Raw genomic sequence first — 72089 nt, forward strand, 5'->3', positions numbered from 1 at the left:
CCAGAGAAACAGCTGATCCCAAAGGTACCCTGGGATTTGGCCCAGGAGCACTGTAAGACATGGGGGAGGATGTAAAGGAATTCTTTCCCCACAGGACCCAAAGTGGGATGTGAATATAATGGCAGGAAGACAGAAGGTACAAGAATATCAGGAGTGGATTGCAAAGGGAATAGAGAAAGCCATCCCCAAATCTATGAACTGCTCAGCTTTATATGCTATTAAACAAGGTCCCTTTGAGTCACCACCTGAGTTCTTAGACAGGCTGAGACACAATGCGTCGTAGCACACCTTTGGACCCAGATCAGATATCGGGATACAGCAGTTAGTGTCATTATTTTTAGGTCAATCCACCGGTGATAGAAGATGTAAACTTCAGAAATTCAGACCCACTGAAGGAAGAAACTTAGAAATATTATTGGATGTAGGCTGGAGGGTGTTTAGCAATCAAGAAGAAGGGAATAAGGGGAAACCAGGAAGGGTGATGGCAGTAGTTAAAAAGGAAGATGAAAATTTTAAAAAGGGGCTTCCCCCTCCGCACCTAGGAATAAAAGAATGTGCTCTATGTGAGCAATTAGGCCACTGAAAAAATGAATGCCCAGAACGCTGAGGAAAGGGAAACAAAGAGGCACGGGTAGTGGCAAATGTAAATGAAGACTGACAGGAACCAGGGGGATCTTCCCTAGCTGATCCCTTGGTTATAATGAAGCCAGGGGAAAGAAAAGATCAAAAGCAAATAAAATTTTTAATTGATACAGGGGCAATGTGTTCCATTTTAAACACAGTTTTAACTCAGGTGGAAGAAGATTATATTATGGTTAAGGGAGCCACTGGCCAAGCTGAAAAGGCTTATTTTTGTGGACCAATAAAATATAAATTGGGAAAACTAGTAGGCTTGCATAAGTTCTTATACATGCCTAATTCACCACATGCACTCCTTGGAAGAGATTTGTTTGAACAATTGAATACAACAATCAGATTTGAAAAAGGGGAGATTACTCTGGAGGTGGATGCTCAAGAATATATTCAAATAATGAGGTTCCCATAGAAGGAAAAATCGGTGAAGATATCATCACCCAGGTGTACCCTGGTGTGTGGGCCACTGAGAAGCCAGGAAGAGCTAAGAATGCATCACCAGTAGAGGTAAAGCTTAAAGAGGGACAATGACCAGTAAGGATAAAACAATATCCCTTAAAAAGAGAGGGTAGGGAAGGAATCCAGCTGGTAACAGAAAAATTCTTGCAATGGGGTCTGTTAAGGGAATGTGAATCTGATTTGAACACTCCCATATTACCAGTTCACAAACCTGATGGAACGTACAGAGTAGTCCAGGATTTAAGAGCAGTCAATAGAATAGCAGAGGATTTATGTCCTGTAGTAGCAAACCCATACACTTTGTTAACAGTACTGACACCTTAACTAACCTGGTTTACTGGTTTAGATTTGAAAGATGCTTCCTTTTGCCTCTCTCTCTATGAAGCCAGCCAAAAGATATTTGCCTTGGAATGGAAAAGTGGACAAAGGACCCAGCTCACTTGGACTGCCCTGCCTCAAGGATTCAAGAATTTCCCCACCATATTTGGCAACCAACTCGCCAAGGATCTCGAGTCTTGGGAAACCCCACCTGGGAAGGGGAGACTGCTACAATACAGAGATGACATCCTGATCACCACTGAGACAGAAGACACTTGCATGCCTTGGACAGTGAGTCTCTGAAACTCTTTGGGGCTCCAAGGGCACCGAGTGTCTAAGAAGGAAGCCCAGGTAATGCAGCAGGAAGTCACTTACTTGGGGTATGAAATTAATGTGGGGCAAAGAATTGTGGGGCAAGCCTGAAAAGAGGCTCTATGCCAAATACCAAAACCACAGACTGTGAAAGAATTGAGAACTTTGCTCAGAATGACTGAGCAGTGGCACCTTTGGATCTATAATTACGAGTTGCTTGTTCAACCCCTGTATGCACTGATCAACTCTGAACAGAAGCATCTGCAATGGGACAAACAGGCCACATGAGCCTTGGAACAATTGAAAAAGGCCCTGATGTCAGCTCCAGCTCTGGGACTCCCTGAACTGGGTAAGCCTTTCTTTTTGTTTTCTCATGAGAAACAGGGAATCACCCTGGGAATATTGGCACAAGAGTTCGATTTAGATATCACAGAGCAGTCACCTACATCTCCAAGCAATTGGATGTGACTGCAAAAGGATAGCCAGGATGCCTGAATGTGGTAGCAGCAGTAGTGATAAATATCCAGGAAGCCTGAAAATTCACTTTGGGACAAAAAAATGACTGTGTTGGTGTCCCATACAGTGTCTGCAGTATTAGAAATGAAGGGCAGGTAGTGGCTTTCTCCACAGAGGTTCCTGAAATACCAATCCATACTGGTAGAACAGGATGCTGTGGAGATTGTGATCACTAACATTGTCAATCCAGCTTCTTTCCTCAGTGGAAACACAGGAGAACCAGTACACCATGACTGCTTGGAAACCATTGAAGCAACATCCTCAAGCTGCCTGGATTTGAAGGATGTTCCTGTGGAAGATGCAGGGGACTGGTTCATGGACAGAAGCAGCAATGTCCTGAATGGCAAAAGGCATGCAGGATATGGCATCTCCATCAGCCATGAGGTAACAGAGTCAGAACCATTGCCTGTCAATGCCTCTGCAGAAAATGGGAAAATCGCCTTGACCCGAGCCTTGGGATTGACCCAATGTGAGAATGTGAACATAGACATGGATCCAAAGAACACTTTTGGGGCTGTGCATGCTTATGGAGCAATGTGAAAGGAAAGGGGGCTACTGAACTCTCAAAAGAAAAACACTGAACATGCAGAAGAAATTCTGAAATTGCTGGAGGCAGCACAGCTCCCAAAGAAAATAGCAATTATGCACATCAGAGCACATCAAAAGGCATACTTGGAATCAGAAAAAGGAAATGAGCTGGCAGACAGGGAGGCAAAAGAAGCAGCAAAAAGAGAGATACAATTGGAAGGAGCTCTAATCCCAGACAGGAAAATCTCCCATGGGGGTATACCACATTATGACAAAGAGGATCTGAAGCTAATTACAAATTTGGATGAGACATACAGTAAAGAGGGGTGGGCCCATACCCTAGAAGGAAGGGTAATCATACCTGGCCATCTAATATGGTTTGTAATAAGGGCGGAGCATAGGAAAAGACACTGGGGACCAGAGACTGTGTATGAACACTTAAATCACAACATCATGGCTAGAAATTGATACACTACAGTGAAGCAGGTAACTCCACAGTGTGATCTCTGCCTCCAGACTAATCCTAAAAACAAAGCCAGAAATGGGCGAAATTGAGAAGGGAAATGTACCTGACCAATTATGGCAAATAGACTTCACAGAACTCCCAAGAAAAGGGGGGTTTTGTTATTTACTGGTATGAACTGATACCTTTTCAGGATGGCCTAAGGCTTTCCCTGCAACAACTGCTAAGGCCAGAAAAGTGGTCAAGGCATTAGTAAAAGAGATAGTATCACGATTTGGGGGTCCAGCTGCCATTTCTTCAGATAGAGGGCTCCATTTTATTGCAAATGTGGTACGAGGTGAGTAATACTTTAGGTATAGATTGGCAATTACATACCCCATATCATCCCCAGTCAAGTGGACAAGTGCAGAGGATGAATCATTTAATCAAACAGCAAATTGTTAAATTAGGACAGGAGGTCAATCTACCTTGGCCTCAATCCCTTCCTTTAGCCCTTTTACACATCCCAACTAAACCAAGGGCAAAGGAAAGGCTGAGTCCTTTTGAGATCCTGTATGGGCGACCTTATGCAATACAGAAGGGAACATCAGCACAAATAGGGGAAGAAATTATAACAGAATCCATGGTGGCTCTAGGGAAACAACTCAGCAATATCAGGAAATATGTATAAAGAAGCTGGTGTAGGGGATTGGATGGACCAGTACATAATGTACAACCTGGAGATTGTGTGTATGTGAAGTCTCTCACAGAAAAGACTTTGGAACCACAGTAGGAAGGACCATACCAGGTGCTCCTCACCTCCTTCACTGCCATCAAGATCAGAGAACAAGCAGCATAGAGACATCAAACTGGAATTAAAAAGGCTTCACAGTCACCATGGAGAATCAGGCAGGTGCAGCCTGGAAAGCTGTGGCTCTGATGATCACAGCCATGGCTATGGCAGACATGTGTGCAAGACCTCCTATATACAATGGGACTGGCATTTATGTGTGTCAGGGGAAAGCTTCTGACTTTGACTCTCCTAAGTCTCTGTGGCAGGTGTTACAAATATCAAACACAACTGTCTGGACAGGGAAAGATGTCTGGGGATGCAAATTTGCATTTGTTCAGGACGGATTCCATCAGGGACTTCTAAAACCCATTCAAATTGGTACTTAATGTTGTGACACATGCTTCCCTAACTGTTCTGAATTCAGGCTTTAAATAGAGGGATGTGAAACCAAGGCTTTTAGAATTAAACCATGAGGGAACTGTGCTACATCTATCTGAACAGAGAACGTGGACACAAGGGGTTAAAGGGAAGTGGCAGATTATTAACATAGAGCTATGTGCCACAAGAAAACAACTGAGGTTTGTATGTGAAGGAAATGTCAACAATGACCGAGATATCTGCCTGGATACACAACAAAGCATCTGTCTCTTCAGAATCCATTCAGTCAACCAGACAACCTTGCTGGTATATATAGATCAGGGTTGTGTATGCCTCAGAACAGCATGCCCCACCATAAGAGTGGACGAGCTCATTATAAAGGAAATTTGTATTTGTAACTTGGTCAAAATTGAGGGGTGCAATTTCTCCTATTGGGCACCTGTTGTATCACATCAGTATATCAAGGCAAACATGACAACTGTGCAGGATGTATTGTCTGTGCCCAGAAGAATGAATCTCACTCTAGTTATAGAGCTACTAAAACACAGAGATATTCAGGAAATTCTGAAAGAAATGAGAAGTATGGGAAAGAAGATCTTGATCACAATACACCATGAGACAGACTATAAGGAGACCATAGAAGGTTGGAGGGAGACACATCTCACCACTGGTGGGATGTATTGTTTGGGTGGTCTCCAACTGCAGCAGGGTTTCTACACTGATTGTGTCATCTGACAGGAGTTTTGTTAGTTCTGATCAGTTTAAGATTTGTTCTTGGTTATGATTTTCTGGAACTTGAAACAGTCACAAAGAATGGCTACAATCCCTATCCTGTTATCAAATCACCTGGGTAAAGACAGTCATAGAGTGTATGATAGGCATCTTAGAAAGCAAAAGAATTTGCATCATTTAGAAGAAAAGGGGGGAAATGAGATGGGGAACACATATGGTTTTGAAAATTCAGAATTTTAAAAGCGCATAATATGTTTAATCAGGTGGAAGGGAAATAGAACACACAGCTTAACCGTATGTAACAAACCACATAGGAACTTACGTACCAGGAAAAAAACATTAAGATATAATGCAAAAACTCAGCAAAGCAAGGCCTGGCTATTGTACAAACCCAACAAAACAGAAACCTGTGGCTCCAGAAACCAGCCAGGACCAGACGGGTGGTTTTGAGTGGGACAAGTTGACCTGAGGAAGAGCCAAACCTCCACTGCACCTGCCCAAAAGCAGAGCTCAAACAGCGATTACTGAGGAAGACACACAGCCTTCATCCCAAAAACCACCAAACACAACCACCAGGAGGGGTGGCAGCTAATTATAATACAACGGGAGAGAAGGTGGAGATGGGTGGGCAGGGAGGTGTGGGCTTGTGGGATCAATATGTATTTATACCTGGAACCTGTCTTGACCAGGTACACGTGGTTTGGAGGAAATATCCCCCCAGGTGTCCCAGCTGCCAATGAAACACTCTCTACAATTTCAGTATCAAGTCCTGATTCCTGAATTCAGGAAAGGTCCAGCAGCTGTGTTGGCTCTGCAGAGCAAAAATGGCCCCGGGTTCCATGGGACCCCAGTGTCACAACTGACTCCTTGCTTCCCTGTCACCCCCTCAGTGTCAAAATGGCCCCTTCGCTCCAACAGAACACAAAGGTTTTGCATAAATATTGAGCAAATCCTGCTTAACACACCTGGGAACATCTGTCTGCATTCAAAAGTGAGATTAAAGGTGAGGGTGGCACCAGCAGCTTCCATCTACAACAAAGACCCAGGGAAAGGACAGAGAATTCAGCTGAAAGACTCAGAATTCTGCTTACAGAGATCATTGCTGGTCACACTGTCCCTCGTAGGAAGGTGACATCATTCCAGACAGCCTGGACTGAGCATGTGGTTCCTCAGTGGGGTTTGTTGTTCAGGAAACCTGCTCAGGCTTTTCCATTCTTTCCTCACAAACAGGAGAATTTCTCCTGGGCCTGTGTGCAGGCAGAGCCCTGAGGAGAGCAGGTGGGACATGGTGCAATGGGCTGGGACAGCCAGCTGCAGAGCTGAGGGGACAAGGTTGTGCTGCAGGGCACAGGGATGTCAGTCCCAGGTGGGCGATGTCAGACATGGTGAGGCTGGGGGTGAGGAGCAGGTTGTCCAAACAGGGTCAGTCTGCAAGGGGCTCATTCTTCTGCATGCCCAGACTTCCTAAGGAGACATTCAGCATCAAGATCACTTGGTAAATGCTTCTATCAGCTCTTCTCTAAAATGGAAAATGAAAAACTATTCTTGTGATTAAAAACACAAAAGTCATGAGATGCACATCAAATCCTTCCCCATTAACAAAACTCCAAAGTGACTCCAAGCAGCTGCACAACCTCTGATAACTTGAAGACAACTGGAAGAAGACAAGGTGCTCCTGAAAACTTTCTGTATTTTAATCAACCCCACAGTGGATTTGGGGCTGAGTCCAGGACGCTCAGGCACTGAGAGAAGGTTGAGGAAGCTGCTCAAGGAGTCAGAAGCAAAACTCCAAGTCCCTTGGAGCATCAGTGGCCCCACTGAGGGCAGGGAGTGCCAAAGGCTCCCCAGGGACTGGTGAGAGCAGATCCTTGAGGGCAGGATTGCAGGAGCCCGAGGCTGTGAGCAGGGAACTGCAATGCTGAGCAAGGCCTGGGCTGGCTGGAGGAAGCAGAAAGGCCAAGGCCTGAGCCCAGGCCTGGCCCAGCAGGGCCTGTCCCTCACGGGTGGCTCGGGGCTGTTGCTGGGGCAGTGGGATGGCAGGGGCAGCAAGGACAAATGTCATCAAGCTGCAAGCCCTGCCAGCCTCCTGAGGGAGGGCCGAGGCAGAAACAAAGTGCAGCCCCTGCCAGGAAAGTTCCTTCTGTGGGGCTGCAGAAGCCCTGCCCGAGCCCAGGGCACAAAGGCCTGGGTGCCTCTGGCCCTGCCAGCCCTGCCCAGCCCTTGGCCATCTCTCCTGCAGGCTGTGCCCCCTGTGCGTGCTGCTCCTGTGCCCTGGCCGGCTGCACACGCCCATCTCGCTGTCCCCCCCAGCATTTCTCAGCCCAGCATTGCTGTGCCCTCCCTGGGCTCCCTGCACCCAGCGCTGCCGGCTCCTGGCACACAGAGCCATGGCATGGCCCAGCCTCACGCTGGGACACCTCGGGCACCAACATTCTGCCCTGGGAGGGATTTTCTGTTCCCTCACCTCCAGGCTGAACCTTCCAGGCTGCACTTTGGGGAGGTGTCCTTCTCTTCCCACTCCACAGGAAAGCTCTGTGTCCTGCTGTTCACAAAGAGAGAAGGGCTGGTGGGAGATGTGGTCGTCAGAGGTTGCCTGGGCTACAGAGACCATGAAACAATCGAGTTTTCAATATTCTGTGAAAGAAAGAGGGGAATCAACAAAACTTCTATACTGGAATTATGGAGAGTAGACTGGCCTTTTCAGGATGAAGATTTGGGGATATTAGATTCAGGTACTGATATTTTTAAAGGAAGCAGCCCTTAAAAACAAAGGGATGGACGGGATCCAAGGGATCCAAAAGGATGGACACACTTCAAGGAATAAATCTTGAAGGAGCAGGAGCAGTCTGTCCCTCTGTGCCAAAAGTGAGCTAGGGAGGAAAAATGACTAGCTTGGCTGGGCATGGAGCTTTTTCCAGGAGCTCAAGAAAAAAGAAGGTGCATCACCTTTTGACCAATGCGCAGGTAACTCAGGAAATATTAATGGATGTTGTTAGATCATGTAGAAAGAAAAATAGAGAGGTGAAAGCTCAATTAGGACGTAACCTGACCAGTTCTGTGACTGATAACAAAAAATGAGTTTCTCACTACATTAGTGACCAAAGTAGGAGTAAGGAGAATCTTTATTCCATCCTGGGGAGGATATGGTTAACAAAGATGAGGAAAAGGCTGAGGTACTCAACCAATACTTTGCCTCAGTTTTCAACGATGAGACAAGTTGTCCTCAGTACCAGTGTTCTCCTGAGCTGGGAGATGGGGACAGGGAGCAGAACAGACCCCTGTAATCCAGGAGGAAGCAGCTGGGGACCTGCTGAGCCACTCAGATGCTCACAGGTGTCTCTGGCACCAGATGGGATCCATCCTTGGGGGATGAGGGAGCTGCTGGATGAGCTCCCCAAGCTGCTCTCCATCATTTCTCATCAGTGCTGGCTCAGCAGGGAGGTGCCAGAGGACTGGAGGTGCCAATGTGAGCCCATGCCCAAGAAGGGCTGGAAGGAGGATGTGGGGAACTGCAGGCCTGTCAGCCTGACCTGGGTGCCTGGTGAGGTGATGGAACAGATCACCTTGAGTGCCATCACAGGGCACCTACAGGATGGCTGAGGGATCAGAGCCAGCCAGCGTGGATTTCAATATCTGCATTGATGATCAGGATGAGGGCATTGAGTGCAGCATCAGCAAATGTGCAGATGGCACCAAGCTGGGTGTGAGTGTGGATGTGCTGGAGGGTAGGAGGGCTCTGCAGAGGGATTCAGACACCACTGTGACACTGACACTGCAGGGTGTCATGGTACCAAGAATCCATTGTGACACTGAAGGATCTTGTGTCACCAGGGGTCCATTTTGACACCGTGCAAACAAAGAGTCCATTGTGTCACTGTGGAGCTTTATGGAATTCGGGGGCCCCTGACTCCATGGGGCCTCATGAAATCAAGAAGACAGTTGTGACACTTTTTGTCCTTGTGGAAACAAGGAGACCACTGCGACACTGCTGGACCTCGTATAACCAAAAGGCCATTGTGACAATGCAGGTAATCATGGACTGAAGGAAACAATTTTGGCACAATAGGGCCTCATGGACCATGAGGCCATTGTGACACTGTGGAACCAAGGAGAGCATTGCTGAATTGTGAGACCTCATGGAACCAAGGATCCACTGTGACACTGCGGGGCCCAAGGATCCAAGGGACTTTGCAACACCCAGGGGCTCCATGGAACCAAAGGGACATTGTGACACTGGGAGGCCTCATGAAATTGTGACACCCTAGGGCCGTATGGAACCGTGCTGACTTTAAGCTGAGTGTGAGTGTGGATCTTCTGGAAGGTAGGAGGGCTCTGTACATGAGCCTGGATAGGCTGGATCCAGGGCCCAAATCAAACACGGTGAGGCTTAACAAGACCAAGTGCTGGGTCCTGCACTTTGGCCACAACAACTCCTGCAGTGCTCCAAGCTGGGGACAGAGTGACTGGACAGCAGCCAGGCAGAAAGGAACCTGGGGACACTGATGGACAGCAGGCTGGACATGAGCCAGCAGTGTGGCCAGGTGGCCAAGAAGGCCAATGGCACCTGGCCTGGATCAGGAATGGTGTGGCCAGCAGGAGCAGGGCAGTGATTCTTCCCCTGTGCTCAGCACTGGTTGGGCAGCTCCTCGAGTGCTGTGTCCAGTTCTGGGCCCCCCAATTTAGGAAGGACATGGAGGGTCTGGAGCGTGTCCAGAGAAGGGCAACAAGGCTGGTGAGGGGTGTGGAACACAAGTCCTGTGAGGAGTGGTTGAGGGAGCTGGGGTTGTTTATTCTGGAGCAAAGTAGACTCAGGGATGACCTTATCATTCTTTCCAACTCCCTGACAGGTGGTTGTAGTCAGGTAAGGGTTGGTCTCTTTTACCAGACATGAACTGTCAGAACGAGAGGAGAGCATAGTCTTAAGCTTCGCCAAGGGAAATACAGTTTGGATTTAAGGAAAAGGTTTTTTACAGAAAGCGTGATAAAGTACTGGAACAGTCTGCCCAGGGTTTGGTGGAGGCATCATCCCTGGATATGTTTAACAAAAGACTGGTTATGGCACTCGTTCCTTTTGGATGTTTTAGGCGGGGGATGGACATTATGATATTGAAGGTCTCTTCCAGCCTAGTGACTCTGTAATTCTGTGATTCTGTGAATTATCTGAGTCTTTCAGCTGAATTCTCTCCCTGTCCCATCCCTGGATCTCTGTTGCAGATGGAAGCTGCTGGTGCCTTTCTCACCTTTATCCCATTTTTTGAATGCAGACAGATGTTCCCAGGTGTGTTCAGCAGGTGTTGCTCAATGTTTATGCAAAGCTCTTGTATCCTCATTGAACTAAGGAGACCCTTGTGACACTATGGAACCTCATGGAACCAAAGATCCATTGTGACATTGGGACTGGATGGTACCAAGGAGACCATTGAGATACTGTGGATCCAAGGACATCACAGTGACACTATGGAAACTGATTGAACAATGAGCATTGTGACACAGCAGGGCCTCATGGAACCAAGGAGTGAATTGTGACTCTACCAAACCTCATGGTACCAAGGAGCCTTTGTGACACTGAGGAACTTCACAGAACCAAGAGTCTGTTGTGACACAGGGTACTCATGAAATCATGGAGAGCATTTTGAAACCAAGGCCGGCTGGAACCAAAGGGCCATTGTGGCTCTTCAGGGCCCTGTGGAACCAAGTAGAGCACAGTGACACTGTGGGGCTCCATGGAACCAAGGGGCCATAGTGACACTGTTGAGCTTTATTGAACCAACAGTCCATTGTGACACTGCAGGGCAGGATGGAATCATGGAGAACGCTGGGACACTACACAGTGTCATGAAATCAAGGGGCCATTGTGACACTGTGGGGCCTTGTGGACCAAGGACCACTTATTGTACCATGGAAATTGAAATTGTGCCAACTGCGTCACCATGGAGCCAAGGAGATCATTGTGACACTACAGGACCCCATGGAGCTCAGGATTCATGTAACAGTGCAGGACACATGGAACCGAGGGGCCATTGTGACACTGTGGGGCCACATGGAATTATAGAGGCCTTTGTGACACTGCAGGGCTTCCTGGAATGAAGGGACAGTTGTGACACTGTGGGGTTTTGTGGAACAAAAAGGCAACTGTGACACTGCAGGACTTTGTGGAACTAGAGGTTGATGTGACACTTCTTGACCTTGTGGAGCCAAGGAGAGCATTGTGATGCTCCAGAACACAAGGGACTTGCTGCAAATGATACACATTTTAATTTTTTAATGTAACTTCAGTCAGGGGTTTGTTTGCCTTTGCCCTACAGGAGGGGAATGGAAGTTTCTCTTCAATCTACAGACTGGGAGTAGTCAGAAGATACACAGGAGATAAACAAACATCAGTGAACATCACCCCCAGTGTGGTTGATGACACCTGGTCTAGGAAAAGATTGGTAAGAGAATGAAATGAGGGCCTAATTCACAGCAAAGGCAAAGGGATCAATAACCCATAGGAGATTGAATACTAAGAACTGTGCAATTTAGGATCAATTAACTTCTTCAATGAAACATGAATTTCTTTTGGTTTTGTCTGTATAAGTATGTGAAAAGCCTAGTAAAGAACCATGTGTGATGGAATGACTTTCACTGCCCAACCCAGGCATGTGTGGATGGAATGATTTCTATTTCACATGCTGGGCACAAAAACATCCTGGCCAGAAGAAAGTAATGCCTAAATTCTGTAACACTGAGAAGATGTTGTTGGGGAGTTCCTGTTTTTCATGCAGTTTCAGTGTCAGTCCCACTGAGGTCCATCACCAACACAGGCTCCTCCTGGACTCCTTGGAGGAGAGAATTTGAGGCCCTGATTGCACAAAGCTCTCAGAGACTCCAAGGCAAAAGCAAAACCCAAAGTCCTCTGAAAAACCTGCAGTCCCTGGGAGCATGAAGGAGCCCCCAGGGCCATTCCTGACCAAGGCTCCCCAGGGACTCGTCCCAGCACATCCCTGAAGCCACTGGGATGTGGGGGGATGCTGAGGGCAGGACAAGGGGTGACAGTGGCCAGCCTTGCTGGGGCTGTGCCAGGAGGCCCCAGTGGCTCAGGACAAGGTATCTCCTCCCAGCCCTTGGTGGCACAGACCCTGCTGTGCCCCAGGGCACAAAGACTTGCCTTCTCCTGGGCACTACCAGGCCTGCCAGGGCCCTTGGCCATGTCCAGCACAGCTTGTCTTGTGCTGTCCCACAGCTGCTGCTGTGTCCCTGCAGGCTGCACACTCCCATCTCGCTGCCCCTGCCTCTGCCCTGCCATTGCCAGCCCTGCCCTGACCTCTGCCCACCCTCACCCTCTGTGCCTTGGGGCACACACACATGCACTGAGCTCATCCTCCTCCTCCTGGCTGCTTCTCCTGCCACAGCACTGCCCTGGGAGGGTTCACTCCTCACTGGAGCTGCTGTGTTTGTACTGGTGCATTTTATAGCTCTGCTGCTGCCTCTCTGCCAATTCTGCCTTCAAAGAGCTCTCCAAGGAAAAGATTCATTGAATGGTGGAATAACAGAGGTGGGAAGAGCCCCTGAGCCCCCTTGGTCTGGGTGTGGCTGGGATGGAGTTCCCTTTGCCCAGAGCAGCCCCTGTCCTGCTGTGCTTGTCTCTCGTGGCTGGAGTGGGTTTGGTCCCAGCCCGAGGTTTTGGCTGCTCCTGAGCAGGGCTGGCCCCACATGAGGCATCTCTGCAATCCCCCAGCCAATGTCCTGGCGGTGAGCAAGTGTTCCTGAGGACATGGGATGGGATGGGATGGGATGGGATGGGATGGGATGGGATGGGATGGGATGGGATGGGATGGGATGAAACGGGATGGGATGGGATGGGATGAAACGGGATGGGATGGGACAGCTGGGCTGGACTGACCCAAGGGATCTTCCATTCCATGGGATGTCCTGATCAGCAGGGAAATGAGGGGGACAAGAGGGTCTCTGGATTTTCTGTATTAAAACATTTGTCTTCCAAAGTAACCACTACATGTGCTGAATTCTTGTCTCCCCATGATTTTTCTTGCTTCTGCATTTGGCCTTTGATTTTTACTTCCCCACCCCAAACATTAATCTCTTTTTATGCTGACCTACAGTTTTTTCACCATATTTTCTTCTGTTTTCTGAGTAAGGAGGGACAGTGACAGAGACACTTGGCTGTCACTTGATCCCCTGAGGGATTTAACCACAGTCACCTTGCCCAACTCTGCTCTTAGGGGCACACCCAGCAATGTCAGGGCTCTGTCAGGTGCCCAGCCTTGAGGTGGGCTCATGCCCTGCTCACAGCTCCAGGGGTGTCCAGGGACACGAGTCCTTCCCTGGCATACACGCACACAGTTCATTGCAGCACGGGCAGGAGCTCCCTGGACTCTGCTGCCACTGCCAGAGCCTGGCAGGGACCTCAGTCCTGTGGGTGTCACCCTGCCCCTGCCCCTGCCTGAGGTGCCCCATGGCTGGAGGGATGGACACAGGGAGCTCTGGGCACAGGAGCTCATCCCAGCCCTGCATCCAGGGGTTCCCAGGGGATGTTACTCTCTGGAAACTCCGGGAACAGCTGCAGCTGTTTGTGTCACTGGGTTTATGTCCCCTCACACACACACAGGATGTTCAGGGCTGTGGAATGTCCCTGCACTGCAAACACAGACTCCTGACCCGGTCACTTGATGTCCCTCCAGGGAGGGAAGAACAACCTCTGTGCCCTGGGGTGAGAGGCCACTGCTGGGGGTGGTGCTGGCTTTGCAAGGGCACTGCTGGGACAGCCCCACCCTGAACACTGCAACACTTCTGCTGGTCACTGATGTTCTCCTCTCCAGGGTGCTGTGTTGGGAACATCCTTGAAAGCAAACTGGGAAGGAGATTGAAGCTTTCAGGCCCTGCACTGGGGAGATGCCCTTGCATGATGGAAATGCTGTTGCAGAGCTCAGCTCTGTCCCAGCAGTGCCCATGGCCTGTCCCTGCCTGCAGTCCCTGGACAGTCACACAGCAGGACAGGGACTGAGCTGAGAGAGCCCTGAGGCCTTAAACCAACACAGGGGCTCTGAAGGCCACTGTGGAAGTGAAGGATGGGGATGTTATGGAGCAGAAGCCCTGGGGCTGCCTGGCAGTGAGGAACACTGAGGTTCCCTTTTCACTCCAGCTCTGCCCAGAGGCACCTACCCTGCAGCCCCAGAGAAGTCAGGAGGAAAAATGTCAGGAGAACACAGCAATACAGAGTTCTTTATTTTGTATAAGCACATAGGTAGTAGAACTCTTGGTTTATACAGAATGTAGTTCACACTAGAAACGCAAGTACTGAAATAAAAATGGTACAGACAAAGATTTTCCTGTGAACAAATTCAAAAAAATATTACACTGTGCAAGCATAAGAAACACAGAGTGGGCATTAATGAGTAATATCATAATAGCTATACAGGAGAATGAGAGTTTATTGCTTCTGAAAAGCATTCATGATCATTTTCCTCAGGTAATCCTTGAGCTCCTGGTTCCTCAGGCTGTAGATGAGGGGGTTCAGGGCTGGAGGCACCACTGAGTACAGAATTGACAGGGCCAGATCCAGAGATGGGGAGGAGATGAAGGGGGGTTTCAGGTAGGCAAACATGACAGTGCAGAAGAACAGGGATACCACGGCCAGGTGAGGGAGGCAGGTGGAAAAGGCTTTGTGCCGCCCCTGCTCAGAGGGGATCCTCAGCACAGCCCTGAAGATCTGCACATAAGAGAAAACAATGAACACAAAACATCCAGAAGTTAAATAGGCACCGACAGCCAGAAGCAGAAGTTCCCTGAGGTTTGAGTTGGAGCAGGAGAGCTTGAGGATCTGGGGCATTTCACAGAAGAATTGGCTCAGGGCATTTCCCTGGCACAGGGGCAGGGAAAATGTATTGGCTGTGTGCAGCAGAGCATAGAGAAAGCCACTGGCCCAGGCAGCTGCTGCCATGTGGGCACAAACTCTGCTGCCCAGGAGGGTCCCGTAGTGCAGGGGTTTGCAGATGGACACGTAGCGATCATAGCACATGATGGTCAGGAGGGAAAACTCTGATGTAAGGAAAAAGATAAGCATAAACACCTGAGCAGCACATCCTGCATAGGAGATGTTCCTGGTGTTCCAGAGGGAATTGTGCATGGCTTTGGGGACAGTGGTGCAGATGCAGCCCAGGTCAGTGAGGGCCAGGTTGAGAAGGAAGAAGAACATGGGGGTGTGCAGGTGGTGGCCGCAGGCTACAGCGCTGATGATGAGGCCGTTGGCCAGGAGGGCAGCCAGGGAGATGGCCAGGAAGAGGCAGAAGTGCAGGAGCTGCAGCTGCCACGTGTCTGCCAATGGCAGCAGGAGGAAGTGGCTGATGGAGCTGCTGTTGGACATTTGCTGTTTCTTGGCGTGGGGATCTGTAAGAAAGGTAATCATGGAATAGTTCAGCTTGGAGAGGACTTGAAATATCCCAGCCCAGCTTGGTGGAACATTCCCCCCACTGCCTGCCCAGGGCTCTGCAGCAGCTGCTTCCCTGTGCCCAGGGCTGGGCCCTGTCAGTGTTGCCAGACCCCAGCCCAGCTCTGGGGGCTCAGCTCTGCCCTGCACTCCCCTCCCAGCACAGGGCACTGCCCAGGGCCAGCTCTGCCTCTGCAGGCTCTGATGGCAACATCACAACAACCCTGAGGAGGCTGGAAAAGTGACACTGATGCTGCCTGTGAGGGACCCTGTGCTGATTTCTTTCTTTGCCTGGTTTATTGAGATCTATGGGACTTTTTAAAAATTTTTCTCAACCTGAACTGAGAGATGAATATCAATGTGCAATCTCCCAGCAATGCAGCACAGTGCAGTAGATTAATAAAGCAGGACTTTCCCTTTTATGCAGCCCCTGCCTCACTGTGCTCCCTGTTTAATCTCCTTGGAAATGTTCTGCAGTCAAATGTCATGCTGAGAGCAGCCCTGCACTATCCTCATCACACAAGGACAACCCTTCCAAGCGTTACCAGGTGTCTCCTTCCACCCAGACCTTGTCCCCCAGTGCTGGGAGCAGCTCCCAGGGCTGGCTGAGAGCTGTCCCTGGCAGGCAGCAGAGTCCCTGCCCCAGCACAGCGCCCTGGGCTGCAGGACCCTGCTCTGCACCACAGCCCTGGGCACCCCTGGCTGCTCTGCACAAGAGATCATCAGAGAATGTACTCACACAGTCTGCAGGCATTGGGATGTTCCAGCTTTAGGAGATCACTGCAGGAGCTGCAGCTGCATTGTCCTGCAGCCAGAGGCTTCCTGTGTCAAGGGCTGGGAGTGATTCTGCCCCAGGCACTTCTGAGCATCTTCCCAGCCCTGAATGATTGAAGCTCTCTGTGCCTCTGTGCTGTGCCCAGGGTGGCTGGAGGCAGTGCCCCAGCCCTGCTGGGCTGGGAGAAGAGCTGCTCATCAAGAGAAATGTGTTTTTGAAGCTCTTCTTGGTTACCAGGATCGCCTTCTGTGCAGGGAGCCCAGCCCAGCTCATCTGCACAGACACAGCACAAGGTCTTTAATGACCCTCTTGGGGATTGGGGCTGAGTCTCTGAGCATCAGTCCCTGAGAGGGAGCTGAAGAAACCTCTCTAGAACTCCAAGTCACAATCAAACTCCAAAGTTTCCTAAAGTTTTAATGGTTCCCTCTGAGGGACACAACTGAGAAAATGTCCCCAGGTTCCATTCAGAGCAGGAAATTGGAGGCAGTGATGACAGGTGGAGACAAAGAGAAGCCAAGTCTCGGTGCCCTGGGGCACAGCAGCGTCTGTGCCACCAAGGGCTGGGAGGAGACACCTTATCCTGAGCCACTGGGGCCTCCTGGCACAGCCCCAGCAAGGCTGGCCACTCTCACCCCTTGTCCTGCCCTCAGCATCCCCCCACATCCCAGTGGCCTCAGGGATCTGCTGGGACGAGTCCCTGGGGAGCCTTGGTCAGGAATGGCCCTGGGGGGCTCCTTCATGCTCCCAGGGACTGCAGGTTTTTCAGAGGACTTTGGGTTTTGCTTTTTCCTTGGAGTCTCTGAGAGCTTTGTGCAATCATGGCCTCCAATTATCTGCTTTAATTAATCTCTTGAGAGGCTTTGTCAGTAACAACACTCACGGGGCTGATTAATGCTTCAAGATACTTCAGTTTTTTTAAGGTACTTGGAGGATCCCTTTTGACAGAAACTCTTCTAGTAGTTTATGCAATCATGGCCCCAATTATCTACTCTAATTAGTCCCTTGAGAGCTTTATATTGACACTCAGTAGGTCTCATTAATACATTGAGATACTCAAGGTTTTCAAAGGTAGTTTGGATTTTCCTTTCCTCTCTGACTCTCTGAGAGGGTTTTGGGCGATCCTGGCATCCAGTTCTTTCCTCCAAGGAGTCCATGAGGAGCCTGTCTTGGGTATGGACTTCAGTGAGACCCATTAATGCTTTGAGACACTTTGGGTTTTTCTTCTGCCTTGGACTCCTGGAAAGGTTTGTGCAATCTCCTCTCAGGCCCTGAGGTTCAAGGGCTCAGCACCAAATGCACCACTGGGCTCACTGGGATCAAGCTTGTCCTGACAAACCATGGCTCTGCCTTGATTTCCCTCTGGCCTGGTGCCATTCATTAGGAAGATTTTCAAATCCAGTTATGGAGAAATATTTCCAAGAGATTCTAAGAAATACACATTCCTATTTTGAAGACTGTATTTCATTGCTATTCTCTTTAAAGCAGAGGTGATTCCAGCATTCTGTGATTGATATTGATGCAGGGTCTCTCCTCAGGTCTGGCCTGCTCACAGAAGCTGTGCCTTGGGGTCTGACCCAGTGTGGACAACCTTGCTGCACATTCCCCAACTCCATCCTGTCTGTCATCACTCACCTGGGACCTCCTTTGCTTGGAGAACTGGCTGCACTCAGGCTAAAAGGAGTGTTCCTCCCTCCCTTTTTTTTTTTTTTGTTTTGAAGCGATCTACAACTCCTTAATGTCCCCATTGAAAACAGACACCTTCTATTAGTGTGTGCTAAAGCCAAGGTGCCACCAAGCAGCTTCCCCTTCCCCAAGGCAGAACCCTGCAAGAAATGTTTGAGTCCTTTGGACTCCTTGGTTCCCTGAGGCCTTGCAGTGTCACAAAGGCCCCTTGGTTCTGCACTGTCACAATGGAGATTTTGGGTCCATGGGGCCCCACAGTGTCACAATGCTCTTTTTGGTTCCATGAGACCTTGATCTGTCACAATGGACTTTTGGCTCCTCGAGGTTCCATATTCTCAACAATGGTCTCTGTAGTTCCAGAGTTTCACAATGGACTCTTGGTTCCAGGTGGCCCCACAGTGTCACCGTGGTCTCCTTGGTTCCACAAGGCCGTGCAGTGTCACAATGGCTCACAGGTTCCATGAGGCCCCACAATGTCACAGTGGACCCTTGGTCCCATGAGTTTCCCCAGTGTCACAATGGTTCCTTGGCTCCACGTGGCCCAGGTGTCTCACAATGGACTCTTGGTTCCGTGGGGCCCCGCAGTGTCACAGGGGTTTCCTTGGTTCTGTCGGGTCACAATGGACGCTGCAGCACCCCCTGCTGGCCGGGAGGACCTGGCACTGTGCGAGCACCTCCTGGTGGCCGACCCCTGCAACTGTGAGTGGCTTGTACTGATTTGTACTGGTTTGTACTGGTTTGTGCTGGGATGGGGTGCTGGGGTGTTACTGGTTTGTACTGGGTTCCACTGGGAAAGGGAGCAGGGTTGTATGAGTGCCCCCTGCTGGCTGGGAGGACCTAGTGGCCGACTGTGCCTTATACTGGGTTATACTGGTTTGTACTGGGATGGGGTGCTGGGGGTGACTGGATTGTAGTGGTTTGTACTGGGTTATACAGAGATCTTCTGGATTTTACTGGGTTAAACTGGAGTGTACCGGATTATACTGGGAGGGGTATTGGGGATGCTTGGCGCTCCACTGGGATCAACTTCTGGGGATGCTGGCCTTACTGGTTTATACTGGGATGGAACTTGGGACCTACTGGGAGTGACTTCAGGTTGTTCTTACTGGTTTATACTGGGAGCTGTCACCAAGGGCTCAGGGGCTCAGGGGTGGCTCCCAGTGCTTACTGGTTTATACTGGTGCCCTCCCAGTATAAACCTGGGAGCCCCAGGACCACACTGGGAATGGGCTTGGGTGTATGAGGCCTTACTGGTTTATACTGGGAGCTGCTGCCACAGGCCTCAGGAGATCAGGAGTGGCTCCCAGTGCTCACTGGCTTATACTGGTGTCTTCCCAGTCCACACCTGGGAACACTGGTAGGCACTTGTGGCCAGGCAGGACCTCAAGACCGAGCTGGCCTTCACCAGGGCCTTGCTGAGCCACAGCTTCTCCAACTTCTTGGCCTGGCAACACTGCCTGTGGCTGCTGATGCCCACCAGGAACTACGGCAAGGGCACTGTCCCCTGGAAGGCTGAAGGAAGGTGAGGGATTCCCCAAAACAACTTCCATAATTTTGTGAGATTCCCAAAATTTTCCAGCCCGTCCCTCGCCTAAAGTGTTAGATGGTGTCTTTTGTTGCATTGAATGGGTAGACCTGGTGTTCCTAAATCCCCACTGAATTTAATACGTAGACCTCAACTCCTGGATACCTGGGTGCCCTCATCAAGATATTGGGATTTCTCCCTCTGTCCCCCTGAGATTTTGGGGTGCCTCCTTTGCCCACCCGAGAGCTGGAGCTGCTGCAGAATACCATCTTCACCAACCCCATGCATCAAAGCACCTGGCTGTACCTCCTCTGCTTCCTCTCCCGCGATAACTCAGGGCTCCCTCCCACCCGGATGTCCTCACCTGGAATTTTGGGGTACCCCCTGAATGTTGGAGTGCCCTGTGAGAGCCCTGCAGCTGCCAAGGGTCACCTGTGTCGACATCAACTGAAAGGACACTGGCCATCATCTTCTCCTGGCCTGTCAGGCTGAGTCAGGGCACTTGGGTGCCCCAAAAAAGTCACCTGGATATCCCCAAAAATTATCTGGGTACACCTGGATACTGCCCAAAATCACATGGATCCCCCCCAGAAATCACCTGAGTACACCTGGGCATGCCCAACAATCACCTGGGTACCCCCAGAAATCACCTGGATACACCTGGGTAGCCCTTGCACACCTGGATCACCAAAAACCCCTGGGCCCCCCAAAAACTAGTGTCTCAAACATCCTCATTGCTTTGATTCGGTAGACCTGGTGCCTCTAAACCTTATTGCTTTGAAAGGCTAGACCTGCTGTCCCTAAATTATTATTAATTTCAATGGGTTAGCTCTGGAGTCCTGTTTATCTCCATTTATCTCTATAAATTCCTCCCAGTTGCCCCACTTTTTTCAGTGCTCTTAGTAACCCCAGTGTCCGTCCTTAGCCCTTCCCAGTGCTCCCAGTTTGAACAGTAACTTCCCAATCAAGCCCTATCATTGGGTAGACCTGGTGTCCTTAAAAACCCTTAGTGACTTCACAGGGGTAGACCTGGTGTCCTTCAATCCCCTTTGACTTCAGTGGGCAGAGCTGATGTCCCAAAACTTTTTGCTGCTAAAAATCCCAATTTTGGGCTTGGAATTCCCAGCTTTCAGGCTGAAAATGGACATTTTTGGGCTTACCTGGGGGCACAGCTCCAGCATGGACAGCAGGTGAAGGATCAGGGATTCGGGATTGGCCTCCAGGAATTCATCCAGGACATCCAGAGCACTGGCACTGTGATCCTGGAGTGGAAATTCCCAGAATTCAGCCCAAGATTTCCTCCAAATTTACTCAAATTTCCTTATGTTAAGGCCAAATTTCCTCAAAATCCCATTGATTTTAATGGATAGACCAGGTGTATCTAAATCCCTCTTGACTTTAATGGGATACACCTGGTGTCCATAAGTCCCTATTGATTTCATTAGTCATGTCTGATGCCAAAAAAATGTGTATTGGGAGATTGATATTGCAAGAGATGAGGCAACTGAGAGACGTTGTAAAAGATGGTTTATGGCCTCATGGTGTCAGTCTCATAGAAGGGTGAGACATTAAAGGTTTTACATCCAACACCATAATATCAGAAGCTGCCTCATTCTTAGGTACAATGCTTTATGTTAGTTTTATCCAGTCAAATACTTCTGTGGAGTTTGCCAGCATCCTTTTACACCAATCATTAATTGCTTTCCTTCTCATGGCTTTGCCACAATTCATCGTTTTTCAACCAATCCTATAACACTTCACAAACCTACACTGATATATCTTAAACTTCTAACTAACTTTATAACAAGTTCTATTGCTAAGCTTTACAACTTTTACTATCTTACTTAACATACTGCTTTGCTTACAGAATGCATATTTCTGTTTGCTTAAAACATATTTCTATTTAATCTACAAACTTATCTTGTTTTAGATCTATTTTACTTTTAATACTCTGATTGTGCAAGATTTCTCCAAGATCTTAGGTCAAACCTTGGATCCATCTCAATCTCTGAGCCTGTTTGCACAAGGCCCTGAGAGCTCTCTGTGCCTGCATTTCCCACACCACCTGTCATCTCTGCCTCCAATTTCCTGCTCTCACTGGAACCTGGGGACACTTTCTCAGTTGTGTCCCTCAGTGAGACCCATGAGCAGTATCAGACACTTTGGAGTTTGATTCTGTCCAAATTCTTCAGAGGTTTCCTAGAAAACAACAGTTCTGCCTTGATTTCCTTCTGGTCTGGTGCCATTCATTTGGAACTTTTTCAACTCCAGTTATGGAGAAATATGACAAAGACCTTCTTAGAAATATCAATTTCAATTTTCAAGGGTGTATTTTATTACTGTTGTCTTTAGAGTAGAGGTGATTGCAGCATTCTGTGACTGATATTTGTGAGAAATGGGTTTGTAAAGGATTCTCAAAGCCTGACTGAAAGCTCACACAGTCTTGTACATCTGGATGCAAACTCTGAGATAAGGTGTGCTGACTCAGAATGGCCCTGGAATAGAGAAGACATTGCTGAGAGAGAGACTGAACTAGAAACAAGTTTCAAACAATGGCCTTGCAAGAAGATCAGATATTTTGGAGAATTAGAACTGTGAAAGATGTATTGTGGCAAGACTACGTGGAGTAAAATTGTGGAGTAAAATACAATGTGATTGGTGTTAGAATTATTAGCACCATTGTGTGGCAAAAGCTAATAGGCTGAAAAACATTTATAAAATATTGTAACCAGGAAATAACTTCGCTTTGGTTAGAATGACATTGAGTTTTACATCTCTTATGTTTCCTCCTTCAAGGAGACTAACAATCAAATAAAATCTTTTCAAAATCCCTCTCAGTTGCCCCATCTCTGTAGAGCTGGGATTTTCCAACACTGCTGAGTCCCTGGATATCAGTCCCTGAGAGGGAGCTGAAAAAAACTTCTCAAGAACTCAAAATCATATTCAGACTCCAAAGCTTCTTGAAGTTTTAATTTATTTCACCGAGGGACACAACTGAGAAAGCGTCCCCAGGTTCCAGTTAGAGCAAAACACTGGTGACACTGATGAGAGGTGGGGACAAACAAGGGAAAGGTGTCTCTGATGCTGAGCAAACCTGAATGTGGATTTTCTAGAGGTCAAAATGACATAAAATTTTACTGGCAAAGTATAGAAAATCAAGGAACTTTGGAAAAGGATTTAACAAAACATCCTAGTCAATATAAAACACTTATTATAGCAGGAACGTCATTAACTTTGCCCATTTAAGCTAGAAACCTCTAAACATTTAGATTGTTGAGGTGCCCAAAACTCTTCCATATAAAAAGCATTAGAATGAAAGAGACACAGAAAAACAGAAGCTCTAGAAAGACACACACATGGCTCCCAGCCCCTGGGGTTCCAGTGTGGGTGAGACACAGACCCCAGGAGAAGGCAGGGTATGGACCATGGGCTGAGCGCCTGCTCCGTGTTTTAAGCCCCTGGGCCTTCGTGGGCCTCCCCCAGGTGGGACTTGTGATTGCTGGGGCAATCAGAGCCTGGGTCAGCACCACCCCACTGTGTGACTGATTGACAGCTCATCCCCAGGTGTCTGGGACATTGATCTCATCCAGCCTCTGACAGCGACCATGGTGACCATGGAACCAAGGGTCAGTTGTGACAAAGAATGCAGCAGATCCAAGGATGCCATGGAGACACTCTGGAACCTCATGGAACCAAAGAGACCATTGTGACACTCTGGTGACTCATGGAATCAGGGGGACCTTTGTGAAACTCAGGACCCCTATGGAACCAAGGGTCAAGGATGAAGCTGTGGGGCCCGTAGAACCAAGGAGCCATTGTGACACTGAAACGGGGGGAATTAAAATTAAAATTAAAGAGTTAAGGGTAAAAATACAGGAGGATGCTTTAAGTGGAAGGGGGCTGACAAGCCTCTATGAGTACTTAAAATTCTCTGTCTTTGCAAGAACAGGAGGACAGGGCAAGGCTACAAAAAGATAGAGGGGCAAGAATTCGCAAACAGGATGGAAGACCAAGGCCCCTTCCAGATAAGGGAGATTCCTTAGATACCTGAGCCAGCAAAATCTGGTATCAAGGGGTGGAAAATGGCCAAAGACTAATATGCATGCTCAAAGAAAGTGAGGTGAAAAGTTCGGCTGAGAGGAAGACTGTTTACTTCATCCCAAGGACCCCCAGATGACCAGCAGAGTGACCAACATGGAGCAGTGTGCAGTGGTAAAGAGGTGTGGAGCTAATTTTAATATGAAGCAGAGACAGATGGGGTTAAGAAATGAATATGTATTAGCTTTATTGTGTATTCCTAGTTTGTAGAGAATAAAAAGAGAGGCTCAGGTTGCTGAAGGTGTGCATGTTTTTGGAGGAGCTATCCCCCATGCACCTCAGTGCTGAATAAAATACATACCTATAACTTCCGTTGTAGGTTATAAAATTTTTACAAGCGTCAATTTGGATGACCCTGCTGCCCCCCTGAGATTTTGGGTGCGCCCTTTCCTCTCCCCAGAGCTGGAGCTTGTGCAGAACACCGTCTTCACTGACCCCACAGACCAAGGTGCCTGGGTGTACCTGCACTGCATCCTCTCCCAAGGCAACTCGGGGCTCCCTCCCACACCTGGGGCCCTCACCTGGAGTTTTGGGGTGCGCCCTGAATGTTGGGGTGCCCCCTGACAGCCCCACAGCTGCCAAGGGTCATCTGTATCCATGTCAACTCAGAGGATGTAATGGTAGCCAACATCATTTCCCAGCCCATCATGGTGAGTTGGCACACTTGGGTGCCCCAAACATCACCTGGATATCCAGAAAAATCACCTGAGTACACTTCGGTACCCCCAAAAATCACCTGGGTGCCCCAAAAATCACCTGGGTACCCCCCCCAAAATCACCTGGAACCCCTCCAAAACCACCTGAATACCCCTGTGTATCTCCAGAAATATCCTGGATCACCTCAAAAATCGTCTGGATATACCTGGGTCCCCACTGGACACCTGGATCACCCTAAACCCCTGGGGCCCCCCTAAAACTACTGTCCCAAAAATCGTTGCTTTGATTGGGTAGACCTGGTGTCCCTACATTACCGTTGATTTCAATAGGGTAGCTCTGGTATCCTGTTTATCCCCATTTATTTTTATTTATCCCTTCCAGTGGTCCCAGTTATGTCCCAATGCTCTCAGTAACCCCAGTGCCTTCTCTTAGCCGCTCCCAGTACTCCCAGTGCTCCCAGTGCTCCCAGTGCTCCCAGTTTAACCAGTAACCCTTCCCAATCAAGCCCTATTAATGGATAGCCCTGGTATCCCAAAATCCCCCAATGACTTCAGTGGTGTACATCTGGTGAGCCTTGATCCCCTTTGACTTCAATGGCTAGACCTGATGTCACCAAATCTTTTGTGCTAAAATTCAAATTTGAGGTGTGTTATTCCCAGTTTTTGGGCTGAAAATGGAGATTTTTGGGCTTTCCTGGAGGCACAGCTCCAGCACAGGCCGCAGGTGTGGGATCAGGGTTTCAGAACTGGCTGCCAGGAATTCATCCAGGACTTTCAGAGCATCAGCACTGTGATCGTGGAATGGAAATTCCCAGAATTCAGCCCAACATTTCCGCCAAATTTCCCCAAATTTCCTCAAAATCCCCATTGATTTTAATGGATAGACCAGATGTCCTTAAATCCATATTGACTTTAATTGGCAGCTTTGATGTCCAAAAAATGCCTATCAGGATATTATTATTACAAAGGACGGGGCAACTGAGCGATACTGTAAAAGATGGCTTATGGCCTCATGGTGTCAGTCTCATAGAAAGTGAGATATTAAAGGTGTTATCTCCAAAGCCATAATATCAGAACCTGCCTAATTCTTGGTTACAATGCTCAATGTTAGGTTTTTAGCCAATCAAATACTTCTGTGAAGTTTGCTAGCACCCTTTTACACCAATCATTAATTTCTTTGCTTCTCATGGCTTTGCTGCAATGTGTCATTTTTACAACCAATCATAAAACACTTCACAAACCTACATTGATGCATCTTAAAATTATAGTTAAGTATATAAGAGGTTCTACTGCTAAACTTTAAAATTTTTGCTATATAACTTATCATACTTCTTTTCTTACATAACACAGATTTCTGTTTGCTTAAAATATATTTCTACTTCAACTACAAACTTATATTCTTGTTTTTTGTCTATTTTACTGTTAATGCTCTGATTGTCCAAGATTTCTCCAAGGTCTTAGGTCAAACCTTGGATCCATCTCAATCTCTGAGCCTGTATGCACAAGGCCCTGAGAGCTCTCTGTGCCTGCATTTCCCACACCACCTGTCATCTCTGCCTCCAATTTCCTGCTCACACTGGAACCTGGGGACACTTTCTCAGTTGTGTCCCTCAGTGGGACCCATGAACAGTATCAGAAAATTTAGAGTTTGATTCTGACTGAATTCTTGAAATTCAAACCACGGTTCTGCCTTGATTTCCCTCTGGTTTGCTGCCATTCATTCGGAAGTTTTTCAACTCCACTTATGGAGAAATAGGACAAAGAGCTTCTAAGAATGTCTCGGTTTGAAAGACAGGTATGGTCTAAGGAAAGGCAGGAGCCCCTTTTCTGCGATGCAGAGTGCAACCCCCTCCCTTTTAATTATTTTAGGTCCAATTCAGACACCTTCAGGCAGGAGATATGGGGATGAGAATAACAGTTCTTTACTGGTATTTAACAAAGCAGAAAAAACAACAACAGCTATAAAAATTGGCAACAGAAACAGTCTAGCTGCGCTCCAGTCCCTTCTGGCCGCAGGCCGTCTCCCTGTGCTGTTACCGGTGCTGTGGGGGCAGGGCAGGTCCCGCACAGTTGAAGAGGGCTGGGTGATGGCGGCCGCGGCCCAGGGGTGAGCGGGGATGGGGAAAGTGACTCCCCCTCACGGTGTTGGTCGTGGTGCTCAGCAGAGTGTCCGGAGGTAGTAGGGTGAGCTGGGAGAGCAGCAGAGAGATGTCCAAAGGCAGGGAGCGTGGATCTCAGCGCTGGGATGGCAGGGGAAGATGCCAGAGCAGAGCCCAGGTTGTCTTCCCACTCCAGGAGCCAAGCGAGAGCGCGCCCAGCTCCAGACCCCCCTATCCCACCTTTCCTTTTCCGGTTCCCCCCCCCTCCCCCTCCAGCCACCCCCCTACGAGAGAACATTATCTGTCGTTTTAAGGTGTAGCCACAATTACTTAGCATAACAATGGGAGAAATTCCACAGAAAGAAAAGCGAAGCATTCAACCCCCAACACATTTCTCTTCATCCCTTTAAAACATCCAACACTGGGGTAAAAATAAAGACACTGAACTGAGACATGGGTCGGACATGGAGGGACAATGACATGGTGGGACACAGACCTGGAGAGTGACATGGGGACACATGGACATGGAGGGGGATGTGGCCATTCGTGGGGACATGGGGGGACACAGGCATGGATGGAGATGTGGGGGACAGTGATGGAAACATGGTGGGGACACAGCCATGGGTGAGGACATGGTGGGACATGGCCAGTGACATGTGGGGACACGGCCACGGCCGGTGCCATGGGGGGAAATTGCAGGGGCTGTGGGGGATGCTGGGTTGGAGGGAGTTGAAGGTTCCTGGCAGGGACTTGGGGCTCGCTGAGGCCTTTGGGGACCCCAGGCCGAGCGGCTCCAGCTGCGCTGGGAGACCCTGGCGGAGGTTCTGGGGCAGCTGCTCAAGGACCCCCCGCCCTGGAGTCCCAGCCGGGCACTGGGCTCCTGGAAGAGAATGAACGTCCTTGTCCCCTGCAGGACAGATTTCTTATTTATTGCAGGTGCAAATGGTTCTCTTACCAGAATAGCTTGTTGTGTTAATTGTTTTCATGCTTAAGATTGTTTTCACATGGAAACAATCAAGTAACTTAGCTGCACATAGAAGAAGTGACAGGCTAGCTATTAATTTAGCAGAGAGCAAGACCTGATTTTATGAAGCCTTTCTTTTATAATTTGTCTACCTGACTGCAACATCTCACCCTTTTTCATTAATTCAAAGAAGGTTCATATGTTCTGATGATAAAATAGCTCTCTCTTGTGAGGGTGTTATCTCATTAAGGTTATTACTGGTTATCTGTTAGATATGGGATAAGATACATAAACGACAGATTACAATCAACAAAACTTAGCAAATTCTATCAGGTCATTGACACAGGTTTCACAGCATGAGAAAACAAAAGAATAATGTCCAATGTCTCCTAGGCAAATGGGAATAAATGACCATTGTTTTAAAGTCCAAATAGTCAATTAGCTTGAAATGTTAATCTTTGACATCACTGAATGTGCTCTTGGATCCTGGAACAGGGAATTACTGAAGAAGGTTTGTAGGAACACTATACCGTGATGATGACCTAAGGCTTTCCTTGGCAATTTGCCTGTAAATTTCCAGACACAGCTATGTCTTGGCAGTCCTACTTCTGATTTTGCTCTGGCCACGAAGGCTGCGTGGTGATTAGGTTCTTTTTCTTCTCACTGGGCTTCATTTTCTTGGAGGCAATTGATATTTGGCTGAAAAAACAGGTGACTACTTTGAAGTTGTTGATGATAAAAACACATGCATACCTTCTCCTTAATTTAATGAATTAATTAGTCTTTGTCATTGTACATTCAATTGAAGAGCCTTACATTAAAAATTTTACTTTTTTTTGTATAAATATTGCAATTTTTTTTTGTAAATATGTAAATATTTAGGAGCTAACTCCCCCTTCTTTGTTTTAAAAACAGCATGCATGATTCTTGCCATGAAAGGAAGTTCAAAACAAAACAATACATGTAGTAAAACCAAAAACTTACAGTAACTGGGAATAATTCTGATATAACAATCCAAAACATTTCCGATGACAGATATAATTAAAAACACTTGTAAAATTAGATTATTACCAAACATTAAAACATTGTACCATCATCCCAGTGTCTGCAACAGCTGATAAACCTCAGATCAGTGAAGAACTGGATAAGCGTCTGTTGGGGGTTGGTTTTTCCTTTCCTCTCTGCCTGTGGAATTTTTTTCCCATTGACATGCTAAGAAGCACTGATGGTTAGGTCCTAGCACCAGGGAGGACATCCCTGTTTTTTTGGGAGTTTCTCTCGGAGGGCGGGGGAAGGGAAAGGGGGAACACGGTGAGATTGGAAGCAGGTAAAGGAGGGTGGGGGGCAGTTGCTGGCTCTCGCTCGCTTTTGGCTCTCGGAGCAGAAAGGTCATTGCTACCCCCCCACCATCCCAACGCCAGGAGCTGCCTCTCTGTTTTGGACCCCGCAGCCCTGCTTGGACGCCCTCCCGCTTCAGCTTGCTGTTTTCCCAGCATCCTGCCTCTCCTCCATCCCTTCCCATCTGGGACACAGCTGCCATCACCCCCAGCCCCTGCAGGTGCCGGGATCGTCACATCTGCCCCGTCCACCGGGAACCTGCCAGCGCTCACTGCCAGCGGTGACAGTGACTGCAGCACAGGGGAAAGTGCCTGAGGCCGAGAAGGACTGGAACTGGGTTCATGTTCTGCTTCTTGTTAATTCCAGAGTTGTTGTTCTCTTTGCCTTCTTAGATATACTGGTAAAGAACTGTCATTCCTATCCCCATATCTTGGTCTGAGAGCCCCTTAATTTCAAAATTGTACTAATTCAGAGGGAGGGATTTGCTTTCTCCATTTCAAGGGAAGGCCCCGCTTTCCCTAGCACACACCTTTTATTCAAACCAGGACAGATTTTGGCACCCAACGGTGGAACCTGTGGACATTGAGTGGAATGGCTGGAAAAGCAATAACAGTTCTTGAGTGACCTGATTTTGTGTTTTAGGTGACACCATGTTGTCAGCTTACCCTGGTTTGGGCTGCACGTGGTCACAGCTACATCTCTCCCATTTGCAGGTCCTTATTTGAACATGGGTCCTATCACTAAGGCTACTGTGACTATTATCCAGTTCATTTTGTGGGTTGATAAGGTGAGGAATTCATGGGTTTTTAACTTCCTTTAGAAGATGGCAACGTGGGTTCAGAGCTATTGCACTCTAACTGTGTGTTTTTGGGGTTTACTTCAATAATGGTATTTACTGTGAGGAAGTGACAGCAGGGGAAATTTTCTCCCAACTCTTCACCCAGTCCACCATTTAGGTCCACCCCACCCGTTTTCAAAGGCTTCAAAGGGTTCAAATCTTCTCTAAATGCTAATGCATTTACAGTGGCTGGTGTTGCTGATATTCCTGTTAAACCTGTTCTATTTAACATTCAGAGATAAGGGGAGATTGATTTGGATAACAACCCTGATACCTACCCCAGGAAATTGGGATGCTGCTGCAGAGACTGACCCTGCCCCACAGCCCACTTCAGAAATGAAACACCCGGATTGGGTGGGTGTTTTAGTGAAGGAGATACGTGAGATGTGTGAGATGCTGAACGAGTACCTTGCCCCAGCTGGTGAGAAATCCTCCCCCTGCCTTAAAGAGGGAGACTCTGATGGTGCAGCAGTGGAACCCACAGACATTACATCTGTCCAGGTTCCAGCTGAACTGCAAGGGCACTTGCTGCCAGCAGCATTCACCCCTGTGGAAACTAAGAAATTTAAGATGAAAACAAGGCACCTAGATAATAAGGATAAGAAAGGAGGGCCCTCAGAACCTGCAGGGGAGCCAGAGGCTGAGATCATCACCGAGTCCCTGTCATATGAAAGTCTCTGTAAAAAGACATTGTATGATGGGGCCATGAGGCTTTTAAAACTTGGTTACTTTGGGTCTGAGACCTTATGGGTACAGGCGTCCAACTGGATGGTATTGAGGCAAGGAATTTGGGACTCTTGACCCAGGACTCAGGTGTGGAGCAGGTATTTGTAAGGGAGCCAGGCCTCCTTTCCCTCTGGGAGGGACTTTTAATGAGTGTGAGAGAGAGGTTTGTCCACAGAGACAGAATGCAGGAGCACCGCCGTAGAATGCTTTGGAAGACCCTTGAGGAAGGGATCCAACAGATGAGAGAAGTGGCAGTGCTGAAGGTGCTCTTTGGGAGGGACAAACAGCATGACAATGACCCTGACAAGGTCAGGTGCACAGGGCAGATGTTGTGGAATCTGACAAACCTGGGGCCATCTCAATACACCACCTTTACTGAAACAATTAATGCTAATAACAACTGAGAGACAGTGGGTTCTGTCACCAGCAAATTTAGAAATTTTGGGAGTATGATCAATGGCCCGATGCAGGCTCCTGTCTCTGCCATGGTCAAGGGCCTCCAAGAGAAGATGAGGGAGATGAGGGAGGAGATGAGGAAAATCAGTGCAGCACCAGTGTGAGTCACAGGCCCCAAAATCAGAGCCCAATGTCCCCCAGCTAGACAGAGAAGGTACAACCCATGAGCTCACCTGTGGTTCTTTCTGTGTGACCATGGGGAAGACATGAGAAGGTGGGATGGGAAACCCACTTCTGTCCTGGCAGCATGGGTGTATCAGCTCAGGGGGGGAAACACAAACTGAGGGAGCTCTGATAAAGTGAAGGTAGCCTCAGCTTCCCATGACTGAGGTGTTGGGTATTACAGAAGGGAGGATGATCTGTCAGATCCCCTTGAAGGAACCTCCAGCATGTATCCCCAGGAAAGAAATAATAACCATGGCTAGTGGGGCCCTGCCTCTAGCCAGAGAGAGGGACGGGAAAACCAGATCTTTTGGATGGTGTGGATCTGATGACCTGGCACATCAGAGCCACAGAAATATCGAGTGTTAGTTGATCCTGGTTCACAGTGTACCCTAATGCCATTGGGACATGTGGGGACAGATCCTATGTCCATTGCTCAGGATTCCCTGTTTCCCCTCAGTGACACAATGGCCTCAGGCTTTCATGTGCCCACCAGTGTCACAATGGCCCCACAGATCTGGGAGGTCCTGCAGTTTCCCAATGGCCTCACGGTTCCATGTGTCCCCTCCGTGTCACAATGGCCCCACAGTTTCATGTGTCCCTTCAGTGTCACCATGGTCCCACGGTTCCAAGAGCCCCTGCCGTGTCACAATTGCCCGATGGTTCCATGTGTCCCCTCATGTCACAATGGCCTCACAGTTCCATGTGTCTCCTGACTATCACCATGGTCCCATAGCTCCAAGAGACCCTGCCATGTCACAATGGCCCAACGGTTCCATGTGTCCCCTCATGTCACAATGACCTCAGGTTTCCATGTGTCACAATGGCATCATGGTTCCATGTTTCCCCTCAGTGTCACAATGGCCCCATGCTTCCAGGAGGCTCTGCAGTGGCGCAGTGGCCCCAGCATTCCATGTCCCCTCATGTCACAATGGCATCAGGGTTCCATCTGTCCCCTCAATGTCACAATGGCCCCAAAGTGTCATGTGTGTCCTCAGTATCACAAGGGACTCAGAGTTCCATGTGTCCCCTTAGTGTAACAATGGCCCTATAATTCCAGGAGGCCCTGCAGTGTCACAATGGCCCCAGGGTTCCATCTGTCCCCTCAATGTCACAATGGCCCCACAGTACCATGTCTCTGCTCAGTGTCACAATGTCCTCACATTGTCACAGACGAGCAGCACTGGGGTGGGAGCAGCACCACTGGAGGGGTTGCAGCTGCACTGGAACAGGAGCAGTGGCTGTGGAACAACAGGGGAGAAGCTGTGGAACACAAGTCCTGTGAGGAGCAGCTGAGGGAGCTGGGAATGTTTATCCTGGGGAAGAGGAGGCTCAGGGGAGGGTGCCGCCTGGTGGGGGGTTGAGCTCTTCTTGTAGGGAACAGGGACAGAACAAGAGGACACAGCCTTAACTGCACCAAAGGAAGGTTTATCCTGAACATTAGAAACAATTTATTCACAGGGTGATTTGGCATTGGAATGGGCTGCCCAGGGAAGTGATGGAGTCACTTGTAAATGAGGTAAGTGAACCACCTAATTAGTGGTTTGTCTTAATTTTCTTTTGTTTTTAATCAGAGTCAGGATTAAAAGCATGAAGGAGGTGAATTTTCTCGAGTTTGGGCTTGGTTGTTTAATAAATCATATTTAAAGTACAGAGAGTTCTGCAACACGTCAAGCCACCAGCTAAAAGCCAGCAAGTGGAGGCGTATCGAGCTAGTTACAAGGTTTTTTAAAGTTAAAAAATTCTATAGAGAACTAACACCTATATTAATTTATACTTTTCACTAAATAACCAAACTGCTGTGACCCACTGTGCAGCATTAACTGTCCAGTCAGAAACTACTACCTGAAACCATGAAGAAGAAGGAAGAAGAAGACAGAAAGAGAAAACACTGTCCTGGGGTAAAATGCAAAAATGTGTATTCTATCACCATCTGTTGAAATGTATGAGGGGTGGTGATCCTTATCTCTGTGGGAGATATCCTCTGCTGATGTGCCATCTGATAAAGTCAGGGGGATGATCATCGTTATCTATTCACAACCCATCCTTCCTCCAGAAGATATATTCCGTTAATGGGCCATTAAGTCCTATTGTGTGACTGATAAGATTACATCATCCCATTGGGAGATGCCCCAACCGGGGGCAGGAGCCAAGCCTTTCCTACCTAGATAAAAAACTGGGGTTTGGGACGCGAAGGCAGACCTTTCTACTGGATCCCAGAGGAAAGTCGGACCTTTTTCCACATCATCGCTGGATCTTCAGAGGAAAACTGCACCTTCTACAGGAGCACGGCTTCAACAGAACCACATCCGTCATCCAGGAGGACTGCAACCACCATTTATATGGACTGCTACCAACACCCTGACTGACAGGGTGTCAGGTTGTATTTCTGACTGTGTTGGTGGTTGTTTCTTTTATATTATTGCATGTATTTTATTTTTTTCTCTTTTCTCCTATTAAATTGTATTACTGACTTGGAGTCTCGCACTGGTTTTACTTTCAAACCAACACATATTATTAAAGGAACAAGAGGGAACCATATACACGGACTCCAAGTATGCTTTTGGGATTGTGCATACCTTTAGAAAGATCTGGAAAGAAACACCCAAGGAAAAGTATTAATACACTAAGGATTAGTAAGTGAAATACTTGAGGCTTTAAAAGGACTGAAAAAGATAGCAATCATACATGTAAAAGGGCACCAGAGGGGAGAGATATTAAAACAAGAGGAATCAATTTGGCTGATGATGAAGCAAAAAGGGCTGCCCTAAGGGAAAACAACAGTGTAATTATGACTTTTAAGGAGACAGAAACACAAACTGATACACCATACTTTAACAGAGATAGAAGCTATAAAGAAACTAGGGCCAATCCTGAAGGAAGGAGAATGGATTCTACCTGATGGTAGAAAAGTAGTCCCAAAACCTATAGCCGGACAGATCCTGGACAATTTACATTGAAGAACTCACTGGGGCACAAGGACACTTTGTGACTACTTTTGAAATGGGGAAACAAATTACTCAAGGATGTGTTACATTTCAGAACATGAACAAAAAGGTGTTGAGGAGTCCTCCCTCTGGAGGCCCTCGGACAGCCTATCGGCCATTCAAATAGATCCAAGTTGATTTCATTGAATTACCTAAAATAGGCAGGTGGAAATATCTGCTGGTTATAGTAGATCAGTTGACTCAGTGGGTAGAAGCATTTCCTGCGGCTCTGGCCACAGCACAAATGGTAGCCAAAATTCTGATGGAGAATATTATTCCAAGATTTGGATTAGTGCAAGTTATTGATTCAGATCAGGGCACTCATTTTACCTCGAAATAATTAACAATTTAAGCCAAGCACTAGGAATTTGCTGGGAATATCATACCCCATGGCATCCCAAAAGCTTGGGATGAGTTGAAAGGATGAACCAAACTACTAAACAACAACTAACTAAATTAATGACAGAAACCAAATTACCATGGACCAGATGCCTTCCCTTAGCCATGTTAAATAAAAGAACCAAGCCCCACTCTGAAACTGGGATCTCACCATATGAGATGTTATATGGATTGCCTTACCCCCAAGGCATGACAATGGATCCCTCCCTGGTTGGGGACAAAACCATTCAGGGGGATCTTACAACCATCACAAACAATTTGAGGGAATTAAGAGAGAAAGGCATTTCAGCTCAAACCACTCCTCTCGATTTTCCAATACATTCCATCAGACCAGGACAATATGTATTGATAAAATGCTGGAAAGGAGAGAGTTTAGAACCTCAATGGGAGGGACCAATTCTGGTTCTTTTAACCACAGAAGCAGCAGTCTGAACAGCAGAAAAAGGCTGGACTCATGCTTCACAAGTAAAAGAACCAATACAAAAAAAAGATTGGAAAATTATTTCAGCACCAGGAGACCTAAAAATCAATTTAAAAAAACCCCGGAATTTAAAAATTGATTAAATTCCACCCAGATTAAGAAAAACAACATATAGAAATTTTATTAATTTCATGATTAGGTGGAACGGAGAACTTAACACTAAAAAGCTGCAGTGATAAGAAATTCGCATAAAATCATTGTATCTTGGGACAAAAGGGGAGATGTAAGATATATATGGGAAAAGATATTATTGTATGGTGTTACTGCTTGAAATATCAATTGAAGATGTTTTGAGAAGTACATGGTTGTCATTTAGACATCCTGCATTGGCTGCCAACTGCAACCTCATTGAGTTTGGAGGCTGAACAGCGCCCATGGGAAAGAATCAGACGCCTCCCTGATCAGTGGGAAAAGCCCAGATGGATTGAAAAGCTTCTCAGGAGCTTCTGACTGCCAGCATTAACTGATTTATTTGAGGAGCTGTAAAGCAAAAAGAGACTGGTAACACCTATTATTGAGGAGGCCCAACAACAATTAACACATTGGGACTGTAATGATCATGGTTTAGAATGCCAGCCTTGGATTTGTACTGTTTGTACCTGTTGTTTTAATTCGTGCTGGATGGTAAATAATGCAAAAGAAAAAGAGAGACAATTGATTTGTTGAAGTTGTTTAGATTGTGTACGTGGACAGCTAAGAATAGAAAGATTTTTAGTGACTTTTATGTTTAACCTTTGAGACAAGAAAATGGGACCTTTTTTGCAGCAATTCAACTACTATAGATCAAGACCAACTACTCCTCGCCATATTAGCTTTTGTACAGGCTAAAGAACAAACAATCCATAATATTATAGACCAGTGTATATGTCCTGATTTTGGGCAAATTTGGGGGAAAACCTCCAGAAGGAGCCCCCAGACAGCAAACCCCACGACTCCTCCCCCCCCACCCCACCGGGTTCGGGAAGAATTTCCTCGGAGAAGAGTGGGAGAAAAAACCTGTTTATTTAACAAGCAAGACACTCCCCAGCACAGGGAAAAAAGATAACACCAGCTGACAAAAAAACTCTTTCACCGTTCTGAAGGGATGACAAACTCAGTCTCTCTGGCGAGTGGTCGCTCAGTTATCAGTCTCTGGCGCTGGGGATGACTGCTGCAGGTGACAAAGTGTAGCCTCCCGGTGTTTCTTGGGGTTCCCAGGTCCCCGTCCGGAACAGGTTCAGATGGTATCCAGGAGAGGGAGGGGATGGGGTGGAAGAGAAAACAGTCCAGGGAAAAGGTTGGACTGCCTAGCTGAACTAACTAATAAGAAAAAAGCAAGGGCAAAGCGAAGGAAAGAAAAAGAGGCAGAAGCGAGCAAGCAGGCAAGCAAGCAGGCAAGCAAGCAAGCAAGCAAGCCGAGCTAAAGCCTCTCCTAAACATAGACCATGGGGGAGGTGAGCCGGCTGATAACAAGACAAAACAAAGCTTCACTCTCAGAGTCAGTCCTGGAAGCACAGGACATAATACCAAACATAATCAGGACACACGATTGGAGATACAAACACCATAACATCACCCTAGGACATTCCACCCCTTATCTCCATATCGTGAACATACTAAACAGCATGTAAAAACTTCAGCAAGTAGAAATTTCCATCTTTCACTTACTCGGACACATTTTCTTCCATCTCACTTGCTCAAACCTTCGACACTTACACATTTCCTTCTATCTCACTTGCTCAGACCTTTGACACTTACATATTTCCTTCTGTCTCATGCTGCCTCACCCCACAATCAGATCTCCCTGAGGCACACATCGTGTTGTTCCATCTCTCTGCATTACCCACCATGTACAACCTGGTCCTTGAGCAAAGACAATCCCACGAATGGGTTTGTCTGTACTCGGGGCAGAATTGATCCAAACTGCCTTCCCTAACAAACCTCTGATATGTGCCACTGGGGCTTTGTCTCCATCTACTATATTCATGGACTCAGACTGGGCAGGGCCCGCTCGGTTGGTGGAACCCCAGGTGTTAACTAACCAAGTGGCCTTTGCTAAATGCTGCTCCCAGTTTTTGAATGATCCCCCACCCAATGCTCTCAAGGTGGTTTTTAACAGTCCATTGTACCTTTCCACCTTCCCTGCAGCTGGTGCATGGTAGGGGATATGGTACACCCACTCAATGCCATGTTCCCTAGCCCAAGTGTTGATAAGGCTATTCTTGAAATGAGTCCCATTGTCTGACTCAATCCTCTCAGGGGTGCCATGCCTCCAAAGGACCTGCTTTTCCAGGCCCAGGATGGTGTTACGGGCTGTAGCGTGAGACACAGGGTAGGTCTCCAACCATCCAGTGGTGGCTTCCACCATGGTCAGTACATAGCGCTTGCCCTGGCGGGTTTGAGGCAGTGTGATGTAGTCAATCTGCCAGGCCTCTCCATACTTGTACTTGGACCACCGCCCCCCATACCAGAGGGGCTTCACCCGCTTGGCTTGCTTGATGGCAGCGCACGTCTCACAGTCATGGATAACTTGAGAAATACTGTCCATGGTTAGATCCACCCCTCGGTCTCGTGCCCACTTATATGTGGCATCTCTGCCCTGATGACCTGAGGCATCATGGGCCCATCGAGCCAGGAACAACTCTCCCTTGTGTTCCCAATCAAGGTCTATCTTCGACACCCCTATCTTTGCAGCCTGATCTACCTGCTGATTGTTTTTCTGCTCTTCATTAGCCCTACTTCTGGGAACATGGGCATCTACATGGCGAACCTTCACAGGTAATTTCTCTAACCGGGTAGCGATATCTTTCCACTCTTCGGCAGCCCAAATTGGTTTTCCTCTACACTGCCAGTTAGCCTCTTTCCATCTCTCCAACCATCCCCACAGAGCATTGGCTACCATCCATGAATCGGTATAAAGGTAAAGCTTTGGCCACTTCTCTCTTTCTGCAATGTCTAAGGCCAGTTGAACCGCTTTGAGTTCAGCAAGTTGACTGGATCCACCCTCTCCTTCAGTGGCCTCTGCTACCTGTCGTGTGGGGCTCCATACGGCTGCTTTCCACCTCCGATTCATCCCCACAATGCGACAGGAACCGTCGGTGAATAGAGCATAGCGTGTTTCCTCTGCTGGCAGTTGGTTATATGGTGGAGCTTCTTCAGCCCGTGTCACTGGTTCTTGTTCCTCATCTGTGACACCAAAACTTTCACCTTCAGGCCAATTTGTAATTACTTCCAAAATCCCAGGGCGATTCAGTTTTCCAATCCAGGTGCGCTGTGTAATGAGGGCAATCCACTTGCTCCATGTAGCACTGGTGGCATGGTGGGTTGAGGGAACCTTTCCTCTGAACATCCACCCCAGCACTGGTAGTCGGGGTGCCAGAAGGAGTTGTGCTTCTGTGCCAACCACCTCTGAGGCTGCTTGGACCCCTTCGTAGGCAGCCAAGATCTCCTTCTCTGTTGGGGTGTAGTTAGCTTCAGACCCTCTGTAGCTCCGACTCCAAAATCCTAATGGTCGGCCTCGAGTCTCACCAGGCACCTTCTGCCAAAGGCTCCAGGACAGACCATGGTTCCCGGCTGCAGAGTAGAGCACGTTCTTCACATCTGGTCCCGTCCTGACTGGGCCAAGGGCTACTGCATGAGCAATTTCCTGCTTTATCTGGGCAAAAGCTTGTTGCTGCTCAGGGCCCCAATGGAAATCGTTCTTCTTGCGGGTGACCAGGTAAAGAGGGCTCACGATCTGACTGTACTCAGGAATGTGCATCCTCCAAAAACCTATGGCGCCTAAGAAAGCTTGTGTCTCCTTCTTGTTGGTTGGTGGGGACATAGCTGTGATTTTGTTGATGACATCAGTAGGAATCTGACGCCATCCATCTTGCCACTTCACTCCCAGGAACTGGATCTCTCGAGCAGGTCCCTTAACTTTACTCTTCTTGATGGCGAAGCCGGCTTCCAGGAGGATTTGGATGATTCTCTCTCCTTTCTTGAACACTTCTGCTGCTGTGTTCCCCCACACAATGATATCATCAATATATTGTAAATGTTCTGGAGCCTCACCTTTTTCTAGTGTAGTCTGGATCAGTCCATGGCAGATAGTAGGACTGTGCTTCCACCCCTGGGGCAGTCGATTCCAGGTGTACTGCACTCCCCTCCATGTGAAAGCGAACTGAGGCCTGCACTCTGCTGCCAGAGGAATGGAGAAGAATGCATTGGCGATGTCAATGGTGGCGTACCACTTTGCTGCCTTGGACTCCAGCTCGTACTGCAGTTCCAGCATGTCCGGCACGGCAGCGCTCAGTGGTGGAGTCACCTCATTCAATGCACGATAGTCTACGGTCAGTCTCCATTCTCCTTCAGATTTACGCACAGGCCAGATGGGGCTGTTGAAGGGTGAGTGGGTTTTGCTGACCACCCCTTGGCTCTCCAGCTCACGGATCATTTTATGGATGGGAACCACAGCATCTCGAGTTGTTCTGTATTGTCGGCGATGCACTATGGAAGTGGCAATTGGTACCTTTTGCTCTTCTCCTTTCAGAAGTCCTACAGTACTTGGATTCTCAGACAGTCCAGACAAGGTGTTCAATTGCTGGATGCCCTCTGTCACCACAGCTGCTATCCCAAATGCCCACCTGAATCCTTTTGGATCTTTAAAATACCCCCTTCGGAGGTAATCTATGCCCAAAATGCATGGGGCCTCTGGGCCAGTCACAATAGGATGTTTTTTCCATTCATGTCCAGTCAAGCTCACATCAGCTTCCACCAAGGTAAAGTCCTGTGATCCACCTGTCACACCAGCAATAGAAACAGATTCTGCCCCCACATATCTTGATGGGACTAATGTGCATTGGGCACCAGTATCAACCAAAGCTTTATACTTTTGTGGTTCCGATGTGCCAGGCCAACGAATCCACACAGTCCAGAAGACACGATTTTCCCTTGCCTCTCCCTGGCTAGAGGCAGGGCCCCTCTAAGCCTGTTTATCCTTCTTTCCTTGGGCATATGTCTTAGAGGTTCCTTCAAGGGGATCAGATATATCATCATCATCATACTTGGCAGCTTGGCTACGGGCAACTGGAGCTGCTCTCCTTTTGGTGGAACTTCCTCTTTGGGTCTTGCCTTCCTTCAATTCACGCACCCGTTGTGCCAGAGCAGCAGTAGATTTTCCATCCCATCTCCTCATGTTTTCTCCGCAATCACGTAGGAAGAACCACAGCTCAGCTCGTGGGGTGTACCTCCTCTCCCCATCAGGGGAACGTCTGCGTTGGATACCAGGGCCTCTAATTTGTACTGCTGAGATTTGGAGAAGGTCCTCTTTAATCTCCTCCCTGAGTCTTTTATGATTCTCCTCTATCTTGTCTTCTAATTTCTGCAGACGTGTTTCCACAGCTGCAATTCTGGCATGTGTTGGGCCATGCACAGCATCTGCATATGCTCGGAGCTTCTTTGCCATATCAAGCACGGTCTCATCCCTCTCGTCCCGCTTCATTATTGCTAAAGCAGAAGCGTATTCATGGGGCCCAAGTCGTACAAGTTTTCGCCACATCACAGATGTACATGGTACCAAGTCCGGATTCCTAGTTGTTATGTCATCTGAGAAGATAATCTCTGCCACTGCCATTTCTCTCAGGCGTTGGATCCCTTGTTCTATCGTCTTCCAGTGGGTCTGCTGCATATAAAGATCATCTGCACACAGGTATCTTTGTGCTACACTGTCCAGGATCCGTGCCCAGAGGCTGTGAGGGTTAGGCCCTCTCATCATTCCTTGGTCGATGACAGGATCATGTGACAGGGATCCCAAATGCCTGGCTTCAGTGCCATCCAGAATTGTAGCCTCGCCTGCAGCATCCCAAAGACGGACCAACCAACTAATTATAGACTCATCAGGTCGTCGGGTGTAATCCTTTCTTAGGCCACGGAGGTCCTTTAGGGAAAAAGACTCAATATTGGCCTCTGATCTTTAACCAGTTGCTTTGACTCCTGGTTTTATGTCAGGAGGCGTCGAGGGTCCTTCTCCTGCATCATCATCATCATCATCATCATCCACTGGTCGATCAGTCTTGTCTGTGCACTTTCCACTTCTCGTGCTGGTAGCAACAGCCATTGGTTGAGGCTTACTGACAGGTTTAGCTGCTGGCTTAGGCTCACTGTCTGGTGTAGTTGTTGGCCTCGAGCCTGGGGTGTTGGCTGCAGCCTGAGTGACTGGGATAGTGGCTGATTTATCTGCCTGTCCCCCTTCCTCTGTCTGCTGCCCTACAGTATCTAGCAGGGTACGGTAAGCATATGCCAGGGCCCAGCTCACTGCAATGATCTTCTTCTCCTTAGAATTACCATGGCACTTCTCTTTCAGGTACTTTGCCAACTCAGCTGGGTTCTGAATTTGTTCACATGGAAAATCCCAGGATGTAGGGTCAGAAAATTCCTTTAAGATTTGGCCCATATCCTCCCATTTCCCACACCATTCAGGATTCCTCACGCCTGGCTCTACTCTGGGGTCAGGGGTCTCAGCCCCTCTAGAAATCTCAGCTCTCATTCTAGAGAAACTGCAGACTGTATAGAGAAAGCTTACTATATTAAACACCAGAAAGATGGTCTCTTTAACACTCAGGGGGAACTGAACATTCTCTAATAAGGATGTAACAAATTCAGAGGAGAAGAAGGAGAACAAAGGCTGAAAAGCCTCATCCCCTGCTTCTCCTCTAACAAACTGAGTACACAACCACAACCAAGAACCATACATTCCTGGAACAGACTCCAGCACCTTTATAAATCTCCTGCAGGCCATTAAAACCAAGCCCAGCCCGATGGATATTTTGGTCAATGCCCCTCTGCTACAGAAACTACGCATTAGGGACAATACCGGAGCTATTTCTGGATAAGCAAATAAACCCAGGGACCACAAAGGTATTAAGACTTCAAAAAACCCTAGGGACCAAAAACCCATGCAGGCCTCCACCCCAAAAGACATGAATTCCAACAACATAGCCAATAACTGCTCTATACCAACACAAAAGAATTTGAACCAAATTATTATTATTAGAATAGGGTTTTTTCCCACTTTCTCGAGCCCCACGTTGGGCGCCAATTTATTTGTCCGGGTTTTGGGCAAATTTGGGGGAAAACCTCCAGAAGGAGCCCCCAGACAGCAAACCCCACGACTCCTCCCCCCCACCCCACCAGGTTCGGGAAGAATTTCCTCGGAGAAGAGTGGGAGAAAAAACCTGTTTATTTAACAAGCAAGACACTCCCCAGCACAGGGAAAAAAGACAACACCAGCTGACAAAAAAAACTCTTTCACCGTTCTGAAGGGATGACAAACTCAGTCTCTCTGGCGAGTGGTCGCTCAGTTATCAGTCTCTGGCGCTGGGGATGACTGCTGCCGGTGACAAAGTGTAGACTCCCGGTGTTTCTTGGGGTTTCCCAGGTCCCCGTCCGGAACAGGTTCAGATGGTATCCAGGAGAGGGAGGGGACGGGGTGGAAGAGAAAACAGTCCAGGGAAAAGGTTGGACTGCCTAGCTGAACTAACTAATAAGGAAAAAGCAAGGGCAAAGCGAAGGAAAGAAAAAGAGGCAGAAGCGAGCAAGCAGGCAAGCAAGCAAGCAAGCAAGCAAGCCGAGCTAAAACCTCTCCTAAACATAGACCATGGGGGAGGTGAGCCGGCTGATAACAAGACAAAACAAAGCTTCACTCTCAGAGTCAGTCCTGGAAGCACAGGACATAATACCAAACATAATCAGGACACACGATTGGAGATACAAACACCATAACATCACCCTAGGACACAGGTATTCTTTATTACAGCATAGTGGTCACTTGGGCAATCCTTGCTCCATCTTAGTGCCCAGAGCATTGAATGAACATTGAATGAACAGAGTTTTTATCAGACACATTGATTATGTGATTTATTAGCTATCCCACTTCCTTTGACTTTATTTGACATAGTTGCACCCCTTATTGAAAGATTTTATATGGTTCTTTGGGGTCTGTCTTCAATATCCTTCAGTGTCCTTTTTAGGTGGCTGTTCCTCTATTCCCGCTTTTGAGTAAGGGCAATATTGTTGTTTTGTATAACTTCTGTTTTGTCAGCCTTGCAGAGCTGAGCTGGCATCCTCCTTGCATTTTGTGTGACTTCTGTATGCTGGAGCTACATCCTTTATCCATTTCTCCAAGACTGTTCTGTTCTGTTCTACTGTCCTTGACAAGAGTAAATGTTGTTCTGTTCTCCTGTCCTTGTCACAGTGCTCGCCCCACATGAGGCGAGTCTGCAACCCCCTCCAACCCATGGGCTTGGGGAGGGCAAGTGTTCCTGAGGGAACAGGGATGGGACAGCTGGGCTGGACTGACCCAAGGGATGTTCCATTCCATGTTATACCACGATCAGCAATAAACTGAGAGTAGTGGGGGGCTAGGGGCGTAGGGAATTGATGCATTTTTAAAGACATTTTTATTCAAAACAACACCTACACGTACAGAATCCACTCCTGCCACAGCATGGTTAAATATTTTCTGCTGCTAGGAGATTTCCTGTGGATTTATTTTGCTTCTGTGTATGGCCTTTGCTTTTTGTGCTTGCTTGGTTCATGGGGTTTTTTGCTGTTGTGGCTGGGTCTTGCTTTGTTTTTATTTTTTGGTTGGGTTTGATTTTTCCCTATTGAACTGCCTTTTAATTGATACATAAGTTCTACCTTTTCTTGTTGCTTGATTGGCCCCTGATGGCAAGAGAAATTTACCCAACTCAGTCATTTTGCCCAATTACATTTTGCAGTCACCATTAACTAGATGAGTTTGGTCAGACTCCTTGCAATTTGGCACCATCCACAAAGGAATTGAAAGTGCATTTCATGCCATTTTAGAGATAATAGAAATGTTCCACACTGGTGGTCAAGGGCTGGTCACTGAGTGATGTCACCAGGGAGTGGCTGCCAAGAGGACTCTGTGCCATGGATGACATTTGACCCTGATTGTTCAGCCAAATTCCCACCCACCCCATGTTCCTCTCCTGCAGCCCAGCTCTCTCCAATCTGGCTCTGAGGAGAGCACAGCAGACCATGTGCCAGGCCTGGCTAAAGTCTGGGCACACAACATCCCCTTCTTTTCCCTCCCACGGGGGTTCTGCAATCCCTGCCTTGTGCTGCCAGTGCCTGGAATGGCTGCAGGAGGATTTGCCACCTGCCCTTCCCTGCTGAGCCTGACCAGTCTGTGACTGTCCCAGTGCCCCTCCCTGCCCTGTTTGCAGACTGGTTCCATGTCTGCCTTTCCCAAGTGCCCAGAACCCTCTGGGATGGCTCTGGCCTTTCCAAGGTGTTTGAGAGAGGTCTCACAGTAACGCTTCCCAGCCTTCTGAACATCCCTGACTCCAAAGGCCTTTTCCACATCCCTCAGTTCCAGTTCAGTGCCCAAAACACAGCACAGCCCTGTGGTGAACAGGGTGGTTCAGAAGGGAGACAGCTCTGATTTCTCCCCACAGCCTCCCACACCAATGGTCTCTCTGTGTAGTCCATGGCTGCCCTGAGCATTTTTTTCCTGGAATCTCCCTGCCAGAATGTTTCTCTCTATGCAGTCCTAACCACAGCCCAGTAATGAATTCAGGTGTTTTCCCAGAGTGTAGTGGCCTCAAGGCACTGTTTGTGCCACCAGAACTGTGCCACCCCAGAGTGCTGGTGATGGTGTTTGTGCTCACTTGGGTTCATCTCCCCCCACACACACGATGCTCTGCTGAAATCTCCTCAGTACACACCAAACATGGCCTGCTGACCTGGTCACTTGGTGTCCCTCCATGCAGGGACAAACAACCTCCTGCAGCTGGAGGAGAGGCCAGTGCTGGGTGTGGTGATTGCAGGGGCTGGTGTGGGACAATTGCCCTGGGGCACCTTCCCAGGCTGTGCCCAGAACAAAGACACAGCCCAGGCCCTGCCCTGCTGCTCCCTCAGGTCCATCCCAGGAGCTCTGGCTATGCCAGGACACTGCTGTGTGCCCCCTACACACTGCCCCTCTGCCCCAGGCACTGGACTTTGCTTGGCCAGGGCATTCCTGGAGCATATTCCTGACAGCACCTCTGGAGGAGAGCAAAGCCTTCCTGCCCTGCCCTCAGGAGATGCCCTTTGCTGATGGAGCTGCTGTGCTGGAGCCCAGCTGTGTCCCAGCAGTGCCCATGGCCTGTCCCTGCCTGTGGGCACAGCACGGACACACAGCAGGACAGTGACCAAGCTGCCAGAGCACTGCGGCCTCACAGCCACAGAAGGGCTGGCAAGAAGAGGGTGGAGTTGGGAAGAGCAGATGTGGGAAGAGCCGGGGCCATTGTCCCTGGCTGTGCTGCTGTGCTGGGAGTCTCTTCCGTCCACCTCTGCCCACAGGCACTGCCCTGCAGAGACAGAGAAGGGCTGAGGAAGGATCCTGGACACACAGAGCAGGGCAGGCACTTGTTTTATTTAAATGCACAGGAGAAAGACCTCTTGCATGTCTTTGTGTTTCAAAAGAAAGGTAGATGTTAATGAAGAAATGCAAAGAGTAACACTACTGTATTTTGTAAGAAATATTACAACAATAGAAAAAGATACCGTAGAAAAACCGGACAAATATGGAAAAAAAAATGTGAGCTTTTAGAGAGTTACATTCTGAAGATTATGCAGCAGAAAAGTTTAATGCTTCAGAAAATACAGAGTCATGAATTTTCTCAGGGCATCCTTGAGTTCCTGGTTCCTCAGGCTGTAGATGAGAGGGTTCAGAGCTGGAGGCACCACTGAGTACAGAAGAGACAGGGCCAGACCCAGAGATGGGGAGGAGATGGAGGGGGGTTTCAAGTAGGCAAACACTGTAGTGCTGACAAATAGAGAGACCACAGCCAGGTGAGGGAGGCAGGTGGAAAAGGCTTTGTGCCGTCCCTGCTCAGAGGGGATCCTCAGCACAGCCCTGAAGATCTGCACATAGGAGAAAATCATGAACACAAAACATCCAGAAGCTAAACAGGCACTAACAGCAATGATCACAAGTTCCCTGAGGTAGGATTTGGAGCAGGAGAGTTTGAGAATGTGTGGGATTTCACAGAAGAACTGGCCCAGAGCATTGCCATGGCACAGGGGCAGGGAAAATGTATTGGCTGTGTGCAGCAGAGCATTGAGAAAGGCACTGGCCCAGGCAGCTGCTGCCATGTGGGCACAAGCTCTGCTGCCCAGGAGGGTCCCGTAGTGCAGGGGTTTGCAGATGGACACGTAGCGGTCGTAGCACATGATGGTCAGGAGGACAAGCTCTGCTGAGATGAAGAGCACAAAGAAAAAGAGCTGAGCAGCACATCCTGAGTAGGAGATGTTCCTGGTGTCCCAGAGGGAATTGTGCATGGCTTTGGGGACAGTGGTGCAGATGGAGCCCAGGTCGCTGAGGGCCAGGTTGAGCAGGAAGAAGAACATGGGGGTGTGCAGGTGGTGGCCGCAGGCTACGGCGCTGATGATGAGGCCGTTGGCCAGGAGGGCAGCCAGGGAGATGGCCAGGAAGAGGCAGAAGTGCAGGAGCTGCAGCTGCCGCGTGTCTGCCAATGGCAGCAGGAGGAAGTGGCTGATGGAGCTGCTGTTGGACATTTGCGGTGTCTTGCCATGGGGATCTGTAAGAAAAGTAATGATGGAATAGTTCAGTTTGGAGAAGATTTTAAACATCCCAGCCCAGCTTGGTGTCACTTTCCCCCCACTGCCTGCCCAGGACTCTGCTGCCTGGAGCTGTCCCTGCCAGCAGCTGCTTCCCTGTACCCAGGGCTGGGCCCTGCCAGTGCTGCCAGAGCCCAGCCCAGCCCTGGGGGCTCAGCTCTGCCCTGCACACCCCTCCCAGCACAGGGCACTGCCCAGGGTCAGCTCTGCCTCTGCAGGCACTGATGGCAACATCACAATAACCCTGAGGAGGCTGGAAAAGCGACACTGATGCTGCCTGTATGGGGCCCTGTACTGATTTCTTTCTTTTCCTGGTTTACTCAGATACAAGAGAATTTTTAAAAATTTTTCTCAACCTAAACTGAGAGATGAATATCAATGTGCAATCTCCCAGCAATGCAACCCAGTGCAGCAGATTAAAAAAGCAGGACTTTCCCTTTCATGCAGCCACTGCCTCACTGTGTTCCCTGTGTAATCTCCTTGGAAATGTTCTGCAGTCAAATGTCATGCTGAGAGCCCTGCACTATCCTCATCACACAAGGACAACCCTTCCAAGCCTCACCAGCTGTCTCCTTCCACCCAGACCTTGTCCCCCAGTGCTGGGAGCAGCTCCCAGGGCTGGCTGAGAGCTGTCCCTGGCAGGCAGCAGAGTCCCTGCCCCAGCACAGCGCCCTGGGCTGCAGGACCCTGCTCTGCACCACAGCCCTGGGCACCCCTGGCTGCTCTACACAAGAGATCATCAGAGAATGTACTCACACAGTCTGCAGGCATTGGGATGTTGCAGCTTTAGGAGATCACTGCAGGAGCTGCAGCTGCATTGTCCTGCAGCCAGAGGCTTCCTGTGTCAAGGGCTGGGAGTGATTCTGCCCCAGTCACTTCTGAGCATCTTCCCAGCCCTGACTGATTGAAGCTCTCTGTGCCTCTGTGCTGTGCCCGGGGTGGCTGCAGGCAGTGCCCCAGCCCTGCTGGGCTGGGAGAAGAGCTGCTCATCAAGAGAAAGAGCTTTTGAAGCTCTTCTTGCTTGGCAGGATCGCTTTCTGAGCCAGGAGCCAAGCCCAGCTCATCAGCACAGACACAGCACAAGGACTTTAATGACCCTCTTGGGATTTGTGCTGAGGCCCTGAGCATCAGTCCCTGAGTGGGAGCTGAAGAAACCTCTCAAGAACTCCAAGTCACAATCAAACTCCAAAGTTTCCTAAAGTTTTAATGGGTCCCTCTGAGGGACACAACTGAGAAAGTGTCAACAGGTTCCAGTCAGAGCAGGAAATTGGAGGCAGAGATGACAGGTGGGGACAAAGAGAAGCCAAGTCTTGGTGTCCTGGGGCACAGCAGGGTCTGTGCCACCAAGGGCTGGGAGGAGACACCTTGTCCTGAGCCACTGGGGCCTCCTGGCACAGCCCCAGCAAGGCTGGCCACTGTCACCCCTTATCCTGCCCTCACCATCCCCCCACATCCCAGTGGCCTCAGGGATGTGCTGGGACGAGTCCCTGGGGAGCCTTGGTCAGGAGTGGCCCTGGGGGGCTCCTTCATGCTCCCAGGGACTGCAGGTTTTTCAGAGGACTTTGGGTTTTGCTTTTGCCTTGGAGTCTCTGAGAGCTTTGTGCAATCATGGCCTCCAATTATCTGCTTTAATTAGTCCCTTGAGAGCTTTGTATTTACACTCAGTGGGGCTCATTAATATTTTGAGATACTCATGGTTTCAAAGGTTCTTTGGGTTTTCCTTTCCTCTCTGACTCACTGAGTGGTTTTTGGGCAATCCTGGCATCCAGTTTTTTCCTCCAAGGAGTCCATGAGGAGCCTGTGTTGGGGATGGACCTCAGTGAGACCCATTAATGCTTTGAGACATTTTGGGTTTTTCTTCTGATTTGGACTCGTGGAAAGGTTTGTGCAATCTCCTCTCAGGCCCTGAGGTTCAAGGGCTCAGCACCAAATGCACCACGGGGCTGTCAAGCTCGTCCTGACAAACCATGGCTCTGCCTTGATTTCCCTCTGGTCTGTTGCCATTCATTAGGAAGATTTTCAAATCCAGTTATGGAGAAATATTTCCAAGAGATTCTAAGAAATACACATTCCTATTTTGAAGACTGTATTTCATTGCTATTCTCTCTAGAGCAGAGGTGATTCCAGCATTCTGTGATTGATATTGATGCAGGGCCTCTCCTCACATCTGGCCTGCTCACAGAAGCTGTGCCTTGAGGTCTGACCCAGTGTGGACAACCTTGCTGCACATTCCCAACTCCATCCTGTCTGTCCTCACTCACCTGGGACCTGCTTTGCTTGGAGAACTGGCTGCACACAGGCCAAAAGGAGTGTTCCCCCCCTTTTTTCTTTTTTTTTTTTTTTGTTTTGAAGCAATCTACAACTCCTTAATGTCCCCATTGAAAACAGACACCTTCTATTAGTGTGTGCTAAAGCCAAGGTGCCACCAAGCAGCTTCCCCTTCCCCAAGGCAGAACCCTGCAAGAAATGTTTGAGTCCTTTGGACTCCTTGGTTCCCTGAGGCCTTGCAGTGTCACAAAGGCCCCTTGGTTCTGCACTGTCACAATGGAGATTTGGGTCCATGGTGTCCCACAGTGTCACAATGCTCTTTTGGGTTCCATGAGGCCATGTTCTATCACAATGGACTTTTGGCTCCTCGAGGTTCCATACTCTCAACAACGGTCTCTGTAGTTCCAGAGTGTCACAATGGACTCTTGGTTCCAGGTGGCCCCACAGTGTCACCGTGGTCTCCTTGGTTCCACAAGGCCGTGCAGTGTCACAATGGCTCACAGGTTCCATGAGGCCCCACAATGTCACAGTGGCCCCTTGGTCCCATGAGTTTCCCCAGTGTCACAATGGTTCCTTGGCTCCACGTGGCCCAGGTGTCTCACAATGGACTCTTGGTTCCGTGGGGCCCCGCAGTGTCACAGGAGTTTCCTTGGTTCTGTAGGGTCACAATGGACACTGCAGCGCCCCCTGCTGGCCGGGAGGACCTGGCACTGTGCAAGCACTTCCTGGTGGCCGACCCCTGCAACTGTGAGTGGTTTGTACTGGTTTGTGCTGGGATGGGGTCCAGGGGGTGCTGGGAGAAGGCTGGGTTGTACTGGGATGAAGGCATTGGGTTGCACTGGGTTATACTGGGAGAGGTTGTGTGAGTGTCCATGAGGACCTAGGGCTGGGTGTACTGGTTGTTCTGGGTTATATTGGTTTGTACTGGGATGGGCTGATGGTAGGTTACTGATTTGTACTGGGTCATACTGAGATGTGGTACTAGGGGTGACTGGTTTATGCTGGGTTATACTTGGTTATACTGGTTTATATTGGGATGGGGTGCTAGGGGTCACTGGGTTATACTGGGATATACTGGTTTATACTGGGATGTGGCCCTGGGGGTGACTGGGTTGTAGTGTTTTATATTGGGTTATACAGGGATATTCTGGATTTTACTAGGTTAAACTGGGGTGTACTGGGTTATACTGGGAGGGAGCTTGGGGATGCTTGGCACTCCACTGGGAGCAAATTATGGGGATGCTGGTCTTGCTGATTTATACTGGGATGGGGCTTGGCACCTACTGGGAGTGACTTCAGATTGTGCTGGCCTTACTGGTTTATACTGGGAGCTGTCACCAAGGGCTCACGGCCTCAGGGGTGACTCCCAGTGCTTACTGGTTTGTACTGGTGCCATCCCAGTATAAACTTGGGAGCCCCAGGACCACACTAGGAGCCCCTAGACTACACTGGGAATGGGTTTGGGTGCATGAGGCCTTACTGGTTTCTACTGGGAGCTGCTGCCACAGGCCTCAGGAGCTCGGGAGTAGCTCACAGTGCTTACTGGTTTATACTGGTGCCTTCCCAGTCCACACCTGGGAACACTGGTAGGCACTTGCAGTCGGGCAGGACCTCAAGGCCGAGCTGGCCTTCACCAGGGCTCTGCTGAGCCTAAGCTTCTCCAACTTCTCAGCCTGGCAACACTGCCTGTGGCTGCTGATGCCCACCAGGAACTACAGGAAGGGCACTGGCCCCTGGAAGGCTGAAGGAAGGTGAGGGATTCCCCAAAATCTCCCCCTAATTTTGTGGGATCCCCAAAATTTTCCAGCTCCTCCCTCACCTAAAGTGGGAGCTGGTGGGTTCTGTTGGGTTGAATGCGTAGACCTGGTGTTCCTAAATCCCCAATGACTTTAATGCGTACATCTGAACTCCTGTATACCTGGGTGTCCCCACTGAGATATTGGGGGTTTCCCCACTGCCCCCCTGAGATTTTGGGGTGCCTCCTTTGCCCACCCCAGAGCTGGAGCTGCTGCAGAATACCATCTTCACCAACCCCATGCACCAAAGCACCTGGCTGTACCTGCACTGCATCCTCTCCCGCGATAACTCAGGGCTCCCTCCTAACCCTGATGTCCTCACCTGGACTTTTGGGGCACCCCCTGAATGTTGGGGTGACCCTCTACAGCCCCACAGCTGCCAAGGGTCACCTGTGTCTACATCAACTGTGAGGACAGTGGCCATCATCTTCTCCTGGCCTGTCAGGGTGAGTCAGGGCACTTGGGTGCCCTAAAAATGACCTGGATATCCCTCAAAATAATCTGGGTACACCTGGATACTGCCCAAAATCACCTGGATCCCCCCATACAATCACCGGGGTACACCTGGCTGTCCCCAAAAATCACCTGAGTACCCCTAGAAATCACCTGGATACACCTGCGTACCCCTTGCACACCTGGATCACCAAAAACCCCTGGGGCCCCCAAAAAACTAGTGTCTCAAACATCCTCATTGCTTTCATTGGGTAGGCCTGGTGCCCCTAAACCTCAGTGCTTTGAAAGGATAGACCTGCTGTCCCTAAATTCCTATTCATTTCAATGGGTTAGACCTGGAGTCCTGTTCATCTCCATTCATCTCTACAAATCCTTCCCAGTGGTCCCACTTTTTTCAGTGCTCCCAGTCACCCCAGTGTCCCCCCTTAGCCCTTCCCAGTGCTCCCAGTTTAAACAGTAACTCTTCCCAATCAAGCCCTATCAATGGGTAGACCTGGTGTCCCTAAAACCCTATTGACTTCACTGGGGTAGACCTGGTTTCCTTCAATCCCCTTTGACTTCAGTGGGCAGAACTGATGTCCCAAAACTTTTGGGGCTAAAAATCCCAATTTTGGGCTTGAAATTCCCAGCTTTTGGGTTGAAAATGGACATTTTTGGGCTTACCTGGAGGCACAGCTCCAGCAGAGACAGCAGGTGAAGCATCAGGGATTCGGGACTGGCCTCCAGGAATTCATCCAGGACATCCAGAGCATTGGCACTGTGATCCTGGAGTGGAAATTCCCAGAATTCAGCCCAAGATTTCCTCCAAATTTCCTCACATTTCCCTATTTTAGGGCCAAATTTCCTCAAATTCCCATTGATTTTAATGGATAGACCATGTGTCCCGAAATCCCTATTGATTTTAATGGGATACACCTGGTATCCATAAGTCCCTATTGATTTCATTAATCATGTCAGATGTCAAAAAAATGTGTTTTGGGAGATTGATATTACAAGAGATGAGGCAACTGAGAGACGTTGTAAAAGATGGTTTATGGCCTCATGGTGTCAGTCTCACAGAAGGGTGAGACATTAAAGGTGTTACATCCAATGCCATAATATCACAACCCGACTCGTTCTTAGTTACAATGCTTTATGTTCGTTTTTTAGCCAATCAAATACTTCTGTGAAGTTTGCCAGCATGCTTTTACACCAATCATTAATTGCTTTCCTTCTCATGGCTTTGCCACAATGCATCATTTTTAAACCAATCCTATAACACTTCACAAACCTACACTGATAAACCTTAAACTTCTAATCAACTTTATAACAGGTTTTATTGCTTAGCTTAACAATCTTTTACTATCTTAGTTAACATACTGCTTTGCTTACAGAATGCATATTTCTGTTTGCTTAAAACATATTTCTACTTCAAGTACAAACTTACATTCTTGTTTTATATCTATTTTACTTTTAATGCTTGGATTCTCCAAGCCTTCTCCAAGGTCTTAGGTCAAACCCTGTATCCATCTCAATCTCTGAGCCTGTATGCACAAGGCCCTGAGAGCTCTCTGTGCCTGCATTTCCCACACCACCTGTCATCTCTGCCTCCAATTTCCTGCTCTCACTGGAACCTGGGGACACTTTCTCAGTCGTGTCCCTCAGTGAGACCCGTGAGCAGTATCAGACACTTTGGAGTTCGATTCTGTCCAAATTCTTCAGAGGTTTCCTAGAAAACAACGGTTCTGCCTTGATTTCCTTCTGGTCTGGTGCCATTCATTTGGAAGTTTTTCAACTCCAGTTATGGAGAAATATGACAAAGACCTTCTTAGAAATATCCATTCCAATTTTCAAGGCTGTATTTTATTACTGTTGTCTTTAGAGTAGAAGTGATCGCAGCATTCTGTGATTGATATTTGTGAGAAATGGATTTGTAAAGGATTCTCAAAGCCTGACTGAAAGCTCACACACTCTTGTACTTCTGGATGCAAAAGTGTGCTGACTTAGAAAGGCCATGGAATAGAGAAGACATTGCTGAGAGAGAGATTGAACTAGAAACAAGTTTCAAACACTGGCCTTGTAAAAAGAACATATATTTAGGAGAATTAGAACTGTGAAAGATGCATTTTGGGAAGACTATGTGGAGTAAAATACAAGGTGATTGTTGTTAGAATTATTAGCACCATTGTGTGGCAAAAGCTAATAGGCTGAAAAACATTTATAAAATATTGAAACCAGGAAATAACTTGGCTTTTGATAGAATGGCATTGAGTTTTACATCTCTTAGGTTGTACCTTTCAAGGAGTCTAATAATGGAATAAAATATTTTTAAAACCCATCTTAATTACCCCATTTCAGTAGAGCTGGGATTTTCCAACAGTTCTGAGTCCCTGGACATCAGTTCCTGAGAGAAAGCTGAAGGAAAATTTCTCAAGAACTCAAAGTCATGTTCAAGCTCCAAAGTTTCTTTAACTTTAATGGGTTCCACTGAGGGATATGACTCAGAAAGTGTCCCCAGGTTCCAGTGAGAGCAGAACACTGGTGGCACTGATGACAGGTGGGGACAAACAAGGGAAAGGTGTCTCTGATGCTGAGCAAACCTGGATGTGTTTCAGGAATGCAAAGGGCCAAGGGCTGAGCCCCAGCCCCTGGCAAGGCAGATCCTGTCCCTCCCTCATTGCTCAGGGCTCTTCCCGGGCCACTGGGCTCTGGCCATGTGCAATGCCAAGGGCAGCACCATGGGGCGGCCCCTGCCAGGCTGCTGAGCAGGGACAAGGAGGCAATGAGGCCCCAGCACAGCAAGGCTCACTTGTCCCCTGCTGGCCTCAGGCCCAGGGCCAGCCTGCATGGCCCAAGTGCTGCAGGAGTTGGCTCTGTCAGGGCCTTTCAGCTGCTGCCCATCCCTGTGGCCTCTGCAGCCCAGGCTGTCCTACGGTGTCCATGCCCTGCGCCTCTGTCCCTGCAGGCTGTCGTCATCCCCCGGCTGCCCCACCTCGCTGGCCCCTTCCTTTGCTGACAGCTCTGCCTCCTGCCTGCCTCTGCCTGCACACACAAAGCCTTGGCCTTGATGTCAAAATTTTAGGTCTATTTTTACTCTTCCTTTGAACTTTTAGCACATGAACAGGACATTCAAATGCTGGCTTCCCAGCTGTGATGTTTGGCAGCCTGAAGGAGACATCTGGCTCTAGGTTGTAGTGATACAAAAAAAGATGACTGAATCTGGGAAATTGGGGTTGGTGTTACAGTCATGGGTAAATTGTAATATGCATTTAGTGCCTGTATATAAGCAACATGCTGTAAATTTATATATAGAATTACATGTCCACATATGGTTAGCAGTTATCCCTCACTAAACCTCAGGCCTGAATAAATTATACCCTCTAAAATAGCAAATTAGTTTTAAGGAGTCTTATTCTGATATTTTGGAGATTTGGTGATAGTGAGGTCTCATAGAACCAAGGACTCACCTGTGACACTGTGCAAACTCATGGAACAAAGGGGCCACTGTGACACAGCAGAACTCCATGGAACCAAAATCCATTTTGGCACATTGGGGCCACATGGAACCAATGGTCCATTGTGATACTGCAGATCCAAGAAGATCATTGTGACACTGAAAACCTCTAGGAACCAAGGGGCCATTCTGACACAGCCTGGCCTTGTGGAGCCATGGGCCCATTGTGACACTGCAGAACCTCACAGAACCAAGGTGACCATGTTGTACTACAGAACCTCATGGAACAAAGGGTCCATGGTTGCACTGTAGAACCAGGGAGAATGTTGTTGGCCATATGAAAGGTCATGGCACCAGAAATCCATTGTGACAAAGCAAGGCCTTGTTGAACCAAGGGTTCATGGTTAATCTGTGTGGCCTCATGGAGCCATGAGCCATTGTGACACAGCGTGGCCACATGGAGGCGAGGGTCCATTGTGACACTGTGGATCCAAGGAGACCATTGTGACTGACGAACCTCATGGAACCACGAGTCCATTGTTACACTGTGGGGCCCTATGGAACCAAGGGGACCACAGTGACATTTCAGGGCCTCATGGAACAATGGAGACCATTCTGACACTTTGGGACCCACTGGAACCAAGGGGCCATTTCATCATGGCAGGGCCTCAAGGAATCAAGGGCACTACAGTGAACAGTGTGGGTCTGCATGGGATGAAGGGTCCATTCTGACAGCATGGAACCAAGGAGACCATTGTGACACTATGGGGCACCATGGAACCAAAGGTGCATTGTGACACAGCAGGGCCTCATGAAAACATGGAGGCCATTTTTACACTTTGAGGCCTTGTGAAACCAAAGGGCCATTGTGGCACTTCAGAGCCTTGTGGAGCCAAGGGGACCATAGTGACTCTGTGGGGCTCAGTGAAACCAGTGGTCTGTTGTGACACTGTGGGGTCTCATGGAATCAGTGGTCTATGGTGAAACTGCAAGGTTTCATGGAATCAATGATTTATTTTGACACTGGAGGGCTTTATGGGATCGTGGAGACTATTCTGACACTACAGGTGATGCCTTGGAGTGGCTACCTAGAGCAGAGGCTAGCCAAGGTTAAGAGTATAAAGTGGGAATTTATTAAAGGCCTTCAATAGATTGACCTTGGGCAGGCAAAAGCCTCCCAGGGGCTACACTCAAGATGGATTGTGATGATGAGTTTTTCAGACAGATTTAAGTTTGGTCCATTTGCATATCAGGGGTTAATCCTGCAAGTACAGCTTCAGGTAATGAAGCCATATTCCCTCAGTTTTCTCACCCCTGAATTCACTTTTGTTTATACTTTTCAGACCTTGAGACTGTAGGGTGTCCTTGAGTTTCAGGCCTAGAGGAATTGTTTTGTCTGACCAAACTGTGAATACAGTTAACTAACATTTTATATGGAGTTCAGAGTTATGCACTATTGAGTATAGGATTTGAAAAATATATAGGCTAAAATATTAAAGGCATCACAGGCCTCACTGAATCAAGGGGCCACTGTGACACTTTGTAGCCTCATGGAACCAAGGAGTCCATTGTGACACTACAGGGCCCCATGGAACTGAGGATTCATGGAACAGTGCTGGACCCCATGGAACCAAAGGTCCATTGTGACACTGTGGGGCCTCATGGAATCCTGGAGGCCATGATGACACTTTGAGGCCTCGTTGAATCAAGGGGCTCTGCAGGACCTTGTGGAACCAAGGAGACCCTTCTGCCATTGTGAGTCCCCATGGAACCAAGGGTCCATTGGGATACTGCAGTGTGGGAAATGCAGGCACAGAGAGCTCTCAGGGCCTTGGGCATACAGGCTCAGAGATAGAGATGGATACAGGGTTCGACCTGAGACCTTGGAGAAGGCTTAGAGAATTAGAGCATTAAAGTGAAACAGGCATAAAACAACAATATAACTTTGTAGTTTAAGTAAAAATATGTTTCAAGAAAACAGAAATATGGATTATGTAAGCAATGCAGTATGTTAAGTAAGATACTAAAAGATTTTAAAGTTTAGCAAAAATAACTTGTTATAAAGTTTATTCGATGTTTAAGATGTATCAATGTAGGTTTGTGCAGTGTTATATGATATACTGAAAAATGATGCATTGCACCAAAGCCATGGGAAGCAAAGCAAATAATGATTGGTGTAAAAAGACACCAGCAAAGTTCATAGAAGTTTTTGATTGGCTAAAAACTAACATAAGGCATTTGTAACTAAAAATGAGGAAGCTTCTGCTATTATGGCCCTGGATGTAACACCTTTAATGTCTCACCCTTCTATGAGACTGATGAAATAAAGCAATAAACCATCTTTGACAATGTCTCTCAGTTGTTCCATCTCTTGTAATATCAATCTCCCAAGAGAGATCTTATGGACATCAGGTCTACCCTTTGAAATCAATGGCAATGTAGGAATAGCAAGTCTACCTATTTTAAAAAATCAAAGGGGATTTAGGAACATCAGGTCTACCTTTTGAAATCCATTGGGATTTAGGGAAACCAGGTCTGCCCATTAAAGGCAATGGGGATTTTGCAGAAATTTGGTGCTAAAATGGGGAAAATTGGGGAAATTTGGGGGAAATACTGGGCTGAATTCAGCATATTTCCATTTCAAGATTATGGTGCTGACACTCTGGAAGTCCTTCCATAATTCCTGGGAACTAATCACAAATTCTTGATCCCACACCTTCAGCCTGTGCTGGAGCTGTGCCTCCAATTAAGACCAAAATTTTTGTTTTCAGCCCCAAATCTGGGAAATCCCAGCCTAAAGTTGGGATTTTTGGCACCAAAAATTTTCAGACATTGGGTCTACCCATTGAAGTCAAAGGGGATTGAGGGATACCAGGACTACCCATTAACAGGGCTTGATTGGGAAGGGTTAGGGGTTCAACTGAGAGCACTGGGAAGGGCTGAGGGGGGACACTGGGGTTACTGGGAGCACTGAGGCATAAGTGGGACCACTGGGAGGGATTTATAGAGATAAATGGGTATAAACAGGACTCAACATGTACCCTTTAAAGTCAATGGGGATTCAGGGACACCAGGTCCACCCAGTCAAAGCAATGACGATTTTTGGGACACGAGTTTTGGGGGCCCTCAAGGGTGATTTAGGGGTTCAAGGGGTACCCAGGTGTATCCAGGTGATTTTGGGGTAGTCCAGGTAATTTTCAGGGGTACTGAAGTGCACTGAGGTGATTTTTTGGGATACCCAGGTATACCCAAGTGATTTTTTAGGGCACCCAAGTGCACTGAGGTGATTTTGGGGGATACCCAGGTGTACCTAGGGGATGTGGGGGGGTACACAGGTGTATCCAGATAATTTTGGGGGCTCTCCAGGTTATTTTTAGGGCACCCAAGTACCCTGACTCACCTTGATGGGCCAGGAGAAGATGACGGCCACTGTCCTCCCAGTCGACGTGGACACAGATGACCCTTGGCAGCCGAGGGGCTGTTGGGGGGCACCCCAACATTCAGGGGGTACCCCAAAACTCCAGGTGAGGGCCTCAAGGGTGGGAGGGAGCCCTGAGTTATCTCAGAGGAGAATGCAGTGCAGGTGCACCCAGGTGCTTTGGTCCGTGGGGTTGCTGAAGACAGTGTTCTGCACCAGCTCTAGCTCTGGGGTGGGCAAAGGGGGCACCCCAAAATCTCTAGGGGGCCGTGAGGGACACCCCAATATCTGAATACTCAAGTGTACCAGAGTTCAGGTGTACCCATTAAAGTCAAAGGGGATTTAGAGACACCAGTTCTACTCATTCAACCCAACAGAACGCATCACCTCCCACTTTAGGTGAGGGAGGGGCTGGAAAATTTTGGGGATCCTGTGAAATTGTGGGAATTTTACTGGGGAATTGCTCACATTCCTTCAGCCTTTCGTGGGGCAGTGCCCCAGCCTCGCCCTTTCTGGAGTCCCTGGCAGCTGCAGGCAGTGATGCCAGGCTGAAAAGTTGGAGAAGTCACAGCTCAGCAGTGCCCCAGCAAAGGATAGTTTGGCCTCAGGGTCCTGCCTGCCCGCCAGCACCCACTGGTGTTCCTAGGCATAGACTGAGAGGGCACCAGTATAAACCAGTAAGCACTGGGAGCCACTCCTGAGCCCCTGAGGCCTGTGGCAGCAGCTCCCAGTATAAACCAATAAGGGCTGATGTGCCAAAACCTGCTCCCAGTGTGGTCTAGAGGCTCCCAGGGTGATCTAGTGAGATGGGGAACATAAATGGTTTTGAAAATTCAGAACTTTAGAAGTCTATGATATGCTTAAGCAGGTAGAAGGGAAATTGAACACATGGCAGAAATGGTATGTAACAAACCATATAGGAACTTATTTGCCAGGAAAAAACTTTAAGATAACATATATTGCAAAAACTCAGGAAAGCAAGACCTGGCTATTGTACAAACCCAACAAAACAGAAACCTGTGGCTCCAGAAACCAGCCAGGACCAGCCAGGTGGTTTTGAGTGGGACAAACTGACCTGAGGGAGATCCAAACCTCCACTGTGCCTGCCCAAAAGCAGAGGTCAAACAGCGATTACTGAGGAAGACACACAGCCTTCATCCCAAAGACCACCAAACACAACCACCAGGAGTGGTGGCAGCTGATTATAATACAAAGGGAGAGAAGGCAGAGATGGGTGGGCAGGGAGGTGTGGGCTTGTGGGATCAATGTGTATTTATACCTGGAACCTGTCTTGACCAGGTACACGTGGTTTGGAGCAAATACCGCCCCATGTGTCCCAGCTGGCAATGAAACACTCTCTACAATTTCAGTATCAAGTCCTGATTCCTGAAATCAGGAAAGGTCCAGCAGCTGTGTTGGCTCTGCAGAGCAAAAATGGCCCCTGGTTCCATGGGACCCCAGTGTCACAACTGACTCCTTGCTTCCCTGTCATCCCCTCAGTGTCAAAATGGCCCCTTTGCTCCAATAGAACACAAAGGTTTTGTATAAATATTGAGCAAATCCTGCTTAACACACCTGGGAACATCTGTCTGCATTCAAAAGTGAGATTAAAGGTGAAAATGGCACCAGCAGCTTCCATCTACACCAAAGACTCAGTGAACGGACAGGTTCAGAGAATTCAGCTGAAAGACTCAGAATTCTGCTTACAGAGATCATTGCTGGTCACACTGTCCCTCGTAGGAAGGTGACATCATTCCAGACAGCCTGCACTGAGCATGTGGTTCCTCAGTGGGGTTTGTTGTTCAGGAAACCTGCTCAGGCTTTTCCATTCTTTCCTCACAAACAGGAAAATTTCTCCTGGGCCTGTGTGCAGGCAGAGCCCTGAGTAGAGCAGGTGGGACATGGTGCAATGGGCTGGGACACCCAGCTGCAGAGCTCAGGGGACAAGGTTCTGCTGCAGGGCACAGGGATGTCAGTCCCAGGTGGGCAATGTCAGACATGGTGAGGCTGGGGGTGAGGAGCAGGTTGTCCAAACAGGGTCAGTCTGCAAGGGGCTCATTCTTCTGCATGCCCAGACCTCCTAAGGAGACATTCAGCATCAATATCATTGGGAAATGTTTCTATCAGTTCTTCTCTGAAATGTAATTTAAAACAAAATACTCACTTTTTTTCTTTAAACAAGTGATGAGGCTCACTTAGAAATCTTCCTCCTTAACAGAACTCCACAATTTTCTCCAAGGAGCTGCACAAGCCCTGAAGTAAAACAAAGGCCTCCTGGAGGCTTTCTGTATTTTAATCAGTATATTTGGTGCTAAGTCCAGGACCCCCAGATACTGAGAGAAGGTTGAAGAAGCTGCTCAAGGAGTCAGAAGCAAAACTCCAAGTCCCTTGGAGCATCAGTGGCCCCACTGAGGGCAGGGAGTGCCAAAGGCTCCCCAGGGACTGGTGAGAGCAGATCCTTGAGGGCAGGATTGCAGGAGCCCGAGGCTGTGAGCAGGGAACTGCAATGCTGAGCAAGGCCTGGGCTGGGTGGAGGAAGCAGAAAGGCCAAGGCCTGAGCCCAGGCCTGGCCCAGTAGGGCCTGTCCCTCACGGGGGGCTCGGGGCTGTTGCTGGGGCAGTGGGATGGCAGGGGCAGCAAGGACAAATGTCATCAAGCTGCAAGCCCTGCCAGCCTCCTGAGGGAGGGCCGAGGCAGAAGCAAAGTGCAGCCCCTGCCAGGAAAGTTCCTTCTGTGGGGCTGCAGAGGCCCTGCCCGAGCCCAGGGCACAAAGGCCTGGGTGCCTCTGGCCCTGCCAGCCCTGCCCAGCCCTTGGCCATCTCTCCTGCAGGCTGTGCCCCCTGTGCGTGCTGCTCCTGTGCCCTGGCCGGCTGCACACGCCCATCTCGCTGTCCCCCCCAGCATTTCTCAGCCCAGCATTGCTGTGCCCTCCCTGGGCTCCCTGCACCCAGCGCTGCCGGCTCCTGGCACACAGAGCCATGGCATGGCCCAGCCTCACGCTGGGACACCTCGGGCACCAACATTCTGCCCTGGGAGGGACTTTTCTGCTTCCTCACCTCCAGGCTGAACCTTCCAGGCTGCACTTTGGGGAGGTTTCCTTCTCTTCCCACTCCCAAGGAAAGCTCTGTGTCCTGGTGTCCACAAAGAGAGAAGGGCTGGTGTGTGGTGGTCAGAGGCTGTTTGGGCAACAATGACTATGAAATAATGCAGCTTTTAAATTTTGTGTGAAAGAGGATGGGACATCAACAAAACCTCTACACTGGATGTAGAGAGAGCAAACTTTGGCCTATTCAGGATTCAGATTTGGGGATAACAGAATGAGGTGCTGATTTTTTTAAGGGAAATAGCCTTTTAAAACAAAGAGATCCAGGCAAGATGGAAACATTTCAAGAAAGAAATGTTGAAGGACCAAGAGCAGCCTGTCCCTATGCCCCAGAAAGTGAGCTAGCAAGGAAAAAGACTGGCCTGGCTAGGCTTCCATGTAGTCAAGGAAAAAAGAAGGTACATCAACTTTGGAGAGAGAGGAAGACAACTCAGGAAGTGTTTAAGGATGTTGTTCGGTCATGAAGAAAGAAAAGGGGAGAGCTGAACGTTTAATTATAACTTAACCTGGCAACATCTGTGAAAAAAAATGAAAAATATTTTTATAAATATATTAATAATAAAAGCAGGGACAAGGAGAACCTCATTTTTTATTGGATATGGGGGTGAATGTAGTAACTAAAGATGAGGAAAGGTTTGAGGTACATCAGGACTTTGCCCGAGTTTTCAACACTAAGAGAGTTTGACCTCAGGACAAGTGTTCTCCTGAGCTGGGAGATGGGGACAGGGAGCAGAACAGACCCCTGTAATCCAGGAGGAAGCATCTGGGGACCTGCTGAGCCACTCAGATGCTCACAGGTGTCTCTGGGACCAGATGGGATCCATCCTAGGGGGATGAGGGAGCTGCTGGATGAGCTGCCCAAGCTGCTCTCCATCATTTCTCATCAGTGCTGGCTCAGCAGAGAGGTGCCAGAGGACTGGAGGTGCCAATGTGAGCCCATCCCCAAGAAGGGCTGGAAGGAGGATGTGGGGAAGTGCAGGCCTGTCAGCCTGACCTGGGTGCCTGGTGAGGTGATGGAACAGATCACCTTGAGTGCCATCACAGGGCACCTACAGGATGGCTGAGGGATCAGAGCCAGCCAGCGTGGATTTCAATATCTGCATTGATGATCTGGATGAGGGCCTTGAGTGCAGCATCAGCAAATGTGCAGATGGCACCAAGCTGGGTGTGAGTGTGGATGTGCTGGAGGGTAGGAGGGCTCTGCAGAGGGACCTGGACAGGCTGGATCCAGGGCCCAAATCCAACAAGGTGAGGTTTAACAAGACCAAGTGCAGGATCCTGCATTTTGGCCACAACCACCCCTGCAGTGCTACAGCCTGGGGACAGAGTGGCTGGACTGGGGCCAGGCAGAAAGGGACCTGGGGACACTGATGGACAGCAGGCTGGACATGAGCCAGCAGTGTGCCCAGGTGGCCAAGAAGGCCAATGGCACCTGGCCTGGATCAGGAATGGTGTGGCCAGCAGGAGCAGGGCAGTGATTCTTCCCCTGTGCTCAGCACTGGTTGGGCAGCACCTCGAGTGCTGTGTCCATTTCTGGGTCCCGAATTTAGGAAGAACATGGAGGGGCTGGAGCGTGTCCAGAGAAGGGCAACAAGGCTGGTGAGGAGTCTGGAACACAAGTCCTGTGAGGAGTGGCTGAGGGAGCTGGGGATGTTTATCCTGGAGGAGGTTCAGGGAGAGAAGATGGTGTCAGGGCACAGATTGGATTTTATTATTTCCAAGATCTTTTCCAGCCTGGCTGATTCCGTGATTCTCTGAAACCACCCTTGGACCAGTTGCAGGATGAGCCCTGGGCCTCCTCTTCACAAGGTCCAGCAGCCCAGGTCCCTCAGCTTCTCCACACAGCCCCAAAGCCCATCCTGTCAGACCTGCAGAGCCTCTCCAGCCCCTCCTCATTGCCCACAGCAGGGAGCTCCACACCCAGACACAGCAGCCCAGATGTGCCCCCCGGCCTGTGGTGCCTCTGGCAAGGGAGCAGCACGAGGCACTGCAGGACCCTGCAGACAATTCCTGAAGCACTTGGAGGATGATCCTGCTCCCCAAGAGATGTTCCCATGGTGCCAACTCAGGAACTGAAATGGGGAGTGGATTCAGAGAGGAAAAGGCAAACAGGGATGGGCTGTGTGCTGGGGACGGGACAGGGCTGGGCAAGAGGAAGAAAAGTAGAGCAGGAAAGAATAAAGAAAGCAAAGGTGAAGCAAAGGAAATGCTAAGGGCAGTTTGGGGGTGGCTGCCAGGCAGCCCTGGCTCTGAGCAACAACATTTGTAGTGGGATAGGAAACTCACAGTTGATGGGAACAAACTTTCTGGCTGACTTCAGAGGCCACGACAAAGCTGAGTGGTTTCCCTGCCATCCCCCAGCCCTTGCTGGCCCCAGGGGCTGATGGCATTTGTGCTCACTCAGCTCCATGTCCCCACAGCAGCACCATGGGAGTGCTGACCCTGCTGTGTGCAATGCAAACAGGGGCTCCTGAGCCAGTGCTGCCGTGTGTGTGCCTGCAAGGATGCGGCTCCTGTGTGAGCTGGGGGAGAGGCCAGGGCTGCAGAGGGGGGATGTTGTTGGCAGGTGCATGAGGACGCTCTGGGACGCTGCCCTGGGGTGTCCAGTGCAGTGGGGATGGATCAGCCCCTGCTCTGCTGCTCCTTGCCAGGGTGTCCCCCTTGCAGGGAGCTTACAGAGCACCAGCCATGCTGTTTGCCCCCAGCCTGCCCACGGCCAGCCTGGGGCTGCTCCCGGGGCTTTTCTGTGCTCAGCATTGGGCTGGCCAAGTGTTGTGGAGAGAGCCTGGCCAAGGAGCCTGGAGCCCCCAGGCCCTGTCCTGAGGTGTCAGCGCTGCCCCAGCAGTGCCCATGGCCTGTCCCTGCTGCAGCCCCAGCACTGCCACCCCCAGGGCTGTGCCCAGCCCCCAGAGCACTCAGGCCCTGCAGCAACACGAGGGCAAGGAGGGCAGTGGGGCAGTGGCACGGGAGCAGCACTGGCAACACCAAGTGCTGCTGCTGCTGCTGGGCACAGCTGCTGTGCCAGCACTGATCTGCCCCCAGCTCTGCACACAGACATTGCTGCTGCAGCTCCAGAGAAGGGAAAAAAGGGGCATCTCTGGAGAAAACTTTGCTGGGGAGAGATTCTTTAGTTCATCTAAAGCCACCAAGAGCACAGCACCTTATTTACAGTCTGTGGCCACAGGGAAGGTGGAGAGAAAGAAAATGAGAAACAGCATGAACAATGAAATTTCTTTATGTAAAAAAGTAAAAAAAACCAATAACCTCCAAAATGAAACCATCAAGAATTTTCAAGGGTGGCTTTTATTACAAATGATTTGCAGAATTTGTCCAGCAGTTTACAGTTTCTTAAATCCTCCAGTCATCAGTGTCCACACCGCAGCCTTGAGCTCCTGGTTCCTCAGGCTGTAGATGAGGGGATTCAGGGTTGGAGGCACCACCGAGTACAGAACTGACAGTGCCAGATCCAGAGATGGGGAGGAGATGGAGGGGAGCTTCAGGTAGGCAATTGAGGCAGTGCAGAGAAACAGAGACACCACAGCCAGGTGAGGGAGGCAGGTGGAAAAGGCTTTGTGCCGTCCCTGCTTAGAGGGGATCCTCAGCACAGCCCTGAAGATCTGCACATAGGAGAAAATCATGAACATAAAACAGCCAAATACCAAACAAGCACTAACAGCAATGATCCCAATTTCCCTGAGATAGGATTTGGATCAGGAGAGCTTGAGGATGTGTGGGATTTCACAGAAGAACTGGCTTAGGGCATTTCCATGGCACAGGGGCAGGGAAAATGTATTGGCTGTGTGCACCACTGAATAGAGAAAGGCACTGGCCCAGGCAGCTGCTGCCATGTGGGCACAAGCTCTGCTGCCCAGGAGGGTCCCGTAGTGCAGGGGTTTGCAGATGGACATGTAGCGGTCGTAGCACATGATGGTCAGCAGGGAAAATTCTGCTGAGATGAAGAACACAAAGAAAAATACCTGTGCAGCACATCCAGCATAGGAGATGTGTCTGGTGTTCCAGAGGGAATTGTGCATGGCTTTGGGGACAGTGGTGCAGATGGAGCCCAGGTCGCTGAGGGCCAGGTTGAGCAGGAAGAAGAACATGGGGGTGTGCAGGTGGTGGCCGCAGGCTACAGCGCTGATGATGAGGCCGTTGGCCAGGAGGGCAGCCAGGGAGATGGCCAGGAAGAGGCAGAAGTGCAGGAGCTGCAGCTGCCGTGTGTCTGCCAATGGCAGCAGGAGGAAGTGGCTGATGGAGCTGCTGTTGGACATTTGTTGTGTCTCGGCGTGGGGATCTCTAAGAAAGGTAATCATGGAATAGTTCAGTTTGGAGAGGATTTTAAATATCCCAGCTCAGCTTGGTGTCACTTTCCCCCCACTGCATGCCCAGGGCTCTGGTGCCTGGAGCTGTCCCTGCCAGCAGCTGCTTCCCTGTGCCCAGGGCTGGGCCCTGCCAGTGCTGCCAGAGCCCAGCCCAGCCCTGGGGGCTCAGCTCTGCCCTGCAGATCCCTCCCAGCACAGGGCACTGCCCAGGGTCAGCTCTGCCTCTGCAGGCTCTGACGGCAACATCACAGTAACCCTGAGGAGGCTGGAAAAGTGACACTGATGCTGCCTGTGAGGGACCCTGTGCTGATTTCTGTCACTGACCACTTTATTAAGGTCTGAGAAATAAATTCCATATTTCTCTCTACTTGAACTGAGAGATAAATATCTATGTGCAATTTCCCATCAAGGCAACCCGGAGCAGCACGTTAATAAAGCAGACTTTTCACTTTTCTGTAGTCCCTGAGTTGCTCTAATCCCTGTACAATCTGCTTGGAAATGTTCGAGAGTTAAATGTCATGCTGGGAGCAGCAGTCCTGAACAATGCAGCATCCTCACCACACAAGGAGAACACTTCCAAGCCTTACCAGCTGTCTCCTTCCACCCAGACCTTGTCCCCCAGTGCTGAGAGCAGCTCCCAGGGCTGGCTGAGAGCTGTCCCTGGCAGGCAGCAGAGTCCCTGCCCCAGCACAGCGCCCTGGGCTGCAGGACCCTGCTCTGCACCACAGCCCTGGGCACCCCTGGCTGCTCTACACAAGAGATCATCAGAGAATGTACTCACACAGTCTGCAGGCATTGGGATGTTCCAGCTTTAGGAGATCACTGCAGGAGCTGCAGCTGCATTGTCCTGCAGCCAGAGGCTTCCTGTGTCAAGGGCTGGGAGTGATTCTGCCCCAGTCACTTCTGAGCGTCTTCCCAGCCCTGACTGATTGAAGCTCTCTGTGCCTGTCTGCTGTGCCCGGGGTGGCTGCAGGCACTGCTCCAGCCCTGCTGAGCTGTGCACAGGAGCTACTCATGAAGAGAAATGTGTTTTTGAAGCTCTTCTTGCTTGTCAGGATCACATTCTGAGGCAGGAGCCCAGCCCAGCTCAGCAGCACAGACACAGCACAAGGACTTTAATGACCCTATTGGGGATTGGGGCTGAGTCTCTGAGCATCAGTCCCTGAGTGGGAGCTGAAGAAACCTCTCAAGAACTCCAAGTCACAATCAAACTCCAAAGTTTCCTAAAGTTTTAATGGGTCCCTCTGAGGGACACAACTGAGAAAGTGTCCCCAGGTTCCAGTTAGAGCAGGAAATTGGAGGCAGAGATGACAGGTGGAGACAAAGAGAAGCCAAGTCTTGGTGCCCTGGGGCACAGCAGGGTCTGTGCCACCAAGGGCTGGGAGGAGACACCTTGTCCTGAGCCACTGGGGCCTCCTGGCACAGCCCCAGCAAGGCTGGCCACTCTCACCCCTTGTCCTGCCCTCAGCATCCCCCCACATCCCAGTGGCCTCAGGGATCTGCTGGGACGAGTCCCTGGGGAGCCTTGGTCAGGAATGGCCCTGGGGGCTCCTTCATGCTCCCAGGGACTGCAGGTTTTTCAGAGCACTTTGGGTTTTGCTTTTGCCTTGGAGTCTCTGAGAGCTTTGTGCAATCATGGCCTCCAATTATCTGCTTTAATTAGTCTCTTGAGAGGCTTTGTCAGTAACAACACTCAGTGGGGCTGATTAATGCTTCAAGATACTTCAGTTTTTTTAAGGTACTTGGAGGTTCCCTTTTTACACCAACTCTTCTAGTAGTTTATGCAATCATGGCTCCAATTATCTTCTTTAATTAGTCCCTTGAGAGCTTTATATTGACACTCAGTGGGTCTCAATAATACATTGAGATACTCAAGGTTTTAAAGGTAGTTTGGATTTTCCTTTCCTCTCTGACTCTCTGAGAGGGTTTTGGGCGATCCTGGCATCCATTTCTTTCCTCCAAGGAGTCCATGAGGAGCCTGTGTTGGGGATGGACTTCAGTGAGACCCATTAATGCTTTGAGACACTTTGGGTTTTTCTTCTGCCTTGGACTCCTGGAAAGGTTTGTGCAATCTCCTCTCAGGCTCTGAGGTTCAAGGGCTCAGCACCAAATGCACCACGGGGCTCACTGGGATCAAGCAAGTCCTGACAAACCATGGCTCTGCCTTGATTTCCCTCTGGTGAAGTTCATTCATTAGGAATATTTTCAAATCCAGTTATGGAGAAATATTTCCCAGAGATTCTAAGAAATACACATTCCTACTTTGAAGAGTGTATTTCATTGCTATTCTCCTTAGAGCAGAGGTGATTCCAGCATTCTGTGATTGATATTGATGCAGGGTCTCTCCTCAGGTCTGGCCTGCTCACAGAAGCTCTGCCTTGAGGTCTGACCCAGTGTGGACAACCTTGCTGCACATTCCCCAACTCCATTCTGTCTGTCCTCAATCACCTGGGACCTGCTTTACTTGGAGAACTGGCTGCACACAGGCCAAAAGGAGTGCTCCCCCCCCCCCCCTTTTTTTTTTTCTGTTTTGAAGCAATCTACAACTCCTTAATGTCCCCATTGAAAACAGACACCTTCTATTAGTGTGTGCTAAAGCCAAGGTGCCACCAAGCAGCTTCCCCCTTCCCCAAGGCAGAACCCTGCAAGAAATGCTTGAGTCCTTTGGACTCCTTGGTTCCCTGAGGCCTTGCAGTGTCACAAAGGCCCCTTGGTTCTGCACTGTCACAATGGAGATTTGGGTCCATGGGGCCCCACAGTGTCACAATGCTCTTTTGGGTTCCATGAGGCCATGTTCTATCACAATGGACTTTTGGCTCCTCGAGGTTCCATACTCTCAACAATGGTCTCTGTAGTTCCAGAGTGTCACAATGGACTCTTGGTTCCAGGTGGCCCCACAGTGTCACCGTGGTCTCCTTGGTTCCACAAGGCCGTGCAGTGTCACAATGGCTCACAGGTTCCATGAGGCCCCACAATGTCACAGTGGCCCCTTGGTCCCATGAGTTTCCCCAGTGTCACAATGGTTCCTTGGCTTCACGTGGCCCAGGTGTCTCACAATGGACTCTTGGTTCCGTGGGGCCCCGCAGTGTCACAGGGGTTTCCTTGGTTCTGTCGGGTCACAATGGACAGTGCAGCGCCCCCTGCTGGCCGGGAGGACCTGGCATTGTGCGAGCACCTCCTGGTGGCCAACCCCTGCAACTGTGAGTGGCTTGTACTGGTTTGTACTGGTTTGTGCTGGGACGAGGCTGGGGTCACTGGGTAGTACTGGGTTATACTGAGAGAGGCTGTGTGAGTGTCCAGGAGGACCTAACACTGTGTGTACTGGTTGTACTGGGTTATACTGGTTTATACTGGGATGGGGTGCTGGGGTGTTTCTGTTTTGGACTGGGTTCCACTGGGAAAGGGAGCAAGGGCATATGAGTGCCCCCTGCTGGCTGGGAGGACCTAATGGCTGACTGTGTGTTACACTGGGTTATACTGGTTTGTATTGGGATGGGGTGCTGGCGGTCAGTGGTTTATACTGGGTTATACTGGTTTGTATTGGGATGGGGTGCTGGGGGTGACTGGGTTGTAGTGATTGATACTGGGTTATACAGGGATATTCTGTATTTTACTGGGTCAGACTGGGGTGTACTGGGTTATACTGGGAGGGGTCTTGGGGATGCCTGGCACTCCACTGGCAGTGACTTCAGGTTGTGCTGGCCTTACTGGTTTATGCTGGGAGCTGCCACCATGGGCTCAGGGGCTCAGGGGTGGCTCCAAATGCTTACTGGTTTGTACTGGTGCCTTCCCAATATAAACTTGGGAGCCACAGGACCACACTAGGAGCCCCTAGACTACACTGGGAATGGGTTTGGGTGCATGAGGCCTCACTGGTTTATACTGGGAGCTGCTGCCACAGGCCTCAGGAGATCAAGAGTGCTTACTGGTTTATACTGGTGCCTTCCCAGTCCACACTTGGGAACACTGGTAGGCACTTGTGGCCAGGCAGGACCTCAAGGCTGAGCTGGCCTTCACCAGGGCCTTGCTGATCCTCAGCTTCTCCAACTTCTCAGCCTGGCAACACTGCCTGTGGCTGCTGATGCCCACCAGGAACTACGGCAAGGGCACTGCCCCCTGGAAGGCTGAAGGAAGGCGAGGGATTCCCTAAAAAACTCCCCCAATTTTGTGAGATCCCCAAAATTTTCCAGCCCGTCCCTCGCCTAAAGTGGGAGCTGGTGGGTTCTGTTGTGTTAAATGGGTAGGCCTGGTGTTCCTAAATCCCTATTGTCTTCAATGAATAGATCTGGTTTCCCTAAATCCCCACTGACTTTAATGGGTAGACCCGAACTCCTGGATACCTGGGTGCCCCCATCAAGATATTGGGATTTCCCCCGGTGTCCCCTAGAGATTTTGGGGTGCCTCCTTTGCCCACCCCAGAGCTGGAGCTGCTGCAGAATACCATCTTCACCAACCCCATGCACCAAAGCATCTGGCTGTACCTGTGCTGCATCCTCTCCCAAGGTAACTCAGGGCTCCCTCCCACCCCTGATGTCCTCACCTGGACTTTTGGGGTACCCCTGAATGTTGGGGTGTCCCCTGACAGCCCCACAGCTGCCAAGGGTCACCTGTGTCCACATCGACTGGGAGGACAGTGGCCATCATCCTCTCCTGGCCTGTCAGGGTGAGTCAGGCCACTTGGGTACCCCCAGAAATCACCTGGATACACCTGGGTACCCCTTGCACACCTGGATCACCAAAAACCCCTGGGCCCTCCGAAAACTAGTGTCTCAAGGATCCTCATTGCTTTGACTGGGTAGACCTGGTGGCCCTAAACTTTATTACCTTTAAAGAGTAGACCTGCTGTCCCTAAATTCAATGGGTTAGCTCTAGAGTCCTGTTCATCTCCATTTATCTCTATAAATTCCTCCCAGTTGCCCCACTTTTTGCAGTGCTCTTAGTAACCCCAGTGTCCCCCCTTAGCCCTTCCCAGTGCTCCCAGTTTAAACAGTAACTTCCCAATCAAGCCCTCTCAATGGGTAGACCTGGTGTCCCCAAAACCCCTAGTGACTTCACAGGGGTAGACCTGGTGTCCTTCAATCCCCTTTGACTTCAGTGGGCAGAGCTGATGTCCCAAAAATTTGGCGTTAAAAGTCCCAATTTTGGGCTTGGAATTCCCAGATTTCAGGCTGAAAATGGACATTTTTGGGCTTACCTGGTGGCACAGCTCCAGCATGGACAGCAGGTGAAGGATCAGGGATTCGGGATTGGCCTCCAGGAATTCATCCAGGACATCCAGAGCATTGGCACTGCAATCCTGGAGTGGAAATTCCCAGAATTCAGCCCAAGATTTCCTCCAAATTTACTCAAATTTCCCTATATTAGGGCCAAATTTCCTCAAAATCCCATTGATTTTAATGGATAGACCAGGTGTCCCTAAATCAATATTGACTTTAATGGGATACACCTGGTGTCAATAAGTCCCTATTGATTTCATTAGTCATGTCTGATGTCAAAAAAATGTCTATTGGGAGATTGACATTACAAGAGATGAGGCAACTGAGAGACGTTGTCAAAGATGGTTTATGGCCTCATGGTGTCAGTCTCATTGAAGGGTGAGACATTAAAAGTGTTACGTCCAATGCCATAATATCAGAAGCTGCCTCATTCTTAGTTACAATGCCTTAAGTTCGTTTTTTATCCAATCAAATACTTCTGTGAAGTTTGCCAGCATCCTTTTACACCAATCATTAATTGCTTTCCTTCTCATGGCTTTGCCACAATGCATCATTTTTCAACCAATCCTAGAACACTTCACAAACCTACATTGATATATCTTAAACTTATAACTTTATAACAGGTTCTGTTGCTAAACTTTACAAATTTTACTATCTTACTTAACATACTGCTTTGCTTACAGAATGAATATTTCTGTTTGCTTAAAATAGATTTCTTCTAAAACTAAAAACTTATATTCTTGTTTTATATCAATTTTCCTTTTAATGCTCTGATTCCCCAAGCCTTCTCCAAGGTCTTAGGTCAAACCTTGTTTCCATCGCAGTCTCTGAGCCTGTTTGCACAAGGCCCTGAGAGCTCTCTGTGCCTGCATTTCCCACACCACCTGTCATCTCTGCCTCCAATTTCCTGCTCACACTGGAACCTGGGGACACTTTCTCAGTTGTGTCCCTCAGTGAGACCCATGAACGGCATCAGAAATGTTGGACTTGGAATATTGTCCTGGGGTACAATGCAAAAATGTGTATTCTATCACCATCTGTTAAAATGTGGGAGGGGTGGTGATCCTTATCTCTGTGGGAGATATCCTCTGCTGATGTGCCATCTGATAAGATCGGGGGATGATCATCGTTATCTTTTCACAACCCATCCTTCCTCCAGAAGATATATTCCGTTAATGGGCCATTAAGTCCTATTGTGTGACTGATAAGATTACATCATCCCATTGGGAGATGCCCCAACCAGGGGCAGGAGCCAAGCCTTTCCTACCTAGATAAAAAACTGGGGTTTGGGACACGAAGGCAAACCTTTCTACTGGATCCCAGAGGGAAGTCGGACCTTTTCCACATCATCGCTGGACCTTCGGAAGAAAACTGCACCTTCTACAGGAGCACTGCTTCAACAGAACCACATCTGTCATCCAGGAGGACTGCAGCCACCATTTATACGGACTGCTACCAACACCCTGACTGACAGGGTGTCAGGCTGTATTTCTGACTGTTGGTGGTTGTTTCTTTTATATTATTGCATGTATTTTATTTTTTCTCTTTTCTCCTATTAAACTGTATTACTGACTTGGAGTCTCACACTGGTTTTACTTTCAAACCAGCACATTTATTGGCGCCCAACTTGGGGCATGAAGGGTACTGAGAAAAGTCAGTATTACAATTTTGTTTTCACCATGATTCTCAACATGCTTACATGGGTTTTATATCTTGCTCTCTATATTTTTCCACACATGGGGAACTATCTGC

The sequence above is a fragment of the Sturnus vulgaris genome, unplaced genomic scaffold (assembly GCF_052056855.1).
Source record: "Sturnus vulgaris isolate bStuVul1 unplaced genomic scaffold, bStuVul1.hap1 Scaffold_157, whole genome shotgun sequence".
In the NCBI taxonomy this organism is placed as follows: Eukaryota; Metazoa; Chordata; class Aves; order Passeriformes; family Sturnidae; genus Sturnus; species Sturnus vulgaris.